This window comes from Gouania willdenowi, unplaced genomic scaffold (assembly GCF_900634775.1).
Source record: "Gouania willdenowi unplaced genomic scaffold, fGouWil2.1 scaffold_315_arrow_ctg1, whole genome shotgun sequence".
Lineage (NCBI taxonomy): Eukaryota > Metazoa > Chordata > Actinopteri > Blenniiformes > Gobiesocidae > Gouania > Gouania willdenowi.
The window spans coordinates 652,704-724,792 of record NW_021145076.1 but is presented as its reverse complement, the minus strand read 5'-3'; the positions used below and the strand labels follow the sequence as shown (position 1 = coordinate 724,792).

Genomic DNA, 72,089 nt, shown 5'->3' with positions numbered 1-72,089 from the left:
TGTTCGTCATGTATGTATTTCCCTAAACTTCTAGATATTAACTCAGATATGGTAAAACAAGTGTATAATAGAGTGTACAATGCTTAATGATTAAGTGTGAGCCTTGTTTTGTCCAGGAATAGAAAATATTAGTTCTTAATAATAGTTTAATTTATTCATAAACAAATATAAATTCAAGTAAATGGTGTATAATAATATTTCAGGATGGACCAACAGATAATATTGATCATGTTGATGTTTGCATAGAATGAATAAATATAACTGTATTTGTTCTGAGATGAAGACGAGCTGAGCTACAGATGAACCTTTAAATCTAACTCTGAAATGATCAGAAACGTTGTTACCACATAGTTCATTAATATTATTACATGATCATTGTGTAACAATAAGATAAGTTCTGAATACAGATCAATGATATATTACTGCTGCTTTCAGGAATATTAAAGTATTGTTATGGTTTCCTAGCTAACCAGCAGCTCACTAGCTAGCCTGCACCACTTTAGACGTAACGTTCATAATATTGATGAGAGAATATTGTAGCAAGTTAATATTGGTAGTAGTTTAACAACAGGTGAAATAAAACTTACCAGGATTATTAACAGTTCTACAGGACGAGCTCCTCCATAGCTGTAGTTCTGTTTGATCCGTGAGGCTCCGCCCACTTCCCCTGAATCTCTTCAGACACCCAGAGTACCAGGAAACAATGTTCTCCTCCTCTGACCACTGCTCTGTCTTCTTTCACTCACTTTGGACTCACTTTTAAATGTTTTTTGTCAGATTTGCGCTCACGTGACCAGCCGCTCGCCAGCTTAAAAATGGCTGCTTTTCGTTTTTGGAGGACCGTCGATAACCCCGCCTACCACCCGCCCACTTCAAAGCTGAGCTGTAGACCAGAAGCTAAGTGGGACCAGCGTAGCCCCGGTTTTTGGCTCCGAGAGCTGGAGCTATGTTGGTGGAAACAGAATGGCCCGGAGCCAAAACACGCGCTAGCTCCAAGTTAGCTCCAGCTCCTGCCAGGTGGAAAAGCCCTATCAGTGAAGGATCTGATAAAAGCACTTTGGTGTTTGGTTTGCTCACAGGTTCCAGTCAGTTTTGATTTCTGGTTATTGTTCACTGGTATTAAATGTTGTAAGAATTGTTACAATAAATATAATTTTGGACAATGTTGATTTTTTTTTTTTCTTTCCACATTAATAAACACATTGGGATAATGTTCTTAAACAACTGAATATTTTCATTTTTATTTAGTGTACATTATATTAACTGTCATCAATGCCTTTAATTGTAAAACATTATATTTTCCCTTTGGTCTGTATTTCCATCATAAGTTTGGTCTAAAATTTTCTTAAGGTGGTATTAAAAAGTCATAAATATATATTATTATATTCTTCCTACCTGTAGTCACCCTGTACTTATCATCATCATGCTTGTAACCTATGTGAATAGATGCTTGTAAAATAAAAATGTACACATTGTAAACATTGTTTTTTTTACATTTAAACTTTTATTAAACATCCATTTCAGATTCACTCCTAGCAAACAAACATATTCAATTTAATAATTCATATTTTTGAATATTCATTCAGCTTTGTTCGCCTACAAAATGCATCTTGTAACTGTAGAGGATGATGACATCATTTGTCACACATAGCAGAGAACAGAGAGTGACAGTGAGGAGTAGGGATGTAACGATTAATCGTAAGGCAGTTAAAAATCGATTCATAGGTATAACGATTCACATCGATGCTGTGAAAATTGAATCGCAGTACTTTTTTTTAACCAGCAGAGGGCGCTACCCAGAAGTGTTGGCGGTGAGCGAAATCTGCTAATACTTTCTTTCTGGCCACTTTCTACTCTTAAACATATTCACAAATAGTTCATTACCCCTTTAGCACCAAAAGAATATCTGTAATATTACGTGAATATCTGTAAAAGTCACATTTTTCTATTAGCTCTGTCTGCTAGCATAGCATCTCTTTTTCACTGCAAAATATCTGCATGCCAACCGACCACTGGGTTACCAGCGCCCTCTGCTGGTTCAAACAAATATCTGACGTAAATACAGTAAAATGACTGTTTTTTTTTTTTGTTTTGTTTTTTTAGTCCAATTGTTAAGGCACAAAATAGATTTTCAGTTGCACTTTTAAAAAGAAAAAGAACTATTATGCATTTTTGTATTGTTTACTATAGAACCAGAATTTAAATAATAAGCTTGTTCTTCATTTGTATTATTCCTTTATTTATTTCATTCAAGATTTATTTTTAGTGAAATTGCATTGTTTTGAATAGTTTATCAAGGGATTCTTTTGACAATGAAAAATAGTATCGTATTTTCCCAAAAAAATAAAGGAATATTTTTCAGTCATTTATTTACAGTCCCATTTTGTAAAATAAATCGTGAGAATCGTATCGTGAACCCAGTATCGTGAATCGAATCGTATCGGGAGTTGAGTGAATCATTACATCTCTAGTGAGGAGGTCATAAACTGATGAATATTTTCACCCTCATGGACCACATGGTCAGAATGCTCTGCCAGATGTGCTCCAGTGTTTAAGTCGTGTCGTTACTACAGTTCTTCAATCACTTTCTAGCATAGATGGCCACAGACAGAGCGATGCCGCCAATGGCTACTGCAGTGGCACCAAGCAGCCACTTCCAGCTCAAACCCCATGCTGACTTGGCCTGATGTTTGTGGGTGCTGGACGGGTTCTCCAACATCTTCTCATCCATAGCCTGATGTTTGTGGGTGCTGGATGGGTCCTCCAACATCTTCTCATCCATGGCCTTATGTTTGTGGGTGCTGGACAGGTCTTCCAACATCTTCTCATCCATGGCCTTATGTTTGTGGGTGCTGGACAGGTCTTCCAACATCTTCTCATTCATGGCCTGATGTTTGTGGGTGCTGGACGGGTTCTCCAACATCTTCTCATCCATGGCCTGATGTTTGTGGGTGCTGGACGGGTTCTCCAACATCTTCTCATCTATGGCCTGATGTTTGTGGGTGCTGGATGGGTTCTCCAACATCTTCTCATCCATAGCCTGATGTTTGTGGGTGCTGGATGCGTCCTCCAACATCTTCTCATCCATGGCCTTATGTTTGTGGGTGCTGGACAGGTCTTCCAACATCTTCTCATCCATGGCCTTATGTTTGTGGGTGCTGGACAGGTCTTCCAACATCTTCTCATTCATGGCCTGATGTTTGTGGGTGCTGGACGGGTTCTCCAACATCTTCTCATCCATGGCCTGATGCTTGTGGGTGCTGGACAGGTTCTCCAACATTTTCTCATCCATGGCCTGATGTTTGTGGGTGCTGGACGGGTTCTCCAACATCTTCTCATCCATGGCCTGCTTTGCTGCTTCATGCTCACGGTGCTTTTTCATCATTGTGGAGAGCTCATCGTGGACCGTTTTGTTGCGTGGCTCCAGCTCCAGGGCCTTCCGTAGTGTTTGAATGGCCTCTGAGTATTTATCCTGCAAGGCCAGAACCTTGCCAATGTGAAAAAGTGCTTTCACATTTTTGGGCTGATACATCAGCACTGCGCTGCAGCACGTTAGCGCTTCATCATAGTCTTCTAGTTTCAGCATAGAAGCAGCCATGTTGTTCAAACATTTCACTTTCATTTCCATCAGCTTGTTCTCCTCTTCAGACCAAATGTCATCTTCAGAAATGGACTCTGTTATTTTCAGGGCAGTGCTATATTTGAGGACGGCGTAGTTGTAGGCTCTGCACCGATAAAGGACATTGCCTTGCTCCTTGTTGCAGGTGGCCAGAGCAATCTTCTCAGTGGGGGACAGCAGCTTCAGGTCTGGAGCATCAGTAGCTTCTAGCAGCTTCACTTCAAGTGACAGATCAGCCTTTGAAGGAATCTCAGGGTAAAGATTTCCACGGAAACCATTTGCATATCTTCCATCTGTCTTGATGACCGCCTTCTCTCCCATTCCCATGAGTCGCACAGCCCAGTCCAGTGCCGGGATCACTTCTTTGTGTCCCAAAGTGAACCAGAACTCCGACAGCTCCTCGACCAGCGTCCCATCCAACAGACGTGTTTTTAGATTAATCTTCACAATCTGTCCAAGATCCGGCCTACTGTCTCTTCCTCCTCCAGGCTGCAGCACCTTTTTCATTAGCAGACCAGTTCCCAAGATATCTAACCACTCATTAGCAGGCGGTTGGGGGTCAGTTTCTCTCCTCATGGACTGATCCATGTCAATCTTATTCCCACTCTTCACGACTGGTGCACTGTCACTGCTTTGGTAAACAACCTGAAACACAAGGAAACGTATTATAAGTACTACTAAAACAAACTAGATTACCATTATTAGCTGGCAGATTCTGAGCAGGGTTGGTGTCAGTTATAATTGTAATCATGTAATTGATAATTAAATACAAAGATGCTGTAGTTATAATTGTAATTGTAATTGAGTTTTTTTTTTGCTCTCATAATCTCATTAAATTTTAGTTGAGGTTAGATCATTTTAAAAATGTATTTTACAACTGACTTAAGACCGTTATCATATGAGATGCTAACAGAAAGCTAACACAAGATGAAGGTTAACTTTTTTTTTTTTTTGTTTCTCATGATAACGGGTCCTAAATTAGCTGTAAAATACACTAAAAACAAATATGTATCATCTAATTACTTTCCTATCTCTTGGTTATCTTAAGACTTCCTAATCAATGAAAATATAGATTTTAATATTTTTGGTGTGGGTATCTGTGCCATTTTTATTAAAATGTGGGAAAGCTTGATATGGAACATATTTTAATTGTTAACTACATACTGTATGTGTAGAACTGTAACATGGCTCCCCAGTTTTGTTTTCTGTTTTGTTTTTGAAACTTTTTACTGACAACTTATAATTGATAGTTTTTAGAGAATTTGCATGGCAATTACAATTGACAAAGTCAATTCTCTAAACTCAATTACATTTTAATTACAATTATGACAGTAACATATTTTTAAAATTACATTTATGATTACGCCATAATTGTAATTAATTATCAATTGCATGATTACAATTATAATTGACCCCAACCTTGCTTCTGAGTCTCTATTGAAGTGTCACACTAGTCCAGACATGGGACACTGGTGCCACAGGAGCCACAAGCAGCCTTTGGTCTAATTTTGTGCTGCCGTTAGCATAAACATACAAAATGACATAAATACTCAAAACAATAGCAAAACAATGCACAAAATTACTCTTAAAACACACAAAAAGACTATTAAAATACACACAAAAATGACACAACAAACAAAATGATAACCAAACCACAGAAAAATATACAGGATTACATAAAACAAATACCAAAATAAACAAAAATATATAACGTACACAAAGACAACAATAACATAAACTGGGAGAAAAATTATACAATATTACTGAAAGAAACATACTAAATTACAGAATGATACACAAAATAATATAAAAACAACAGATTCATATATTAAAACACAACAAAGACATATTAAAGGAGAGAAGAATCAGAATCATTAAGCACAACACTTGTTGTTAGATTGTCCTTTGTGCCAATAGATGGTTGTAACATGAGATTTACCGTTTAAGAGTAGCTTAGTATTAGTGTCTTATCTGTGGGAAGGATGTTAATTCCGGGATGTTTTAGTCTTTCTTTGAATCAGGGGCTGTTCCAGATGTTTCCTATTCTCTCCTATCTGCAGCTTTGGGCTTTTACACTGGGTCTGTTTATTCTCTCCTGAGGAAGTATCTGCTCTATGAGCTCTGGGTTTTTAGTTCTGCCTTTTGTTCTCTTTTTTAGAGTTCTACTTTTTGCTCTTCCTTTGATGTTCTCTGATGTGGAGTTCTTCCCCGGCATATCAACGGTTGTTCTAAACTCCTCAGTTGCCACGGTTACATGATGTTTTTTTTTAATTCGGAATGAGTTTTTCTGCATTAAATCATTTGAAATTAAAGTCTTGTGCTTCATGTTTACATGGTAATAGTAATTCCTGAACTGACGTTTACATGGAAAACCTGTTTAATTGGCTTTAGTTAATTCCAATTAAGCCTGGGGGTTGGGAAGGCTCTGATTGGACAGGGGGCAAACATGACGTATCACGTTGATAACGTCTATCGGGAGAAACACACAACCAACATTTTATTGTTGGTTGTAACACAGAAGACCACACATGAGAAGTGTTTTCACCTTTATTTTGATTGTTGTTTTGAAGCAACAGCTCAACAGTAACACACTTTGGTCCACGGAGCAGAAGAGATAGAAACTAATCACCAGTAAATAAAGTCCAGTAAAACTCTGTGAAACAAAAACCAGGAATAAATAGTTGCTTCCTGGTAAAGATAGTAGCTGTAACTGTGGTGAAGGGTTCTAATGAAAGGATCTTTGTTATTGTGAGTAATTATTGTGATGAGGAATATACCAAGTTTCTTTGGTGCTGTGAACTTCGTCAGGAGTCAGCTTCACCACATATCCAGCTGCCTCTAGCTTTGACATTTGTTCACAGTATGAGCTTGCTTTGTCCAGATCTTTGGATAGTCGAGATTCAATGTTACGGAGTCTTGACATTACTGCCGTTTGAGGTATATTCAGAATGGGTGAGTTTGCTTGCCTGAGAAGAGGTGTGGCATAGTGTTGAACACCATTAAATAGAACTCTTTTCGTTGCGGTTTTAAGAAGCTCCATGGCTTGTTTATCTTGCCTAGATCTGATGACAACTTTCTCATTGTGTACAGGAAGGGTGTCAAGTTCCAAAGTTTTTCAACATGGTAACGCAACTCTTCTGCAGGGGGTCCGATGGACAAGAACAAGCATTGCGTAGACACTAGGGAATTGTGTGACTGAACTTCTCTGATTGGACCTTGGAGTGTCCATCCTAACAGGATTTTGACAGCTACAGGGGATCCAGAAGGGCCTAACCTGATTGGTAGGAGTAATGAGATGAATGTGATCTGAGCCAATGAGCAATAGTGATGATGCCTTTTCTATGGATGGGAGTGGAATGTCTTTTATTTTCACTGGAGGGTTTGTACAGGATAAATGTGGTCAGAAAGTGCCAGCTGGGTTGCAGTGCAAACATGTTTGATGGTAAAGGTCTTCTCTGTGTGGCAGCAGGAGAGATCTGAAAACTGACAGATGAACCATGAAGAGTTTCAATGTCCTGGTGAACCGTTCTTAGTGATCATTTTTCTAATTGTCCAACCAGGTTTTGAGCAGCTGATTGAAGCAGAATTGTTCGTTGTGAACCATCATCGAGAACAGCATATGTTTTTAAAGTTTGGTCACCATTGCGGAGAATCACATTGACGACTTTAAGGAGGACACCATTGCTGTCAACTGGTCTGTCAAGGTACAGTGTCTTCACAGCAGGAACAGGAACATTGTTGGTTCTCTGATTTACATCACAGAGTATCTGCAGATATCTCCTTTTGCAGGTGTCAGAATTTCTTTAGAATTTCTTCTGAAGGAGCTCTGAAGATTGTCTGGTCTCATTGGGTTTGTTTGTTCCATGTAGAATTGTTGTCATTGCTGGTATTGATTTACATGGGTGTTTATGGTGATGGAGAGATGAGATGGAGTTTTCTTTTCTAGGTTGACAACGAGCTTCAGTTTGTAACCAAGATGAAAACATTTGTAAATCGTATGTTAGGACATCCTGATTGCTGCATACATGGCGTTTGAAGCGACTGGAATGTTCTGCTGGCAGTTTTTTAAGGAGCCGATCTACATGTGAATCACAGAGAAGTTCAGCGTGTCATTGCCACAAGTCACACATGTACAGAACAACCGGAATGAACCTAAAGCGGATTTAAGTTTTGTTAACTGTTTACAAAAAAGAAGTTATTATTTTTATCTGAATTAAAAACGGAACAAACCAGCCACGTAATTTGGAATTAAGGTAAATTTGGAATTAAATCCAACACCAATGTTTGTGTGATTTGTGTGTGTGTGCGCCCGTGTGCGTGTGTGAGATACTTTTTTATTTTAGTTTTATCAGCCTAAGCAGTGATTAAATGTGCTTTATATATAGACTTAACTTGTACACAATGGTGGTAATAGTTTAAAGATAAAGTCTGGTCTGTAATGGAGTGAGGCTGGATTAATTACATTTAAACTGGGGTTAAAGTCATTTATCACATCCACTTAAATTTGTTTGATTTTTTTTAAGGTACTTGTACTTTTTGTGTTAGTGTATGTGTGTGTTTTGTTCTTTGTCCTATTAGCAAACCTTAACCTAATAATGCAAATAAAACAAGTTAATTATTGAGTAGTTGTAAATTGTGCTATAATACATACTAATGCTATACTATCATTATCATTTCATCAGAAAACATCAAACAATGACAGGCTTCATGATGTCAAAGACATGAAGTAACCACAGAGAGAAGCTGTGACTGAGAACATCCTCTACATCAGAGGTCTCATTCTCTATAGAAAATAAAAGCCAGTAAATAACACCTCTATGGATGCGTCCCATGGTTTCTATCGGCTATAATTGGCTAATGTCCCACTGTCCCGACGGACACTAAACGCCCCACTTTTTCTGCTCTCTATCTCGGTACTATCTACCATCTACAAATGTCACGATGTTCATGTCATCACGAAATACATGAACATTGAGCACAAAAAGAAAGAGTGGTTCATTATCCGCCTTGTTGTTGCCGGAAGAAAAAGCGTAAATGACGTTCTCCATGCGTCTGGTTGGCTAAACACGTGACTTTAACTGTATTGCTTGAAAAAATACAAAAAAAATTTCTGGGAGAGCGACAGCAATTAGCTGACGTCATGTCATGTTGGATTTTCTGCAGATACACTTTTTAAGTTTTTGGTTGAAATGTCATGACAGAAATTAAGATAATTAATTTAACGAAATAACCAAAGAATGACGGGCAGTGCTGACCCTAACCTCTCTGGTGCCCTAGGACAGATTTTATTTTGGCCCCTTTATATTTTTAATACCACGTAATTGACATTTACATTATTGTTATATTATTATTATCAGAATCATTTCTAACACTTACATAGTGGTCTTTACCATATCCACAAAGATGCTTTACATGAGGAGAAAACATGAGCAAAATTACTTTTTTGACATTTTATTTACTTGTGATAAAAATGTTTCACATACACATATAAAAGAACACAAACAAGTAAATAAAAGCTTATTTAAATATCTTAGTAACAATATTATTATAGTAAAACATTGCACAAAAACAAGATACAGATTAAAGATTATTATTTAAATACTTGTGACTACAATGTTTTACTATATTTCATTATGTAAAAAGATGCAAAACTTCCAGATTTAATATAATCTTACTTAAATTTCAGTGATGAACACACATTAATATAAACAATTACAGTTCACAGAGGTATTGCACAAAGAAACTATTTAGTAAAAATAGTGTCATTTTCTGGTGGTGATTTATAAACAGCTTTAACCAACACAAGCTAAAAAAGCCCCATTAATTATATGAGGAGAGATTTGTCTCAGAAATATTCACTAATACATATGGAGCCCTGGAGGTGACATGGATAAAAAAAAAATGATCTCGAACTGTGACTTAATTATCTCGTAGTGTAACTTACTTATTATCTCACACTGTGAGTTACAGAGACTGGTTCTGGGTCAGAGTTTATCACAATGACATCATCCACAGTGCTGGATATTCATCTGTTTATTGATTTTTACTTTGAAAGTGAGTCAAAATATAAAGATATTAATGATTTGTTTGCTAGTTGGCACAACTTTAACATGAGTGACGGACAGGTAAAGATGATACTTTAGTTCTAGAGGACACAGTCGTCATAAAGCATAGCTTAGAGTCCTGGTTGAATTCATTAACAACAACTACAATACTACGGTAACTTCATGGATACCTGTGGATAATAATAATATTAATGCATTAGATTTTATTTAGTGCTTTTCATAGACACTCAAAGCTCTTTACATTGATGTACATCATTCTTTCACTCCACACACAGTGGTGGTAAGCTACTATTGTAGCCACAGCTGCCCTGGGGCAGACTGACAGAAGTGAGGCTACCATAGTGAACCATCGGTCCCTCTGACCACCACCAACACTCACTCACACACTACATTCATACGATGGATGTACATGGACTTGAAAATGGTTGTATTAGAGTTTTTCAGCGTTTCCTCGTCCCTACAGATGCAGACAATAGCCTTGATAGTTACTGACCCTCAAAGTAACACCACCAGTAATGTTACATACAGCACTAAGATAAGACTGTACAGTGAATAGTGAATGTGATCATGTCCCTCTGTCACACATTGATCACTTGTAGTTTTATGTCCAGGGGGATAAAAATACTTCCTGAGTGTTTGTGGAGCAGCTCAGAGACTAAACAGCTGTTCTGTGTGATCATGGTCCAGTGCAGTGGGGGCTTTGTCTCATGTCCTTTTTTCTATTATTCATACATACTGTATATCTGTGTAGTGTCAAATGTGCTGATCAATCAATTCAACAATGTTGGCCCCAAATGAAGTGAAGTCAGAAGTATGCATTCATGTGGGAGCTTAAGTAGAGTTAATTATGGCCAAATGAGTATGTGTTTGAAGGTTGGATGTACAAAGAGGTGTACATACTCTGTACTCTGTAGTGTTATAAAGGGGTTGATTTGCGGGTGCAAAATAAAACGCATGTGATTTCCCTGGTTTAACCCTATGGGACATGAACCTGATAAATGTGTTTGTTGTTGGTTTTTTTTTAAACTCACTTTTAGATTTTTTTTTGTTTGGTGTATTTTTCTGGAATGTATGTTTTTGGGAGTCATTAGCTGTATTTGTGTATCATTCTGTTGTGTTTTTGTGCATTTTTTAATAATTATAGTTATTTGTTGCTATTTTAGTATGATTCTGTTGTCATTTTGTGTATTTTTGTAGAAATATTTAGTTTTGTGTATTTTGAGTCATTTTCATATCTTTGTTGTATTTTTCTGTAATGTATGTTTTTTGGAGTCATGTGTATTTTTTATCATTTCAGTTGTCTTTTTGTGCATTTGTTGTGTTTTATTTTATTCATTTAGTATTAGTATATTTAAATAAATAAATACAGTGTGTGTTTGTGCTCCGTGAAATGTTTAATACGCTAAAAACCAAACTCCGTAGACATTGTAGCACCAATCAGAAAAACAACCAAATAAAACGTAAAGCTCCAAACTACATGAGTGAGTCAGTAAATTAAAGTATTATCTACAATTCGACTGTCTTTTTTAAAAAAACAAAAATCACTGTTTACCTTTGAACCGAGTGGTCAGAGCTTAGCTTCCATGTACGACACCACACAGAATCTGCAGTTTTCCAGATGGAGAATTGAACAGGTTGAGGTCAAAACTGACTCTAGTGAAACAACGCGTTATTGAGCAACAGTTATATGGTTTAAACCATGGGAAACGTGTCTGCAAAAGACTCACCAGTGGCTGATGGTTTCAAATGATCTATTCAGAGAGTTCCCGTGTTTGAGAAGCTAACGATAGCATGGCACAGGAGGAAGTGGAGGAGGAGTGGCCACACACGTGACTCTTGCTTGGGTGAGGAGCTCTGCAGTGAAATAGATCTAGATGGTGCGCTAGCGCCCCCTCACACCCTGAGGTCAAAAGTTGAATAGGTTTCATTTCGGGGCCGTCCAGAAGTGAAATAAAATTTAAATAAACATTTTGAAATGACCAAATCCTCCAAAATAACAGATACACACACTCGGGGTATTTGGAACCCGTCGACCAAGTTTCAGGTCGAACTCGCACCGCGTCTGGGAGATATTTGCTCCACACACACACATGCACACAGACATCGATTGCTTTTTAGTTAGATGTCAGATATATTTGGAATGCAAATTAATTGCTAAAGATGAATAAATGAAGGCAAAACTATATTACGTTGGGTGTTACACTGAGCCAAACAGTGGTGCTTATGTTAAAATAACTAGTTATTTATTATAATAAAGACAATAATATTAAGGCGTACATTAGTGTTTGATACATTTATAATGTCTACTGAATACAGAAAAAGATGATTTACATGGTAAACACTGCTTTCAGTTCATTAAAGTTAAGAACAATAGATTTTAAGTGTTTCAAGACAAACTAACATCAACTACTGCACAAAACAAGACATAAACACAAGCTCACTGGGGACATCTACTGGTGATATTTAGAGATATAACTTTAGTTGGAAGTTGTACAACTATTTAACAGTTGTAGTTAAGATGTGGAAATAGATTCAGATTTTTTTTTTTTTTTTGCATTGTTTGCACAAGTAAATTATTATATTTTTATACTGGTTTATTTTTCATTCATCATTAAGTGTTACATTTAAGATAAAACAATATAACCCATATTTGTCCAACAAAGAGGAAATATGCAGTGTTTCAGCAGCAGTAGATAAATAAACAGGGTAATAAACAATAGGAGATATTTACACACACATGGTCCTGTACACAGTACAGTGAGAAAGAGGGAAGATAATGGTGCCATGAAGGAACATTACACAATAAAAATAATAAAAAGAAGAAATTCTTAAATTGTTAATTATTTATAATTTGTTATTCTAAAGTCTAAGTTTAGTTTTTTTTAATTCTTTGTGTGAGTGTGTGTGACCCAGGATTTGTGTTGGCAGCAGGTTGTGGGTTCAAGTCCAGCTCAAAGCAAGGAGCACGTCTGGTGACTCTGTTAAAATACACCAGAAATATCTATATAGAGGTACATGTGACACTGTCTATGATATTTCACTATTGCTTTGAGTGTAAAAATTGCCCCCCTGTCTTTGTGCAGCTAGCGCTCTACCATTTGAGCTAATTCCCCTCTCACTGAGAGGATTGGGAGTTGATGAAGTAGGTGAGTGTAGCTGCTCAACAGAACAAGAGTATTTAGTTACTTTGAAGGAGTAAACCAGGAACGCTGGTCAACACAGTGAAACTGTTCTTCCTGATGGACAAGCTTTTCCTACATGTTGGTGGATTCTGAAGAGAATTCTTCTTCTTCTAATTGTCAAATCATCTTCTTACAGAACATTCTAAGAACTGTTGGTGGAAGTATAAACTATTAGTTCTACATTACAGTAACAATCAATTTTCAGCATCCTGTTATCAGATCATTGCTGCTGTTAATAAATCCATTGTCTCATATTTATGATTTTGAATAAATACACATAATAAAACATATTACACACTTTCAAAATTGTCACACAACGTAAAGAGATTTTCTTGATTTTTTTTTTTTTTTTAAATTACCTGCTATTTGTACACTTTCAGTGATGATTCAAAGGAATAAAATCACAGTGTAAAAAAACAATGAACACTGGAATCAATGTGTCACATTTATTTATTTAACCAGACCAGATCAACAACTTCCTGAACTGTTGGTGTCCATTTTCCAGCTGACAGCAGGTTTATGTTGGAATCCTGTGCAGCCTGATCTCTGGGTTCTTCAGTCCAACACTGGAACCAGAAGGTGTCGTCACCATCCGTGTGTCGCTGGGATCTGAAGATGATTCCTGCTCCATGTCTCCATCCACACAGAGATGTGAGTGGAGAACAGATGAAGTGCTGAAGGTCTTCCCACACTCATCACATCAGAAAATATTTTTCTCATGAACGCGTTGGTGGAAATTAAGGTTAGATTTCCTCTTGTAAGATTTTCCACATGTGTCACATTTATGAGGTCTTTCTGATGAGTGGCTGATTTGGTGATATTTTAATTGTTGATATGTTGTAAAAACTTTGTCACACTGGTCACAGGGACACACTTCATGTCCAGTGTGAGATCTCAGGTGTTCAGTGAGGGTTGGTTTGTGTTTATATATTTTCCCACAGTGGTCACAGTGATACAACACTGTTCTGAAGTGAGTCTGCATGTGCAGAGTTAAATGTGATCTTTGTGTAAAAGTCTTTCCACACTGTTCACATCTGTGAGCTTTGATTCCACGGTGAATGAGGACATGTTCTCTGAGGTGTCCAGATTGACTAAAAGTCTTTCCACATTCATCACGTGTGAAGTTTCTCTCCACTGTGAACAAGCTGATGGATCTTCAGGTGCTCTTTCTGAGCAAACGCTTTTCCACACTCGTCACAGATGAAGAGTTTTTCTCCAGAATGGATTCTTTGATGTACAGTGAGGTTTGATTTCCTGGTAAAGTCCTTCCCACACTGGTCACATGTATGTTTAGCTTTAACTCCAGCTTGGCTCTGCTGTTGAACTCTTTGCTCTGAAGTTTTTCTCTTAGATTCATCGTCCTGAGAACATTGAGGTGTCACTTTGTTCTGGCTTCCAGAGTCCTGTAGAACAGTTATAGATTAAACACAGAGAAGGAACAAAACAAACATTTGTTTCTAAATGTGTTCCTAGAAAGAACAGTGGCTGTTAAAGATGGATCAGACATAGCATTAGGCTTCAGTAGGAGATCAACTTCAATAGAACATCCACATGGACGTCAGGAACCAAACTTCAATCCATTCATTTCTCACCATGTTTGCTGTCACGGCTGAGTGGTTCCACAATCCTCCATTCACCTGTAACATCAGCATAGAATCAGCTCCACCTGAAGGATAGAAGAGACAGAATGAACATGGATGAACAAGGATCTAGAAATATTCATCCATGCCCGGGGGCGGCTCATGGGTTTTGCAGTAGCGGCTCTTGGAATCACATTTGTCATGGACGCACTGGCCTCGGGCTGTGGGATAACACTCATACTGGGCTCAACCATAGACACGTTGTTCCCAAATACCTGTTTTATGTAACTTCCACTCACTTCCTCCTCTGCTCACAGCCACCACCATTATTCCTAAGCCGCACACTGGTCACCAGACCGGCTTGATAACACAACAATAAGCACAATATACACAACCACAATTTCACATCACATCACTTGAAACTTATTGACTATTCCCCACCCATTCGTTTTCCATCCCCACTTGCATTTTCTTCAGGAAATGCAAATATTCTAGTTTTTATTGTCTTTAATTTCTTATCTTTAACCACCACAGAGGAGCAGTGGGCTGCTAAGGTGTAAAATTGTTGTTGTTTTTCGTCTTTTTATTGTGGCCACCCTGAGGCACACCTGTGCAATAATCATGCTGTCTAATCAGCATGTTGATATGACACACCTGTGAGGTGGGAGGGGCTATCTCTGCTCACTAACACACATTTACACACATTTGTAACAATATCTGAGAGAAACAGATCTTTAATGTTTATAGAAAATGTTTTAGATCTTTGAGTTCAGCTCATGAAAAATGGGAGCAAAAACAAAAGTGTTTATATTGTTGTTCAGTGTGTGTATATATATATATATATATATATATATATATATATATATATATATATATATATATATATATATATTGTTGGTGGTTGATGGTCACAATTATGCAATAAAATAAATTCATGTATTTAATTACAATAACAAAACATGTGTTGCTGTCTATAAAATATTGCACTTACTGTTGTATCTAATCTAACTGAATATATTAACAATGACAATGGAAAAAAACTCTGAAAATAATGTGAGGCAATATGTGAGGTGCGGTGAGATAAGGTGAGGAGGTTGACCAAAGGTTGACCAAAGGTTGACCAAAGGTTGACCAAAGGCTGAAAAGAACAAAGAAAATACAAATCCGTGAGCTGCAAACCCTGCTATAAATCAGTAAACCGCAATATTGGCAAGAATACACAATAACTAAATATCTAATGTCTCCACTATGTCAGCATTGCTAAGATTGTTTCATATTCACAACAACTTAACAATAATTAAAGTTAAACTACAGTGAAAAATATCTATAATCTACCGTCACTGCTGACTCACAAACTGAAATAGCTCACAACCAGTTTACAATATGACAGATAAAGGCCTGACAATAGCTACTAGATTAAAGCTAAATTGCTTTTTGCTTAAAAGTCATATCAAACATGTTTGCTCATAGAAGGCTGTCATTTAACCACATATTTTTTTAAGCAAACACTACTATGAGGCACAAGCATTATTTTATCAGTCACCATTTTACACAGACAATTGTTCAACATTAATGCTAATTAAAATTCATAAATGAAACACACATCCATGAGAAGAGGGAGGAGCGTGAGGCTCGGTTCTGTTACTACTACTTTAGTTTTTTTTCACTTCAAGATATAAATCTATACTACAATTCAATAAGTGTGTGCGTGTGTGTGTCTTTCTGACACAGTGCCTGTTCGACCTAAAACTTTGTCAACGGCTTCCAAATACCTCGAGTTTATGCATCTGTTATTTTGGAGTAATTTGTTGATTTCCAAATGTTTATTTTAATTTTATTTCACTTCTGGACGGCCCACAAGTGAAACCTGTTCAGCTTTTGACCTCAGTGTGTGAGGGGGCGCTATCGCACCATTTATATCTATTTCACTGCACAGCTCACGTCACTTCCGGTGTGTGCCAGAGCTCCTGTGGACTTCTCTTTTGAGGAAATGCTTTGTTTTTTTCCTGTTCCTTATTTGGTGATGACGTTTCAAAACGTTTATTTTGATGTTAGTTTGACCGTACGCTGTTTAGACCGGACAGACCTCATCCGAATGTTAATGACGGCAATGGCTGCTGTGTTCTCCACAGCGTGTGTGAGAGAACCAACGAAGGAGATTAGAGTCCCAGGTAGAGAGTCTCACACACACACATACACACACGTCGACCAGGTGTGCTTCACTATTGATCACCGTCTACGTGACATGCGTGCAGGCGTGTACACGTGTACTGGTATGTAAGCATGTGAGTGTATAACGAACCACCATTTAGTCCGTTTACAGTCTGTATCACAACACCCGTTCATAGCGTGGTAGTCAGAATCAGAAGTGTTTTATTGGCCAAGTACAGTTTTTAGGACAGCACAAGGAATTTGACTTGGTAGTCACTGTAGTGTTACGCTCTGAATCAGATCTAAGTGTTTACATGTCACGGTGACGGTGCTACATCGTGAAGCGCTCCTGATGATTACTGCAGCTTCACTCACATCACACTTGCCACTACACCTGACTACAGAAAGTGAAAGTTAGGCAGGCAGGTACACGTGGATGGACTGGTGCGCATAAATTTAGAATGGATTCCCCCACAAACACACACACACACAACTGATGCGCGTGCGTGCACTACACAGGGACGTAAATGTTGAACTCACACAGAGCCGTTTAGAGATAGTTGCCACTTTGGTGTTGCATTGCAAAACGTTTATTTTTCGTGGTACTTCCGTGTCTCTTTCTCTTTTTTTCTTTATCTCTCAACAACCTGCGATGGATTATGTGCAAGACACGCGTGTGTGTGAGAGATAACGCACTGAGGAGATGGAGGTAGACACACACACAGTTTATAATAAAAATATACTAAATGAGTAAAATAAAACAAAAAATTAATTGATATTTATACAAAAAGTACACAAAATGACAACAGAAATGCACAAAAATATACAAAAAGGCTCCAAAAACAGGCATGAAATGACTGCAAAAAGCAAACACTACAGAAAAAAACATATGAAAATGACTCAAAATACACGAAAATAAATATTTATACACTAAATGACAAAAGAAATGCACAAAACTACACCAAAAAAGATACAAAAATACACAAAATGAATCCAGAATCACTACAATGGCAACAAAAAACTATAATTACAGAAAAAATGCACAAAAAGACAACAGAGATACAAAAATACACATAATGACTCCAAAATACATACATTACAGAAAGATACACCAAACAAAAAATTATAAAACAACAAGCACATTTATCATGTTCATGTCCCGAGTATGTACACCTCTTTGTACATCCAATCTTCAAACACATACTCATTTGGACATAATTAACAACTCTACTTTAGCTCCTCCCACTATATGAATACATACTTGTGATGGGCACTGTACTAGTCTATTTAAATAGTCAAACCTCTGTAACAAGCACTTTTGTACTGTAACTCTACCACCACCTCCTGGCTGTTTATAGATACTGCATTTACAAGATTTTTAACTGATAATATAAACTGCTTTGCTAAAATTATTGATTACCAATGTATATCATGAGAGGGGCTTGTGAAAACATGATCAGCTTTAATCACCAGCTCAGAGCGTTTAAACATATAATAACTTCTGATACTGTACAATATTCTGACCCCTAGTGGTGAAATAACTGAATCATCCTTGAGTCCATTTATTTTTGTGTAATCATAGTCTGGAATGATCAATCAATCAATCAATCAATCAATCAATCAATCAATCTTTATTTGTATAGCGCCAAATCATAACCAATGGTATCTCAAGGCACTTTACAGTAGAGCAGTCTTAAGGACGGACTCTTCATTTCATGGATACACACATATGTATATATACGTATATACACATACATATGTATCCCACACCCAACATGAATTCATCATGGCGGCAAGGAAAGCCTTCTGTTAAGCAGCAGGAACCTTGTGTGGATCCCATTCCTATGATGAACAGCCATCCACGTTATGCTGTGTTGGGTGTGTGCAGAGAAAAGGGTGGAGACAGAGCCGCTGAGTCTCTGTAACTCCACACTGAGGATCCCACGGACCTGCAAGACAAAAGCCAGAAGGAGTACAGGAGCAAACACACAAGGGAAGAAGCAGACATAGAGGGAGTGTTTGAAAGAGGAATGGGACCCTCTCCGGTCCCTCTCTAACCTAAATGACCTCTCTCTTAACGCCCTCTCCAACCTCTCTCCAACCGAGCATGCCAGACCGCCCCGGCAGTCTATGCCTATTGCATCTTAACTATGAGCTATGAGCTGGTTCCTAACTAAAAGCTTTATCAAAGAGGAATGTTTTGAGCCTAACCTTAAAGGTAGAGAGGGTTTCTGCCCCCCGAACCGTGGTTGGTAGATGGTTCCAGAGAAGTGGGGCCTGACAACTGATGAATGATGTCATCAGGATCATTTAAATTAGGTTAATTTCAATTAATTTGATCAAAACTTAATCAATAAACCTGATCAGATTCAGTAAAAAATTGATCCCTGAGGAAAATATGGTGATATTAATGTTGCTCTCATACAACAATGTATATTTACCTTTTAATTGTATTTTATTTTTGATTATTATAATTATGTTTTTTTTTTTTATTTACTTTGTTTCTTCACAGTACAACTTATATACATTTCTAATTGTATCTTACTTTATTTTTAATAATTTTTTGTTTAATTATGGTTTGTTTTTTTTTAAATTTATTTTGTTTGCTCACAGGAATTAAAAACTAATCTTTCCTGAAAAAAAAGGATCAATATTGTTAAATTAAATTTTAAAAGATGAATGTGGAAAGCACGGAATTAAAAAAAATAAAAAATAAAGCAGAATTTTGAAAAAAAATAAAATGCATATGAATGGAAATGTGTAAAATTTAATAAGATTGTTTTTCATATTCACAACTTAACAATAATGAAACTACAGTAAAAAAATAACTATAATCTACCGTCACTGCTGACTCACAAACTGAAATAGCTAATAACCAGTTTACAATATGACAGATAAAGGCCTGACAATAGCTACTAGATTAAAGTGCTAAATTGCTTTTTGCTTAAAAGTCATATCAAACATGTTTATATATACACTTTTTTTTCCTCCTCTCATTCAGCAGAGCACCGTAAAGACAGCTTCCTACAGAGCCCCAAAGGAAAAAAAAAGACTATTGTGAAGGCTTGCAAAACAGAAATCCACCCCTGAGCCTCATTTGAGTCGCAAAAGTTGTGCTTCCGGGTCAGAATTCATCACAATGGCGTCATCCACACTGCAGGATATTCTGTTTATACATTTTTCCTTTGAAATCGGGTTAAAATATAGTGACATTTGCTTGCTAGATGGCACATCGGTAACATGAGTGACGGACAGGTAAATAGGATACTTTAGTTCTAGAGGACACAGTCATAGTAAAGCATATTCAGAGCAGAAGAAGAAGGAGCTCAGGAACATGATTATAATAAAACTCCATACAAAAATAAATAATTTATTTTCCAAAAAAACATGATTATAATATACATTGCAGTAAAAAACAGTTAACCTAATGTAACTTCATTTTTTATAATCAGTATAACCCAGTACGGGTACATCTCAGTACGTAGCAGTCACGTACTGAGATTGTAAGAGGATCTCAGTATGATGTGAACTCAGACTGTGACACCGGGAACAAAATGTAACGTGGAACTAAAGTTGAAAAATAAGGACTTAAGTCAGCATGTGAAGTGGAGCGAAACCATAAACAAAGTTTTAATATCTGTTTTTAAGGGATAAAAAATCTGTTTTTAGGGTAAAGGACTTCTGTACTTTTACATTTGTTTTTAATGCTGGTGAGTTTTAAGTTTAGCTTTTGAGTTTTGATTTATTTATGAAATATGTTATATTCATTAAGAAACATGACGTTACTTGTTCCTGTTAATTTCATACGTGCACTGATTTTTCCTTTTTGTTTTCTACTGCACTTGTTACAGTTAGTTTAATTTAGTTTTTGATTTATTGTGAAATGTGATGTCATTTGTTCCCTGTTGGTTCAATAAATTTGAAAACGTGTTATTTGTCAGGATTATTTCAGGGGACAATAATGAACACAGGTGGTGCTTGAAAGTTCACAAAACATAAATGCACAGTGTAAGTACAAGTAGCTTGATAGTTAAATAAAACACTGACACAATCTGCTTCATGTTTATTGAACTTTTGTACAATGAAATACATGTGTGGTGTTTAATGAACCATTATGTAAAACAACATCAAACCATCCAAATCCCTATTATTCACAGAATGAACAAAGAGCTGTGCAATAGACTCAACATTTAACATTTAATAACTTAGCTTCATGTATTAATACAAGTGTTTTATTTGACAAAAATAAATCTAAAAGAAACACCTGCATTATTAACAAAAACACATTTCTGTTACTTGTAACATTTGAGCATCATGAGCTATATTTAACAAACACTAAAGAACCAATCAAAAGTAATGCTCAGTGCTTCTTTTGTTTTGCTAAGCAGACATTAAATTGTTGTTTTTCATGGTACAAATTACTTTTGGTGAATATTAGTAACAAGTGTCAGCTCAGATATTTTTATAGTGCATTTTATTATTATTATTATTTTATTATTAACCAGATTTATATTTAACAGTGAAATAATAGAATAAAGTTGTATATGATTTTAATTTGTAAAATATATATATATACTGTATATATATATATATATATATATATAGAGTATATATATATATCATTTAGAACAGCCCACGCAGTTCTAACTGAGCAGTTTACAGCTGGTTTAATAAAAGGTAAAGAGCTCAATGTGTCACTGTTACCTGTGATGTTTTTGATTTGTTTTTAAAACAGCAATTCGTCAAAAATATTTTGTCAAATGTGGGACTCGAACCCACGTTATGTAGAAAAGCTCCGGACATGTATCAATAGTCCTGGGGGCTATGGCTACGTTAACGTACCTTTAGACACTTTCAACAAAGAAATGCTGTGAAAACAGTGTATCTAGATGCATCGATAGTCTATATAATCGTAATTGAATCGTGAGGTACCTAAAGATTCCCAGCCCTGTTGATCTCTGTTGAAATACAGTAAAAAGGTTAAAAAAAAAAAAACTAAAAAAAACTTGGGGATCATAGGTTGATAATTTTAATGTCAAGTTTGTTTTTGAGTGTTTATTACACATCCAGGTTTATAATTGCAGAGATTTCACAAGTTTTTGTTTGGTTTTTTTGGCGAACCATTTTGTATTTAATCACAAACATCAGGGATGCCCACTTCCTGTGTCGTCCCAAAGTAGTGACCCTCAGGTCAAGCCTTATTATTAAAACTAAATGTGAATTGTTACGATCATGCTTTGATTGTAAAAGATGGATTATTATTCATGGTTCCTTTTTTAACTAATTTCAACTTAATCTAAATCTAACAACAAAAACATGTACGTAAACAGAGACAAAACTGATATAATCCAGACAGTAAGATTAACACTAAAAAGACAGTTTGAGCAAAATACACAAAATCTAAATTAACAAACAAAAATTATTATATTTTAAATATTAAACAATTCATATATACCTATTAATTCCAATAAAGCAGACACAATAGACCCCTAAATAATATATAATTTGATAATATTAATAAAATTTCTACCTAAATAAATGCTTTTGCTATTCTGTACATTACGTGTTGTTAATGTACTCAATAGATCTGCTTGACAATGTCATATATTCTCCTTTTTCTATGAAAGTGTAATGTTGCTAGGCGACCAGCCTGCTAACTAAACGTTAGCTAAATACTCTCTGGGTTCTAGACTCAAACACGCTGTAATTCAGTCTTTAGATCAATGTGTCCAACTTGTGATACAGTAAAATCAACACCACTGTGAACATTTGAACACACTGTCAGACTCAGATCCACCTTTTTCACTCAATGATGTTCTGATGAACTTACTGCAGCACTGCCAACAGTAGTTGTTGATGTAACTCACTTTCCTTTACACAGGAGATCTGATCTTTAGATATTGGTGTATTTTTTTATTCAGCCTCTGTTGATCATCATAACTTCATAGCATTTATTCAGACATTCTCAACACAGACACATGGTGATACAGGACTGTGGACCAGAACATGTTATCAGGAGATACAAATGATTTCAGCCTGTCTCACTGTGCCTGATAGAAAATGTATCCCCTCTATAATCCTCAGGTGATGGACTAACATCATCTGCTTTATTCTGCACATATTTATCATCATTCATAATAAAACTAGTGAATTAGAACTAGTTTTATCAAACACAGCTAAAGTTATGGAGGACAGACAGACTTAAAAATGACCTCCACTTGTGCCAGGCTTTTCAGCATGATGTAAGAACTTTATGTCCTTGTCACACGAACCAAGAGGGTCCAGCTGCAGAACCTCCATGCCCCGCTCCTCCATGCCCCGCTCCGGAAGTGACATCATGAAATAAAGAAAAAAATACAAAATAAAACCGATAGCATAGCCATGTTGGCTAGGCATTTCCGGAAGGTTTATCTGGGTTTTAAGACCTTTGTTAACCGGATTCCTCAGTGTTACATTGAAAAAACAAAGTATAAAGCACCTCATCAACAACATATAAACTGATCAGCATTTCTGTGAATGATGTTGATCGTTAGAGACACAATAGTTTTATTTGTGCTGCAGTTCTATCACAACCTCTTTGTTTTAAAATTAAAACGGGGATAAATGTAGGATAAATTCAATGTTTACAGATTCACAGCATTAATACCATAAAACTTTAAGAACAACACATGAAGGTAAAATATCTCATTAAGTCCATTTTATGATAACTGTGTCATATATTATTTTTTGTGATTAAAGTAATTCTTACAGCCCAGAGCTAATTGTTTTATGAAACAATATCAAAACGTTCAACACGTGGTTTTACATTAGACACTTTGTGTGAATGTTTTATGTATGTTTTTTTTCTTTTAAATTGCCATTTTAAGGTTTTACTAGGATGTCTTATGTGCTCATAATTTATGCACAATTGCATTAACATTACACTAGCAATAAATAATCATACGCAAAATCACATGGCTTTATAATCACTGTATATTGTCTTTAAGTAAAAGCACAGCTTATAACTCAGATCTAGTAAAAGTAGACCTAAAGGAATATAGTTATTGCTATATATATATATATATATATATATATATATATATATATATATATATCATAAATCTAATATTAATGACATCAGTAAAATATACAAAAACGTACATTTAGTTACAGTTGTGAATAGGCATACTGTTATTAACTTATTAAGTATACAATGCCATATACATATACATTTACATTAGAACCACTAAAACTTACCTTGGTGAACACTAACAGTAAATGTTACAAAAATCCTTCTATAATTTAGTTCCAAATAAGTATCAAACCAGTAATGTTTAAGTTCTAAGTAATATGGATCATAATTTGCGAAATAAAGACACAAATAAGTGGTTGACAAAAGTCAATATTTAGTAATGTCAAAAAAAGTACAAATTAGGTTATGTAAGATCAACACAAAACAATATTAAACAAATACAATGGGCTGTAAACACAATGAAACTTAAGGAAGACATCTGTTTAGTGTCTTTATTTAATTTAATTCAACTTTATTTATAAGAAGCCAACTAAAAGAAAAAGTCACATCATAACAAAATATAACATTAAGAAAAAACAATTCTACATAAACAAGCATCAGCTACAGTGGAGAAAAAAAAGTATTTTTGAATAGAAGCTTTTATTGTTATTGTACATATGTACAATATTAAGGTGCTCTCCAATAATGACATAAAACATACACTTAAATAAAATACTGGAAAAGGAAAGACGTATAATTATACAATACCAAAAAACTACTCAGCAAACTTTATACATTACCATACACACAATATAAAAATATAAAGTAACCAGTTATTAGATAAATAAATATAACTCAGTGTATTACACTTTGATGTGGATTATTGCACATGTAGTTTGAGTCATGGGAGGAAAAAGGTTATTTTTTGTTCATGGTTCTCATGGCCCAGGGATACAAACTGTTTGTCATTCTGGAGGTGGAGCTTTGATTGATCCGTATCTCCTTCAGAGGGGAGCAGGGTGGGAGGGGTCAGAGAGGATGGGTGGGAGGGGTCAGAGAGGATGGGTCTGATGGTGGCCCAGGAGAGCTCCTCCTGGATGTGAACACCCAGGAACCTGAAGGACCATACTTTCTCCACCAGGTCACCATTGATGATGAGAAGAGCGTAGTCTACCAGGTTCCTCCTGAAGGTGATGGTGTTGTGTGTTTCTTTTGGTTATGTGTAGGGACATTTATTCAGAATAATAAGAGGCTACAGTGAGGATATTTGACCATTTTAGACTGTACTTTAGGTGAAAGAGTGGGAACTGGTGCAGCTGTTGAAGCAGGTTGTGAAGGAGAAGGAGTGACTAGGATAGGTTCAGTAGAGGTAGGTAGACATTGGGCACGGCTGCACATATTGAGGTGAACTTCTATATGACTCACATCTCTGCACTGTAAAGTACAACAGTAAATCAACATCTAAAACAAATGGAAGCAAAATAAAATGATTACTACAGACAAAGAATAGAACAAGGACAAAAATAACTTGTAGAACTAATAGGATCATTGTTTTAATCAGCATTGATATCAGATGTGCATTTACACAATAGGCTGTCTGCGTCCATGTGAATCTTACCTTAAAATGTTATTGTATTTTGCACATGGACATCAAAGTGCTTCTCCATATTAAATAACTTAAATGACTGTAGTTTTGGGCAAATGGGGCAGTGATACTGCTTGCAGCACGTTGTGCAGCAGCTCACCTCAGGTTTGACGTCTTTCTTGAAAATTGAAACATGCATCTGAAAAAAAAAAAAAAAAAATTTAAAACATTAACATCAGTGAGTGAACAAGGTTCATTTGGAAAAAGTTGCTTTAATTCTACAACAATAATTCTTCGGTTATTTCATTTCAAAACCAGATATTTTCCGGTCTAGATGTAGAATCAAAGGTACTTTTTAAAAAAACAAAACAATATGTTACCATTGGTATTTTGATTATCTTAAAATAAATCAGAAATGCATAATTTTTTGGTTTTTTGGGGGGAATTTGGTTTTCCAGTTTCTGGTTTTAAATTAATAAAACAGAAAAACAATCAATAGTTTTTAAATTTGGTTTTGAAACTAAATAATCAAAGAACGAAGGGTACACGGATCCGTGTATCATTCATTCATTGTTATGTAACAAAAACATGAGAAAAAAAAAACAATTATTTGATATTTGTTTCCAAAACCAAAATGAAAAAACAAAAAACGCCTTGTTTTTCAAATTCAAGCTCTTTTGCTTCAGTACAGAAAACAAAAAACAGAAAACAAACACCTTTATTCATTTTCTCCATCACCGAATGGTCAGATCATCTGAAGAAACTAATAATAATAGTCTGCAGCTGGACCCCTCTCGTCTGAACACCGCGAACGTTGAAAATTAATCATTTTATCGATAATTTAACATAAACAAAACTCTTTACTTACCATGTTCTGAGCAAGGCTGTTCCAAGAAACACGTGTACCGCTACTGTCTCGTCTAACAATAGAAGAAGAGTAGCTTCTTCTTCTTTGGTTGTTGACGGCAGTTGGCACCCAAAATGTTGCATTACTGCCACCTTCAGGAGAAAAGCTGCTCTACAGGAACCCATATATGGAGGGTTAGCTTCCGGGCCAGGGGCATGGAGGTTCTGCAGCTGGACCCCTCTCGCATATTTTGTGTTTTTCCTGTTGAAACAATCAGGGGTTCTCGTGACAAAAGCTTCATACAAACATAAAAAATGTTTAAAAATGATAAATTGTATATCTATGGATAGTTCTGAAGTAGTTGAAAAGATCTGATGCAGTGGAAACAAAAATAATATTAATAGATTACATTTTTATTGCCTTTTTATGAGACAGAGGTTTGTAGACAGGAGGAGTACAAGTGTTATTTTTTCTTTAAAACTGTCCTTGTGCCAAAAATAATAATGCATTAAAATCAATTCTGTTATCAATAATTGTCATGGTTTAGGCTGTATTATTAACATAAAAAATATTTCATTTTGCACCTTATTTTTTGGAGATATCTCATATATTGTGTTTTTGCTGTTTAAAATATCAGGGGTTCTCATTATAAAAAAGTTCATACAAACATATAAAGGGTTTGAAAATGATGATAAATTGTATATCTATGGATAGTTCTGAAGTAGCACTTTTATGAGATGGAACATTTGTGTACATGAAGTGTACAAGTGTATGTAAAGATAAAGGAGTGAACAAGGGTTCATTAGCATGTTAGCTCAGATTCTGTAACATCTCACAGCTTCTCCATCAGCTGCTCTGCATTTCATTATGAGGTGCATTCACTTTCCCCAGGAGAGTGTGGGAAAATAGAGTCTCTATAGGAAACCCTAACATATGATCCCTGATATCCAGGTTAGAAGAGTGCTTAGATTGATCAGAAAGAGCTGAACTAGTTTGATCTAAAACACTTCTTTATCAAAGTCTCCTCTTTACAGTAGAATATATTCAACCATTAGCAGGAGGCAGAAAATCCCAGGTTGAGTGAAGGCAGCACAGGTGCAGGTGGTTAATTGTTCACCCTCTCCTCTCTGTGTGACCTGACTCACTTTGACTTAGTGATGGGAAAACCGGTTCTTTCCTCTGATTCGATTCTTTAACTCTCGAACATTAAATTGAACGAGTCCCGAACGAATCATTTCGTTCATTTGTACAGCAGATGGCGCTGAAGCCTGCACAATGCAGAACTCATACCGCCGACGTGTTTTCTCCAACTATAAATACTGTAGACAAGATGGTTTGCTTCAGGTGACAAAGTATAACACACAAAATGCCATAAGCTATTCAAGCCATTTGAAAACCCAGGAAAGCTAACACACACCACAATAATGTAACTTGTGTCCTGTATCCTCTCTGTTATCATTGTTTAACAGCACGGCAGTCTGGGTAACTGTCACGTGACAGTGAAAACAGACCAATCAGAGAGAAGTAATGCTGCTGGCGCAGAGCTCAGCCTGAGCCAGAGCTGTGAACCGATGAACGATGAACGAGAAAGACCCGGTCAGCCCGCGAGTCATGTGACAAAGGAACCAGTTGGACGAACGAGAACGAAGTACTGAGCTGTGAACGATGAACGAGAAAGACCCGGTCAGCCCGCGAGTCAGACTCGTGACAAATGAACGAGTTGGATGAACGAGAACAAGTACTGCTCTGCTCCACAGCCTGAGCAGACAGAGACCCTTTCGGCTGAGCAGTCGATCACATGACAGCTGGGGAGAGGACAGCGAATGTAAAACTAATTTTGACAATTAATGATACAATTAAAACAAAAAATAATAGTTGATGAGTTGCCTATGTTTACATGGTGCATTTATTGTGTCCAAAAAGTGACATTATTATTATTACTATTATTGTTATTTTTATTGTGTTTGTTGTTATCATTGTTATGTTTGATTATTTTGTGGCAGAGTATAACACAATAAATATGCTGATATAATTTTCGAAAATATTTATTTTTAAAGAGACTTATATATAAAACACACTTTACATTATATACACAACACTACACACATCTAAGAGACAAAAATAAAGTTAAATAGAAAAAGTTAAAGAATAAAATTAAATAAAAACCAAACCAACAATATTGCACAATTAAAAGTGACACATGTGTATTATATACACAACATACACATCTAAGAGTAAGAGACATAAAGTTAAATAGAAAAAGTTAAATAAGAATAAAATTAAATAAAAACCAAACCAAACCAACAATATTGCACAATTAAAAGTGACACATGTATATTACATACACAACACTATACACATCTAAGAGACATAAATAAAGTTAAATAGAAAAAGTTAAATAAGAATAAAATTAAATAAAAACCAAACCAAACCAAACCAACAATATTGCACAATTAAAAGTGACACATGTATATTAAAGGCCAGCTTTAAGGCAAGTTGGCATTTAGAAACACAAGCTGGCGGACCTTGGAGGGGCTGAGCCTGTTCCGTCTGTCTGTGATTATCTGCCCAGTCTTTGAGAAAACTCTCTCAGAGGGCACAGATGTGGCCACAATGCACAGTCTAGTTTTCATCACCTCACACAGAGTTTTGAATACGGGCGAGCACATCCTCCACCATGCCAGAGGATCTGATGAGCGGGATAGGAGTGGCTCTGCCAAGTAGGCCCGCATCTCCATCATGGCAGCAGTTGAGGTGCTCGATGTGGCAGAATCTGAGGAAGTGGAAGCCCTGGTGCTTGCAACCCTCTCATCGAAGTCTTCCCAAAACATGGCCCCTGTGCTGGCAGCCACAGAGGGATTTTGAGACTCCTCCTCCTCACTGTGACTGGGGTGGTTGTGTGCTGCAGCAGCTGTGATTCTCTTCACAGTGTCCTCTGCAGCCTTGCTGTTAACAAAAGCTTGCTTTTTGAACCTTGGGTCCAAACAAGTTGCATCAGCAAGCTTCTCAATGTGCTCCACCTTGCTGAACCTCTTCTGCATTTCAGACATCAGGCTGTCCACCAGTTTTTTAATAGGTTCATGGACTGACGGGCTTCTTTGATGGCGAGCAACAATCCTCTGAAGACCTCTTGCCATCAGAATCACTTTGGAGGCAGTCACAAACCTACAGACAGAGTTCAATTATTCATATTTTGTTCTCAAAAGCAGTTATAACAGTGTACTATCACAGATCAATGTCATGTGTCTTTGTTAACAGTAAGGATACAGTTAAAATCCATCACTAACTATATATATATTTTTAAATATGAAGTTTGTGCTTATTAAAAGTGAGTTAGTTTAATATAAATGAATTACTTTAACTACATACCTCTCAGCGCTCACTTCAACGGTGACCTCCTCAAAAGGTTTGAGGATGTCCGCTGTTTCCTGAGCAATTTCCCATTCCTCTGTGGACAGTGTGGATAGGGGTGCATTGATAAGTGCCAGGGTGGAGATGACTGGATCCTTGACATCAATGAACCTTTTCACCATATAAAATGTGGAATTCCACCTTGTAACCACATCCTGCTTCAAGCGCAGCTGCTCCTGGCCCATCTGTTGCTGTGTGGCCTTCAGCTTGTCTGAAGCAACTGTGCTTCTGTGGAAGTATTCCACCACAGCTTTTATTTTATGAACTGTACCCTGAACCTCTCTAAGTGCAGCTCTCACAACAAGATTTAAAACATGAGCAAAGCATGGTATGTGGTCCCAGTGCAGGTGGTCTCTCAGGGCTGCCACAATGTTGCTGGCATTGTCTGTGACACAAGCTACAACTTTGTCACTGACACCCCATTCATCTGCAACTCTCTTCAACTCACTTGCCAGGTGAGCAGAAGTGTGTCTGTCTGTCAAGACAAAACAGTCCAGGAGATGGGATGTCATTGCAAAATCCTGTACATAGTGGCAGGTCACAGACATGTAGCTTGTGGTTGTTACAGATGTCCAGCAGTCAGTTGTGAGGCATACAGCAGGAGCATTCTTGATTTTCTCCAACAACTCAGCTCTTATCTTTCCATACATCTTTGGCAGTAGAGTTTGAGAAAGTGTTTTCCTGCTTGGCAGAGTGTATGAAGGGTCCAGGGTCTTTGTGAATTCTTTGAAGCCTTTGTCCTCAACGATGGAGAATGGTTGATAGTCAGAAGCTATCATTTTAACCAGTGCTTCATCCAGTTTGCTCTGCCTGAGTGGATCCATTGGCCTTGTAATGTAAGTGCCCATATGTGTTTGTTGTGGCCTCCGTGGTCTAACTGCTGTTTGGGTGGTGGTGGTGGGTGCTGCTGGTGTACTGGATATTGCAGAAGCTGTAGCCAGTGTTGCAGCAGCAGTGATTTGAGGTCCAGATAAAGTGCTACTGGTGGAGATATTTGCAGCTGCTGCAGTGGCTCCATCGTCACTCTCCCCCCTCACTTGTGCTAACTGCACAGTTGGATGTGCCGTTTTAAGGTGTCTTCTCAAATTTGAAGTGCTTCCTCCTTGGGTTGATAAAATCCTTTTGCAAATATTGCATTTGGATTTAGTGGCTGAAACCTCACTGAAATGGTTCCAAATGTCACTCCTTTTCCTTCCACTCATTTTTCTGACCTGCTCAGACCCCTGTTGTTTGTGTTCTGATTTTACCTGGCACTTAATGTAAATGTAGGTGATGGGTGGGGGGATGGGTAACTGCCCATCATGGAGCCTTGAATGACAGTAGCGCTCAATTTGTGGCCCAGAATCACGTCACTCCTAGTAGTTCACTCTGTGCGACATTAAAATGTGACGAGGTGAAAAAAGCTATATCATTAGAGTCAAACAATTGCCACTTTGCACACAATTTCATGCCAAACCCCATTTAGCTCAGGTAGTAGAAAAATGTATAAATAATTACGCCAACTTGTGACGTGAATTAGTTTCGCACAGTGGGAGTGGATGCGACACCGGCATGTGCCGTGACTATAACCGAGTGAACCCCCTGTTGCGCTGTGTGAAAGTGTGTACGACTAATTATGCTCTCAAGTGCTCTTAAACCAGTATGCAAATTTGGGCTATGTGAGCTGCTGATCAGAGGCTCTAAAGTTAACATTTAGTGAGAATTTGTGGTGCGTTTCCACCTCCTTTTCTCATCCGATGCAAACCCGTTATGTAGGCTATCAGACTGACAGCGATACTGCAGCAGCAGACGAGCAGAGCAATACACAGATTAATATAGCGCAGGTAGACTTATATAAAAAATAAAAAAATCTCATGAAATTGTGACTTTTTCTCCGGACATGTCACAGAACACAGACGTGTGCAGAAAGTTTTGAACATGAGCAAAAGCAGAGTGGGTAACCGGAGCTATTAAGTGCAGCCTAGATGTTTAACGTAATTAAAATTATATTATTCAAATAAAAAAGGTTAAAAGAACCGGAGACCGCTGATTAGTTATGATTTCATGAATGAATAACGTATTGTGGTATTTTACTATTGTGTGGCAAATAACACAAAGTTAACACGTTGATATAATTTTCGAAAGTATTTATTTACAAACACATTCATTATATAGGCTATACAATAACACAACAAGGACTGAAGACCACTATAATTATGATTTCGTGAATAAATAATCTATATCGGGTGTCACATGACAAATAAACTGTAGATATCAGACATCAATCATTTCCTTGTTCAGCTCTCAGTCAACAGCCCCCCAGCCCCGTAGCTGTCTGAGCCACAGCTGTCACGTGACGAATGAACGAAAGAGCAATCCGTCATGATCCGTATGAACGAATCGTGAACGAACCGAACGAACTGCAGTGCTTGCTGCTCACAGACAGCCTGTCTGTCACGTGACTAAAGAACTGGGACCTGAGAATGGATCCAGCTGAGTGAGTGGTGAACGAATCATTTCTGTTTCCTGTCTGCTGCTGACTGAGCTCATGCAGCTGCTGCCATGTGGCGAGAGAAGGTACTGCATGAAAATGAACGAATCGCTCCCTGAGAAGACTCGTTACTCCCGAGTCATATAAAAGATTAGTTCATTTTGAACGAATCGTTCACGAACGATACAACACTACTTTGACTTTCACACGTCATTGAACACTAACTAAACCAGATACACAGACTCATTGTGACCCTGTATTGACTGTGTTTGGGGCCAATCAGCATCACTTCTAGATTGTGGATATCCATCAGATGGTACTATTGATATGTTCAACAGTGATAAACAGTGAATGAAAGCTGCTTCAACTGTTTACTGTTATTAATAATTAAACTTCACTTCCTTATTAAGAGATTTTATTAACTCACCTGTTCACTGGTGTTGTGGATTATCCTGCAGCTGCTCCCAGGGTTTTCTCCAGTGCTGTTGAGCGTAGGGGACCCCAATGTTGTAGTGATGGCGCCCCCTACGCTCCGTTTTCAGCAACATAGGGAGATTTTCTGTTGTTTTTTCACCTCATTAGAGCATGTCCTGATCAATCTGGTTTTAGATCAATCCACTCCACTGAAACTGCTCTTCTGAAAGTTTCTAGTGACGTGATGATGACCACTGACTGGTTGTTACACAGTTTTACTTGATCTGACAGCTGCCTTTGATACAGTAGATCACAGTATACTGGTTGATCCACTCAAATCTGAGATGGGTTTTCTGGTACTGTTCTCCAGTGTTTTATCTCTTACATTAATGGAAGAACCTTTAATGTTGCTATTAACGATGTTATGTCCAATATGTCCAACCTGTCATGTGGAGTAGCTCAGGGCTCTGTTCTGGGGCCTGTTTTGTTTTTATTATATCTGATGCCTCTTGGTCGGTTGATCCGTGGTTTTAAAAATGTGTCTTATCATTTTTATGCTGATGATATCCAGTTGTACTGCTCCTGTAATTAAAAACTCTCTTGGTGATCTGGACTCATCTGTTAAAACCAGCCTCAGAAACCTTGGGGTTGTTTTTGATCAGTCCATGTCTTTGGAGGGACATTGTCGTCAATTGACTAAAAACTGTTTTTACCACCTGAGAAATATCTCTAAAGTGAGGCATCTTTTATCAAAATCAGATCTGGAACTGGTCATACACCCATTTATATCATCTCGTATTGACTACTGTAATTCTGTTTTTACTTGTTTTAATAAGTCGACCCTAAACAGACTCCAGATCGTTCAGAACGCTGCTGCCAGACTTTTAACTGGTGCTTCTAGAACATCCCACATCACCCCCATTCTTGCTACTCTGCACTGGCTTCCAGTTAAGTTTCGCATAGAATATAAAATATTAGTTCTCACGTTCCGAGCATTACATGGTCAGGCCCCTAAATATATCTCGGACTTGTTGTGCCCCTACTCATCAGGGCGATGCCTTCGGTCTTCAGGTCAGGGTCTCCTAAAGACCCCAAAAACTAAATTTAAAACCAGAGGAGACCTGGCGTTCCAGGCTGTAGCTCCCAGACTCTGTAATAACCTGCACCAGTCTCTCAGGGAGCTCAACTGTGTGGTCACTTTTAAAAAACTGCTGAAGACTTCACTTTACAGTTAAGCTTTTAGTTACTGGATTTAAATTTTTATTTATCCTTTAATGTTGCTGTTCTTATGATATTTATGCACTCTTGTTTTATTATTCTATTGTGTTGCACTTGTACTTTTACCACAACTCTGTACAGCACTTTGTGATTTTATCTGCAAAAAGCGCTTTATAAATAAACTACTTATTTACTAATGTCTCTAGTTAACTAGTGATACAATTTTATGTTACTTGGAGGCTAAAAAGCCTGGTGATGATAGGGCAAAGATTCACATGTTTTTGTAAAAACAACTGTGCCAAGTTTGGGGACAAGTGTGTAACTGTAATATGTCAGTCAAATTAATTCCAATTAGTTTTATTTTTGACCAATAGAAATAAATACATGTACATTTTTATCCGTGTTTGTGCTGTGCCATGCGTAATGCTATTTTTGGTTCCGCTCTATGACGTAATTATGCATGAGTCTAGTTCAGCAATGGTTTGACCAATCAGAATGCTTGACACAGCATTGAAAGCTCAGAACCTGTAGAAATGAGTGATATCAAACACTACGGGAGTGGGTTTTAGCCAATCAGAGCTGGATGAAGGAGAATTGGAGGAATTTCTCGACTGAGAAATGCCTGGATGTCAGTAATGGTGGTATCTATCTGACGACACAATTTGGATTCATCAGAATATGGAATTTTATGCACATTGGAGCAACTTTTGATAAGAAACAGCAATGGTAAGACACAATTTCTCATCATTGCTGACTTTTGCCGCTGTGTACCGTATTTTCCAGCACCTCTGTATTGGCCACATTCCAATAATTTAGGGTAGATATACATTTGTATAAACAGGTGGTCTATGTGTGAGTTCACGTTTGTATTTTTATTTTTTTTGAAAGCATAAATATTAATTTGATATTTTTTTTACAAAAGAGAGAGAGGAAGTCCAGGTTAGTGCTGTTGGTGCTGCTGCTGATGCTTATTATAGGGTTGTTGGGTGGTCTCCATGTTTCCTGATTCCTGTCCGATGGATGCTGGGGTGATTATTTAGTTTTTTTAGCATGAACACCTTTGGCCCGACTTTGTTTCCTCTTGTTTCTCTAAAATCAAACACATGGAACTATTAGTCATCTGATAAAACACTTTCACCATCACCTTTAAGGTTGCTGTGGCAACATGTCTGCACAAGGAGACTTACATAGTTGATTTTGTGACTGCGGCCGGGGTTCTTCATGGCGTAGAGGATAGCATCCACTGTCGCTTCAGCAATATATTTTTCTCTTTGATCTGGTGCCAACAAATTCCACTGTGGATGGACAACAAGAAAAGTGTTAGTCACACACACACTGAAGACCAGAGTTTAAAGATCACAGATGATTCTTGGAGGAACAAACTAACTTACCCGTTCAGCAAGAAGTTTGTTCACCTCAGCGCTCGTAATCACGCCCAGCTCCTTTTCCACATTCTCCCTTTTCTCTTTAATGAAGAGCGTGAAGGCGTTTTTGATGACCAGCCCCTCTGCCTCCTTCTCCTTCTGAATCTTCTTTGTCTTTCTGAAGGAACAAATCACAAATACACAGTGTAAGAGCACGGTCAAGAGTCAGTCACAAGAAAAACCAGATCAAATGTCTGCGATTGATCTCGTCTATTTGTTGGCTCTACTTACTGTCCTCCAAAAGTGGGAGCTGTTGTCCACCCTGCAGCGTATACTGGAGTTTCATGATACTGGAGACATAAAAACAATCAATTATTAGACACCCCGTCATGGTATCAATACAAAGATCAACAGAAATACATGAAAATGTGTGTTAAACAAAGATCTTACTGTCGTAGCAGGTGAAGTATTAGCCGGGGGGTAAAGGTTGTTAACATATTTTGCCACACTGGGGGTAGGGGGGAAGGTTAAGGGGCCAAGATTTGGTGAGGGCCAGTAATCTTGTTTCAGCGAGGTGATTAGGTTTGTGTGTTCCTCGATGGTTTGGGCTCTGTACCCGCCATCATTGAACGCTACAAGGCAAGGATTCTGTTGGCCCCCATACTGGCCTCCATTTTGTTGGGCTCTGTACTCGTCCTCCTGCTTTTCCCGGGCCCACATCTCCTCAATCACACACAAAACATCGTCCAGAGTCTAAGGGAGGAAACAGGTTTGGTGATCAGATCAATGACATGTATTAGGAACAAAGGGTAAAATGATGTAAGCATTGTTTAGGTGATGTCTTACATCAGTTGAATTCTGCTGTTGAACATCAGGAGAAAGAGATGGATGTGGGGGGTTGGTGGCCTCCTGGAGGCCCTCCTCAGAACCCCAAGGATGGAAACTCTTACAGTCTAGTCCCCCTCGAATCCACAACATGATGATTTTTGGGCTCCTGTGAAACAAAGCAAAGGAAATAAATAACCTGCTGAGGCGCACGTACGGGAACAAACACCTTACATAGACCTTCAACTAAACTCACACTGCAGACACACTTGTGACCATACTCCACTTTTATCTATAGCATCTTATCTGGATAATAAAGATCAATTCTTGCAATTTCGATGTATTCAAACAACTTCACAGGACAGTCTGTGCTCTTTGCTAAGCTAGCTTCTAACACTGACTCTGTAAAGATGAATGTGTTGATGTTTCAGTGACCAAATGTTTGTCTCCCTGTCACATGTCTTTTTTCCAAGCAATAATAAAATGAACTAAACTCCACAGCAAAGGATCGTCATTCTCGTTCTATCTGCAGATACGTTTAAGTTCAGACTTCAGTCATTTAAAAATGATGTAATGAACGACCAAGTATGTTGAGTTACCAATGAGAACTGTGTCTTTAGATGCAGAGCTTTTATTCAGTGCAGATATCCTAGTGTACAGACTAACTGTAGGTGAAGTGGATCTGTGTCCTCTTAATCAGGAATTAAAACATGAAAAATTAGATATAATAAAAATAATATATTAAATAATAACTATTGAGTGCTCTGAGAAAATAACCTCCATTTAATGCTGTTTTGGCGTGGTGCATTATGTTAAATCTGATTGGTCGGCTATGATCTGATGCACTTGATTATTGTTTCATTTAATTTTGTGTAGTTTCAAAATGTCTGTTGATCATTTTAAAACAAAAAATCATAATTTACTTGTTATCGGTTGGGTGTAGAAAAGTAATGAATTCCGAGAAGTTTAACAGCTGTATTTGGTCCATCATGTCTAACAGGGACATGCTGCCTCTAACTTTTCTTTTTGGCTCATATTTTGTGTCTCTTCCCAGTAAACATGATACAAATAAAACATTAATAAACATTAAGTGTAATAATTCAGACTAACCAAAGCTCAATAATAACATAGACAAAAGTCTGGAAACTTTCTAATCACTTACTTTGAGTTGATTTAAAAAGTTTTTGAACTGTTGCTGATGATACTTAAAAACCCAAAGTATTTTTAGTATCAAAGAGCGATGTAGACTTCTGAGGAGAATTCCTTGTTGATGAAAGCTCAAAAACTGAAGAATGAAGGTTTTCTATGCTGAAGATGAAAGTTAGCTGCACTTCAAAGCCAAGTTGGTTTGTTTGTGCAGGTTGCTATGGAACACAGAAATATGGAACACTTGGTTTCTATAGCGATAATTTCAGGTGACTCAGTAGCCTCATCTCATCTACATGCAGTGCCTGCACTAAAATATTATCATTTACAGTTAGAAAAAAAAATAGTCCAAACTAAAGTAAAATAAAAATAAATAAATGATGGGGTGGGATGGGGTGGGGGGTCTGGGGGTTGGATCGGTGGCGTGGTGCGCTGGGTCCTTGGCTCCTTGGGGCTTTCTCGGGTGTGTATGGGGGGGGCGATGGCTGCCTCTCGGCTTGGGATCTTGGGGGCGTTCGGGGGGCTGCTTGGCCGTGGGGTGGTCGCCGGGGGCCCCTAGATTGCCCGCTCTTGCTGCTGGCCTGACTGCTTCTTCGGGCCCGGGGGCGGCTCGTGGGTTTTGCAGTGGCGGTTCTTGGAAATACATTTGTCATGGATGCACTGGCCTTGGGCTGTGGGATAACACTCATACTGGGCTCAACCATAGACACGTTGTTCCCAAATACCTGTTTTATGGAATTTCCACTCACTTCTTCCTCTGCTCACAGCCACCACCATTATTCCTAAGCCGCACACTGGTCACCAAACTGGCTTGATAACACAACAATAAGCACAATATACACAACCACAATTTCACATCGCATCACTTGAAACGACTACTCCCCACCCATTCCATTTCCTATCTTGTATCCCTCTTCCCTGTTAACTTCCCCACTCCCCTCCACCCCCTCACCTTGGTGTAACACTGCCCTCTCTTTTTTACATCCTCCCTTTGATAAAGTATTTCTTACCCTTCCCTAGGGAGGGCTGGTGATGGTCACAATTATGCAATGAAATAAATAAATTTATTTAATTGCAATATTAAAATATGCATTGCTGTTAAAAGATTGCACTTCTTGTAGTGTTAACCTTCGACAGCATGTGCAGACAAAGTGAAAAAAAAAAAAAAAAAATTATATAATTTAAATTAAATGCATGGCACAATATAACATAATATTTTAGGATATTTTTTCTTGTCTTTAGCTTTTAGACCAGAACAGAAGGGGTCCATTAATTGGTCACATTCAGATTAAAGATTAAATCAGGGCTTTTGCTTTTATTTATTGGCATATATATTTTTACACATATACAAATCTATTATCTGCATTTAACCCATCCCTGAGGAGCAGTGAATGGGGTTAAGGGACTTGCTCAACATCCCACAGCGACTGCCCGGGCGAGATTTGAACCAGCGACCCTCCAATTACAAGCCCAGCGTTCTAAACCAATAACACTCCACCATTAGGACACAACTCTACAAAGTTTACAATGCTTCCAAAATAACTTCTCTCCTCAGAGTAGGACTTAAACCATTGTCCATTTAGTCCAACCCACGTTTGAAATCTCTGAGAAAAAATGTTGTGGTTCACAGTGTGAAATGCAGCACTTAGATCCTATCAAATGAGAACAGAAACTCTTCCTGAATCAGTGTTCAACCTTATTGATCACTTTGATCAGAGCTGTTTCTGTGCTGTGATCAGAACCAAAGCCTGACGGAAATGTATCAAATACTAATGTTGAAGGTTATTAACTCAGTTGGTTGAAGACCAGCTTCTCAATGATCTTGGCCATGAAAGGAAGGTTGGTGATTGGTCTTATCCAGTATAGAGGTAGCAGTTCATTATCTGACACATCAGTCACAACTGACTTTAAAACAGGTTTAAAGAAGTGTGATGGCTTTGTTGTCAAGGCAACCAGTTGATGGATGAAGCTGCTGAACACATTCTTCTATATTGTACGTTTCTATTACAACAGAAGTTCTAAACTTGTGATCGGGACCCAAACATTGGGTCACAGTCACATTTTCAGTGGGATGTAGAGAAAAAACATAAAAAAAACCTTTTGGTGTTATTGTAACTTCTCTCTTTCCATCTCTCACTGCAGACATTTTATTTTAAAAACTAATATTAAAAGTGGATTTTTACAAACTACTTATCTTTTACTCTTTACTGCACTTTTTCATTTATTTGTAAGTTGGTTAAAATGTTTCCTTTAGACTGTTATAACAGTGTGATTATTCTTTATGTTCAGTTTTGTATTATTTCACATAAAAACATGCTTCACATTTTATTCACACATTTTTATTCATTTAAGAGAAAAGAGAAGAGGAAGTAACAGATACCAGAGGAAGTCCAGGTTGTTGTTGGTGCTGATGATGTGTGTGTAATGTCATTGGTTGGTTTGACTCTGAGATTAAGTGACATCATCTGTTCGTTTCCTCTTGTTTCTCTGGGATGATCATTTTGTTTTCTCAGCACAAACAACTTTGGCCTGACTTCGTTTCTTCTTGTTTCTCTAAAACCAAACACATGAAACTTTTAATCAGCTGATAAAACACTTTCACAGGTTGCTGTGTCAACATGTCTGCAGAGTATAGACTTACATAGTTGATTCTGTTGGTCCAGCCAGGGTTCTGGATGGTGTGGAGGAGAGCATGCCCTACAGCCTCAGCTTTATATCTATTTTTTTCCTCGAGTGACAATGTTTTCCACTGTGGATGGACAACAAGAGAAGTGTCAGTCACACACACCAAAGACCAAAGTTTAAAGATCACAGATCATTCCTGGAGGAACAAACGCTAACACTTTATTTGAAGTTTTATACATATGGCTGACATTATCTGTCATTAGCATGAATAAGGTGTCATGAAAGCTGTCATTGTGGGTTGTTTTGCTAAATGATGACACCTTTGGAGCTATGTTGGCATTTTCTGGATCTAGTGGGGTTAAGTAGCTGGGTTAGGAGTTAGGGCAGAGTTCACCAAGGGCACCAGGTGACCTTCATGGACCATGTGAGGGGCCTTCAGGAGCTCTAGGTACCAATGAACTCCATCTAAAATCTGATTAACTTTCCAGGATTCAAACTCACAAAGATAAATACAGACGACAGATGTAGTTAGTATTTCATAAAGTTAAATACTGCTACACGTGATAAAGTTTTAGTTTTAGATTAACCAGCCACTTACAGTTGCCTTCGACAATTCAGCGTTGATGATAATGTATATATACATATGTATATATATATGTATACAGCGCTAGAGACGATAAAGAAACTTTGTTTTGAGGAAAAACAACAGTTTTTAAAAGATGAGAGACCAACACCTGAGTTACCAGAGCTTCAGCAAAGGTAAGGTCAGAACATTGATCGTATTTTTTACAGTGAATGGTAGGATTGACTTTATGGATGCTCCTCACCGAGGCTGTTTGAGTTGTTGTTGTTGTTGTTGTTGTTGTTGTTGTTGTTGTTGTTGTCATTTTCTTTGTGATTCTGTTTCCAACACAAACAACGGATGAGCTGCCGTGTCATGACATATATCTTGTTGGGAGATGTTGTATGGTGTGTATTAATCATTCATTCACCATTGCAAAAGAAATGCTTATTTAACCATTATAGCTATTTGCCTGTTCTGACATGTCACACTTGTTCGCTGCATTTTTGAGAGGTCATGACCTAAAGATAACCACATGTTTTCCACAGAAAAATAGAGTTAACACCTCGAGGTGTGATAAGTCACACTTAGAGATAACAGGAAGCCTGCAACTCACTTAGAGCATACAGGATGCATAACAGGAAACCAACGCCTAGTGATGTATCATGTGTTAACCATAGATAACGATGAAGAACCAGTGTGGAAACCACCCTTGGTGGAAAAAGCTGAAGACCATATAAAAATCTGTTATGCCATCTGGGCCTTGACCTATGTATGACCTTTTGTACTTTTGCTTGAAGTGGTTGGAACATGAATATGACATTATTATCACGCCATGCTTAGGGCTATATAAACAGCTGTATTTTCTGTGTTGCGGGGTCTTCTCTTACAAAGAGCATTCTAGTTGCTCATGAAGATCCTTTTCTTTTCTATCGGCTGATAGTTTAAGACTTTGATACTTTGAAACTTTTAATTGACTTTTGATTTTTGTAAACCTATAATAAAAAACCATCAACTATTAAGAAGCCTACTTGATTAAATCAACCGCCTGCACACATCCACATCTGAGACGGCACTTGGTTGGGAGACACACCTCTAGGCCTTTGGTAAGTGCGTCCGCCCTTGGCATCCACCACACAAGGGTGCCCAGGGTGGGCTACCTCATGCTGTTGTAAAAAAGAGTTGTTTTCAGCTTCGACCCATATTGGATGGGTCCTAAGGTCAATCCCACACAAAACTAGAGTGAGACTCTCGACTTCCAATAGGAGGAAGTGCATATAGTCCTTTCTTTATTAGACAACGTTAATAGAGAATAGGCAGCCAGCACCGGTGACCAGGTAGAGGGGGAATTCTTGTTAGAGTAAAACAGTTTTAGAACCCCTACCGTTATAACGTCCCGCGGGCTAAAGACATGGCGCCCAACGTGGGGCTCGACTAAGTAAACTTTTTAGTCCGGGAAAAGAAAACGAGTACCGAGTCTAATTAAAGAACCTACGGAGTGTCCCTAATAAAGAGATATATGAAGAGAGTCTCATTGCCCTACCACACTAGTCGGTGGGAAGAGAGTGAATAGATTGGCTATCGCTCTATGAGGAATAAAGGATAACTCAGTACAAAAGTAGTGGAGAAGCCTCAAACTCTTTAGTATTTGTCACTCTGTCAGGCCTGATCACCCTGACTGGAAGTGTGCAAAGAAAAAGAGAGAGAGATTAGAGGTGTAAGGTCTAACACCTCGCACACGAAATTGGAAAGGTGTCTTTTATTAGAAGAATCAGGTTAAGGTAAGCCTATTCAACGCGCGTGAAAAATAAGAGGGGAAAAAGCTATTGGAGCACCTCTCTCAAGGAGATACCTCAGTCTCCGCTTACGGGAACACAGTGACACGAACGTAAGATAAAACAATGATGGAGGGACTAGAGTTACCTTCCTATTTTACCCCTGCTCGAAGAATGTCGACAGGAGGAATGTCAATAGGCTCCACCGGCACTAGAGTACCTAATAGAGAGATTGAAGCCGTGGAATTCGATGAAGTGATTACAACAGTGAAAGCAAACCTGGGAGACTCATTGGTGGCAGAAATATCAGGACCTAGATGTACTATATTAAATCCCAGGAACCCCCGTGGGGAAGATGGTGGTGGAGTAGCACGATGGGTAGCAGGGAGATGGCCTAAATCAGTCAATAAGGATAGAAGCCAAAGGGATGCCAGGACAGGACAATATCCTAGGAGGTCGGCATACGAAGTGAGGATAGAAAAAGATGAAATAAGGAATGATGGGGTAGTGTCAATAGTTAATGGGTATTATTCCCGTTTTTACGACAGAGAACCAAAATTGAGTTGGGATGAGTTAGAGGAAACTCTGGCAGCTGTCTTCGACGCGGTGGAAACAAGAACGGTGGTAACCACCACGTGGGGAGACGGGCTATTCGGATATCCTGACAATATGGCTAGAATAATGATATATCAAGCAATGAAGAAATGGATAAAAAGAGGGACAGGACGCCGAGTTATATGGGTCCTGCAAACCAGAGAGAAATTTCAAGATACAAACACCGTCTTGTCTACACACCATACAAAAATAGCAAGAATACTCGCGGATGACCTCAGCTATAAAATAGAAGGGTTAAAGGTACTGACGAAGACACGACCAAGATCAAAATCGGCCGAAAGGAGTGTAAGGCCTAAAACGGTGAAAAGAGATGGTAACAAGGACAAGATTAAACTGTCCAAACCACCCCCGTATGAGGGACCCCAGACGGGAACGTCGCTGTATCAAGGCATAATGACACAAATAATGCCTCTCTCCCCTTCAGCTCCTTGCTCCACAGATGAGTGCATAATGGATGCCATGGTAGAGGATGGAGAGAGAGGCTTAAGTGACAAGTACATAATGATCACTGATGGTGAAGAAAGCAGTTCAGAAAAAGAAGAGGAAGAGTACGAGGGACTAGAGGCTTTCGGAGAGAATGCTGAGGGTTGGCAGGAAACAGACGAAGCACACACGATGTGGTTAGAAGAAAGAGCCGCAGCAGCCTATCATCAGTATAGAGATAAGGCAGGCCCAAGCAATGATGAGAGCAGAGAAAGAGAGATATTCCTTGCAAACAAATTGGAAGAATTAAAATTGAGATGCGATAAGGCAGAAAAGGAAAGGCGAGAAAAGGACGAAAGGAATCAGGAACAACACCACCGAGAGTTACAAATATTAGAGACTGAAAAGGAAATACAAATAAGAAAAGGAGAAATAGCAAACAGAGCAGCGGAGGAGAAAAGAAAGCTCGATTTAGAGTTACAGAAACAATCTTTCCAGGAATATGTTGATCAATATAAGCAAGAGTTGACCTACACACGGGACAAGTTGAAACATTATGATCAGATTATAAAAAGGCAGGAAAAGGAGGCGGAAGAAAGAGAAAAGACAATTAACGCTTATAGAAGCTCGGGAAGCCTTCCCCTTCCCAGAAGATTAAATAACAGTCCAGTAGAAATAACTACAGAAGAGGAGGATGAGGACTATGAAATTCTTCAAACACCACACTCTCCACCACCTCAGAAAGAATTAATGATGACAGTAGAAAAAAGAAGTAGTCTGCCAGAAAAAGAGGAACTAAGGCTAACAACAGATAATGGCCAGATAAAAGTAATAAACAGCACCACTGCAAAATTTGAAATGCCACGGGGATACTCATATGTCACCTGGGTAAGAGACTATGAAACAGGCTCGGTGACAAAAATAAAACAGGAAGATAAGGAACATTACAGGAATGCGACAGCTCATTATGAGCATCAAGAGGCTGAAATTAGAGCTGGAGAAGCAATAGCTGGAGAATGGGAGAAATTAGGAATAAGGGGATATCTCCCGCAAAACTGTAATATGATATCAGGCTACGTCTGCCTTCAACCAAGGAGACAGAATATGTTGTTGGATCAATTAAAAAGGATAGGAAGGCAAGAGACTCGCATGGTGATAGATCTTAACTGTCAACACACATTCCCAAAAGAATTAGGAGGGAATAAAAAAGCTTGTGAAATAATAGCCATATGGCTAGGGGTAACCATAACTGGGGTGGAAAATACCCTCTCTAATGTCGTAGTAGTATTAGAGGATAAAACAGGAAAAAGAATTGAGGAAATAATAGAAAAGATAAAAGCAACAATGAATTCGGCTAATAGAGAAAGGAGGGAGGTTGGTAGGCAATTACAAGACATGTCTCCTGTCTTGGAGAAACCCCGGGTGAAAGCCTATCTAACGCCCGAGACGCGACCAAAGAAGGCCACTCCCTCCACCTCCAGAGTGACCTATGCATTGGAGGAATCAGATGAGGAAGAAGTTTTTGAACCAGCACCAATAAGTCGGTCTACCCCAATTATGCCACAAAGGTCACATAGAATTAAACCAAAGAGGATATATGAGCCCTACAAATCAGATTATGAAACAGGAAATTTAGAGCAACCAGTGAGAAGCAAACATGCGCGGGGGAAGAGTATTGACTGGGGAAGGTACGACAATACAAAATGGCCATGTAGGGATGGATCCTCCCCGAGACCCGCTGGAAAAAAGGGACATTGCCTCATCCCCTCTAATCACATTCCAGACTGGGATACTAAATCTCAAGAATGGGATGATGATGCTGAATTTCCAGAGTATTATGCGGAAAACATAGATAAACAACATGCGCTAGAATTATCTTTTACTCCTAGTGCTTCAGAGATAGCCAGATGGCCAGGAGTGACACAATCCTTTAAAAAGGCTTATCTCGCACGTGGATATGATCATCTGAGAAATGCTCACCGTGATGTTGTAAACAGCATCAGGAGCCATTCATATAGATCGGACACAAGCGGGAATGAAGGCCTAGAGGATAGTGATGAGGAGTCAGAGGAGGACGCAGACAATGAAAGGAATAGGAAGGCTGCTGCTTATCAAGAGAGAGGCAGAAAGAGTAAAAGAAAAGAAGAAGAGTCCTCGTCAGATGAAGAGGAAGTAAAGAAATCCCATGACCCCAAAAAGAAGAAAAAGCCTAAAAATAAGAAAAAGCTCAACATCAGTCTGCAATTGGCAACATCCATGTTAACTAACAAAGCCTCAGACTCAGAAGAGGATGAGCCCTTAGGGCTGGTCCTTAGCCTATCTGAAATCCTCAAAATGGCCGCAAATAAAGAGATAAATGAGACACCAGGAGAATATGCAGTGAGATTGTTGGATATGCTCCCAGTGAAACAGCTAAAAGATGCAACAGTCTCAAGAGCAATAGCAAATAGAGAGAAATTTGACTTAGGTAAAGGAATAACTCTATATATGCTCTCTAAGGGAAACTCCACTCACACATATCAGGACCCTGTTAGAAAACTAGCAGATAAACTAGTGAAGCAATTCAAAGAGGGAAAAATAGATATCCTGCATGCTATGGCTCAGATGATAAGCAGCGAGGCAAATGAGTCACAACAGGTAGAGTTCCTCATGCAGTGTGGTGACTCAAGAGTAATAGAAGTGGCTGTGGAATGGAGAAGAATGACTCACCCAGAGAGACAAGAAAAATTAAGAGTAATAGATACAATAAGAGGAATTAGAAAACAACAAAGAGAAGAAAAACAGTCAAAAAACGAGTTGCGGCGGCCAGAAGGGCGAAACTCTGGCCGCAACATAGACGGCCAGTTCTCTTCAGCCAGACAAGAGAGGAGTACGATGGGAGGCCCCAAAATAATTCAGACACCAAGGAGACAGAGCTCCTTTGCACCGCGACAGACATACCAGAGAGACAGAGAGATAGAAAATCCTCCGAGGCAAAGCCCAAGAGAGGGAGGCCCAAAAAGAGAAAACCCGAATCAGACCAGACCCGATATACCGGGGTATTTTCCGCGGAGGAGTCAACAAGAGGGTCAGAGTACCCGGGAGACTCCGAGGCGTCAGAAACCAAGGAGCTCGGGAATAAAAGAGGGAGCACCGGCTTGTCCCAGGGTATCAGACGAGGATTTTCAGAAAATGACGAAGGAAGAAAAAGACAATCTAATGAAAGAGAGGGAGGATTGGAAGATCAAATGGGTGAAGGACTATCAGACTACTCATCGAGCGAGAAGGAGCAGAGTAGAGTAACGCTCCCAGGGTGCGAAATAATTGAAAATGAAATAATAGGGTGGTTAAAAATAAATGGAGAACTTCAGGGGGTTACATTGGACACAGGAACAAATATGTCAATTCTATTAGAATCATGGATAGAACCTACGAATAAATATGCCTTAGTGGAACTGGCAAATGGGAAAGAATGCACCATGCCTCTAGGGCAATTCAGGGGCAGAGATGTTTTAATAGGGCCTCACGCACTATTGGCATTCAAAGATATAGACTGGCTAGAAAAAAATCCAGTAAGATGGATGAAAGAAATAGTAATTCCAGAAGTACTACAAGATGTGGTAGATAAATCTGAATTAGGTAACAAAGAACGATTAATGAGTATACTGAGGAAAGCAGAGGTGGCAAAATTTAAGAATGACGTGGGAATGATGAAAACTCAGCCATACGTTATTAGAGGAACCCTGCCAGGAAAACAAACCCAATACCCATTAGGTGATGCAGAGCGGGAATTTGTGAAAACAATTCAAGAATTAGAAGAGCTGGGGGTTGTCAAAAAGGTAAACGAACCACCTTGCTTAATGCCTGTTCAGGCCGTACCAAAAAAGGATGGAACAGTCAGAGCGGTACACAATTTAAAACAGTTGAATGACTTAACGGCAAAAGATGTGAGGCAAATAGTAAACCCAAAAGTCACAATGATGAGCCTCAGACCAAAAAGGTTTAACACCACAATAGACTTAGCAAATGGATTTTGGAGTGTACCACTGGCAGAGGAGTCACAACTAAAAACATGTTTTATGATAAAAAATCAGGGATATTGCTGGACGCGCCTACCCCAAGGATTTTGTAATTCCCCGAATGCCTTCCAAGAAAGAATGGAAAAACTGTTGGCAGGACTGCCAGTACAGGTGTATATAGATGATATTTTCTTCTCCACCGAGGAAGAAGAAGAACACTATGTATTACTAGAAGAGGTATTAGACCGTCTAAAAACAAATGGAATGAAAATAGGCCTTCCTAAATGCGAGATAGGGACGAGCTTTGTAAAATACCTAGGTATGACAATAGGAAGTGAATCCATCCAAATGGTTCCCGGCTATCTTGATAATCTTAAGCCACACACGGTAAAGGATCTGGAAAGAGCTATTGGAAAAATGAGTTGGGTGAGATCCACCATTCCTGGGTATCCTGGCTTAGTCAGAGGAGTAGAAGAAATAAAATTGGGCCTAAGAAAATGGGATGTAGAAAAGAAAAAGCTAATAGAAAAAAATAGAAAATTAACCCCAGAAGAAAAACAACTTTTCCAGACAACGGTGAAGCAAGTAAAAGAAGCCGTAAGACCACTATCGCCCGTCACAGGAATAGATCCAGTAACACTGAAAACGGTGATGCAGGAGGACGGGGGATGGATAGAGGCAACAGAGACAGGAAGTGAAAAACCCTTCATGTACTATTCACACCGATTCTCAAACACAGAGCTAAAATATGCCACAGTGGAGCAAGAACTTTTGCTGTTATGGAAAGCATATAAAGAAATGAGGGCAATGTTTGGAGACAGGAGAGTGGTGGTAGAGACAGAAAATCCCCTGACAAAAGAAATTCACAAAGGATCAGTAGAATTTGCAAAAGCCTATCAAAGTAGGTGGGGAAAATGGACTTTGATGTTACAGGATAAACAATGGCGGTTTGCTCTGGGAGAAAATAAAAGAAAAATCGAGGATATTAAAGAAGAAAAACCACCGGTAGATTGGGATGGAGTATATTCCATATTTACAGATGGGAGTATGACAGACAAAGATGAGGTAGGCAAATGGGGTTTTATAGTGTATAAAAGGGAGAAACAGATCTACCAGCAAACAGGAAGAGAAGGTAGCACGGCACAGGAAGCTGAGGTTTTAGCACTTGTAAATGCACTGCAGTATGCTAAGAAGAAAAAAATAAGGAAGCTGAAAATCGTATCAGATAGTTGGTATGTGGTGGATGGTGTAAAAAACAACCTACGGTTTTGGAAGGCCAGAGACTATCAAAATTACCGAGGTAAAGAATTAGGACATAAAATGCACTGGATAATTATTGCCCAGTTATTACAAAAAACGCAAATATGGATTGAGCATGTGAAAAGCCACACAGGCCAGAGTGGTTTTGATCATGTAGGAAATCAGAAAGTGGATGACCTTGTGCAAGCTAGAAAAAGTAAAGCGAAATTAAAAGGAATAAGAGGGGTTTCTCTCTTGTTTCCTGAATCATGGAGAAATGACAAGGGGAAGATAGAAATACCCGAGATAGATAGAGAAAAATACCTAAAGACAATACACGACATGCTCCTACACCCAGGAACAGAAAGAATAAAAAATTGGTTAAAAGATCAGCAAGTGGAATTAAAAAATTTGGAGAATATGTTTGGCGAGCTTCGTAGCAATTGCGAGAAGTGCGCAAGGAAAAGAAATCTGCCGCCCATCAAATATAATGAAAAGCCGATATCAACGGAAGTCATGGGTGTGTCGGCATCCATGGATGTGGGACATATACCTAAACTGAAAAAATATAAGAAGTTCTTGGTAATTGCAGACAATGCAGGAGGAAATACAAGAATATTTCCCTTAATACATGAGACACAAGAAGAAGCAGAAAAATGCTTGCTGTCATATTTGCAGGGGAATATGACAATAAAAGAAATAAGAAGTGATAATGCCACAATGTTCACTGGGTCAAGGTTTCAGAAACTGTTGTATGATCTTCAAATAGAACACGTTCTAGCGATTCCGTATCAATCTAATACTAACGGCGTTGCTGAGAGAGCTGTTAGATCAGCAAAAGAGGCAATAGCTGTGATAGGCAAAGACTGGTGGAGACATGACAATCTATTTTACATCAACCAAGTATTAAGCCAGCCTAAACATCGCAAAACAGTTACCAGATTGACCCAGGATTATCCTGTGTTACAGGCAAAAGACGAGGTGTGGATAAATAACGGAGAGGATTTCCGGGTAATCGACCGACAGGAAGGTAACGTAATATATACCACGGATGGAGGGAAATATCACCCCAAGCAGGTCCGAATTAAAAGGCGGTTTAATGAATAAAGATGTAAAAGGGATTGACAGGCAGGAAACAATTCCGACAGGGCCTCCAAAGTTCATGTCATCTAACAAAGTGGTGGAAGAAGCAGTTCTCCCTACTTGGGAGGTGGCGTTTCACCCTTCGGAGGCTGATGAGTTTTATCAGGTCTTACCGGACCAGGCCCATATGACCATGGGGTTGGTGATACTCTCTGCTCCCTGGGATGAGATGATAACCGTACGTGTACTGTTTCCAGGACATTCTCCTGGGTCTCTGCCTCGGGAAAGAGAGTATCAACCGGGGAGGTGTTGTCTGTGTATGGAAGAAGTTTTCTGTCTCAGATGGATGGGAAAAAGGCAGGATAGGAGGATTAAGAATGACTATCAGCCAGAAGGAAAGTTGGTGGGGATAGAGCTAGCTGGATCATGCCGAGTTTCATTCTGCACCGGGTGCTGGGATGTGTACGGTGCTAGAGTAATGTGTTGCCGCATAGATAGACACGAATGGCCGTGCACCTGTATGGCAGGCGAGGGAGGCAACATTCTCCTGTGCAGGGATGTGCGCTTAGAAATGGCGTCCCTCCTGGCACATAGAACGAGCCAGCAATATCGACATAGGAGGTCAACAGGGAAAATAACTCCGTGGAAAACGGGGACACAGAAGCACGTGACAGAGAGAAAAGAGATAGAGGAGTTAAAAGAATTGCCTCCTAAAATGTTGGCAAAACTGAGGGAACGTGGTGTTTCTGCTGATTTTGTAGGAAAGACAGAGATGATCAATGAGATGTGTGATGGGTGGAGAGTTCCAATAGCTTATAGGACTAAGCGAAGGTTCACCAAAGATAAGGTGGAAATCACCAATATAGGAGAAAAACTAGGAGAGATGATGATAGCCTCCCAAGAGAATAAAGAAGAAGGGGAAATTGAGGAATGGACGCCTCAAACGCTGAGTGCGTCACAGAAGGATTGGATAACAACAGGGAGTGTAAACCCAGCCGGGGATCCAATAAGGATCCGGGGAATTAAGTGGAAGATGGATGTTCTGATAGGATCCGATGTAACAGGGAAAAGAAAGGATAAGAGAAAAGTAGAAGAAAGATACGGGACACTTCATTTGATAGTGGAAATTCTCATGCAAAGGTGCATAGAGAGGACTTTTAATATGAGTCAGATTATCGCTGTCGCTGCTAAAGCATGGATCAGCGGAGGAGTCATTAGAACATCGAGAGAGATGCGAGTGGCACCAAAAGATAAGACAAAGAGACTTAGGTGGTTAACGGAGTGGACGAAAAAGAAGAATCAGGCGGAAGATGATGGCCTTAAAGGAGTAGATGATGAACCTAGTAAAACTTGGGTAGATGCTCCTGAGGAGGCTGAGGAAGATAGGGAAAAGAAAGTGTCTCGGAGGAGACTCTTCTTTAAAAAGGAAAAGGCAACAGAAGGGCCAAAGGAAGATGACTCTGATAGAAAGTAGCGTCAAAAAATCTATTATAAAAAAAAAAAAAAAAAAAAAAAAAAAATTAATGACGATAACAAACAGATAATAATAATACATGACTATAGAAACAATAATGATTGCATAAGATAATTTAATAATTTTAATCAGAAAATATAAATAATAATTGTGGTGCTATTCTCGTTACAGAGAAAAAAGGTCACTCATCGGAGGAATGGAGAGACTGCACCGAATGTGGAATAAAAGGCATTATGATAGAGAGGCTAGAAATATGTTATGGGAAAGAGATTATGTCAAGGATATCCGAGGAGGAAGGCTCTCTCCTTACAAGATAGCTGAGAAAAATAGGAGAAGGAAGGAATGGAAGAAAAGATGGGAAGAAAAACTTAAAATGGGAATAGCAAGTAAGGCTATTATAATCTTCCTCAATCTGGCACTTCTCAGCTTACTGATAACAATTGGAATTAAAACCTGGATGGAGCTAGAGAAGACGGGTTCCATCAAGCGGGTGGTTAAAGAAGAAATTGTTAAGTGCAAATCATGCAATGTATATACACCTATGGCAGAAATAGAAGTACCCATTCCTTTTAGTACTGGGGGAAAGAAGGTTTTTGACCAAGGAAAGTATATAAGGAAGGGAGTCGAATTCTTAGCTATCACACGAGGTTTGGTTGGAGAATGTGATAGGGAATTCTTTCTCCCTGAAAATCCAACTGACAGGTTGAAAGAGAGCCAAGATGAGGGAAAAGAGACTAGACAGCTTGATTGCAGTGAATATATTCGACACCCGAGATTAAGACGACCAGATAGATGTTTAAGAGAGTTAATGTGGGAAAAGTTGTTGCTAAGAAATAATACAGCTTTAATGGAGAGTTTTGCAGATAAGGGAGAAAAAGTGTGTAAAAGAATAAGACTGGTGAAGTTAGAAATGGTAAACAGGGGAATGAATGAATTCAGGAAAGAGATAGGATACGCTATGGCGGAGTGTCTTTCTCTGTTCCCATACAAAAGGAAACGAATGATGACAGAGACGCAAACGCAGTCTCCGTGGGGATTAATATATGCGAATGTGACAAGACGACAAGATAAAGATCCACCCAAATCATCTAGAAGGTATGTGAATGCAACGGTCTCTCCTGAAGTAACGATGAAAACTACGATTAGTGATGTAGTAGGAGAAAGGAATAAGAAGTGTGTGACAAAATTGGATGTGATGAAACTTAACGGGTGTGCGGTGACATTTAAAGCCTATCAAGGGTATTGCTGTGATAAAAAATTGATGGAAATGATGGAAAAACTCTCAAGGGTAGCGTACGAGAGTCTGTGTGAAGCAGTAAAAGATGACACGGAGGTTTACACATGGGATGATTATGAAGACATTTACGGTAATACAACTAGAGAAGGATTTGTGGTAAAAGAGAGCCGTATTAGTGAGAATAAAGGATACTTGATGATGTCAGGTATAGAAAGAAGGAATGCCTCAATAAAGTGTCGATACCAAGCCTATGGCCAGTATTTAAGGAAAAGATGGGAGGTAACCCCGGTGAAGTTTGGGATGTATAAAACATGCCAGAAATTGGATGAATATTCAGTATGGAATGTCCCGTCTTATGATGAAATCACAGAGGAGGATTACAATCTTGTGGAATATCCCCTGATGATTGATGAAGATACATTTGGCAATTTTAAATTGGAAACGTTAGAAAGAAAAACGATGATGCATAATATTAAAACAGCGCCGTTAATGGCACCGGAATCTTGGAAAGATGGAGAAAAGAAGGAGTCAGATAAAATTAGACGGAAGCGTGATGTTTCCAGCTATAGAGGGGAAAGATGCAGTATAGACGCTGTGAAATGGTACGTCAACATTTTCCAGAAGTGGAAAGACGTAACCAGAAATTGGACTAGAAACTTTACGTATGGTAATGGGACACAATGTAAATCAGTAAGACTATTTGATACATTTTTAGATGAGACCGAGATGCAGGAATTTTGGGATCCAGGCTTAAATGGGAGTTTATATTATACAGGGAATGGTAGCCTGCCAAAGACGGAAAGATGGAAGTATTGGGCTGCGCAAGGAAGCGATGACAAAAATCCTTTGAGGCACTGTGTTTTCTATTATAACCAAATCCCGGTGAAGAGGTTGTCTAAAGATGAGAAATCCATTGAAATAGATTCATATAGGGAGGATAGAGTTAAAAAGTGTTTCTATTTAGATGCCTATAACACCACTCCAATGTGGGCATCCCAGGTGGAACCAGACGCTCATGTGGTGGCAACACTATATCCCCATATTGATACTGCTAAGATACTAGGAAAATGTAATAGGAATGGTGGAGACTGTTATTCTACTAAAACCACGCTTAAAGGGGTGTATTGGAGATGGCTGTTGTTTGTGTTACCGGCAGAAAATCACGGAGGAGAGGCAAAAGGTCCGGGGGTAATAAAATTTGTTCGGAAATTCCCCCGGGTTCAGCAGCGGATTATGTGGATTGAAGCTAATAAACATCAGGAGAATGATTTGCTATGCCACACCAGGTATGCTACTGATGGAAGAAAACTTAACCCCGCTGATAGAGGGGGCAGCTGTTTCAGACAAACTATAGGAATAGCGGTGCCAATGATAACACAGAATGAATACAGACAATGGGTAGTGGAAAATCAAACAGTGTGGTGGCAGGAAGCAAAAAAATGTATGTCTATCATACTGGGAGTTGATTTGACGGGGGTTGAAAATGCGTATAAATTAATAATGGAAGTAGTGATTAGCAATACTAGTAGGTATATCGCTACGGAGCCATTTAGAGGTAAATTGTGGGAAGAAGCGATGTGGAGTTGTAGCAAACATCTCCCTCACAAGCTTACTGACTTAAGGGATAAGGCAAAAATAAAGCCAACGGTGTTTTTGAGGCATGGGAATGGAGCCAGTTAGCGGGATTGGTACTGGGTAAAGGTGAAGGCTGGAATAGTTTTGATTCGGCTGAAATGGAGATATTAGTGATACCATACCTCATGGCAATTCCTCAGAGTGATGGATCGATAATACATAAGTTTATGGCATACCCACAACCTCCCGTGGATCATGATGGTTTAGAATTTTTTAAGGAAAGAAACACCTTTTATTGGGAAGGAAAAATTGATGTTAGGGAAGATTTGGATAGCTTTTCAGACGAAATCAGAGTGGAGAATATGACTGAATGGGGGGAGCCGAGAAAGGAGTTTTTGTCGGAGGAGAAACAGATATTTTTAGAAGACATGCATATACGTTGGCAGATGCAGTTCTTCTATTCTTATCTGACAAAAACTACTTTTGGGCCAAGACGAGGATGGATGGATATAACAAAAATGTATAGTGCTTATCAAGCATTTTTACAAAGGAGGGAATGTGAGGTTACAGAGAATCCAGGGGAGATTTGGATTAAACCATGGGCGGAGAAATTGGCTGTGGAAGAATATACATTAACTGATGAGGATAGAAAGATCCGCCACTTACTCCCAGACTTTATACATACAATTAAGAAACATCACAAACATGGAGGGGAATGGAACTGGCAGGATGTTATACAGTCGCCTTTCCCCTATCAGATGACTTTTCTCTACACCACGGAAAGATCATTATTTCTCACGGCGCCAATAAATCACTGGAAAGGTAAAAAAGATAATGTGACAATATTTAAAAAGTGGCTGCCGCTAACCCCTGATACTCAGTGGCACCAGCTCCGCTGGTCCCATCAAGATGAATCATGGAATCTGACAATTACAGAAGCGGCAGGCACAAGAATAATTGGAGAAAAAGCAGTAATAAGGAACGGTGAGACTTATTTGGAGAATATTTGGAATACAGCTGAAGTTGAATGGCGACCTTGTAGGTTGAGGAAAGCTGGCTGGGAGTGTCTTAAAGATAAGGCACTAATTCAAGAATTAAAAAGGGAAGTAAATGCCACATATGCCTTTGCATCACATGCCATGCTCACAGAAAACAGAAGGGGAATGTGTATAGTCCCGGGTAAGCATGTGAGGGTGCCTCATTGGCCCTCTCACGTAGCATCGGTCGGATGGCTGCAAGGCATGGATATAGGAGGACTGATGTATGATAGACTAAGGTTTGTGAGAAATGTGCTGTGTGATGGAAATAAGCTAAAAAATAGGGAGAAAACAATATCCAAACTACAGGAATGGAAAGATGATAATACAAAAATGAAGCTGAGGATAGACAGCCCCTGGTATGTCCCTACTGATACAATCAGAGATTGTGGGATGGAAAAAATTGACACTTCAGATAAAACCCTAGAGGCCTCAGATGATGTTTTTGACTGTGAAGCAATAGGGAAACACAGTTATCGAGAAATAAGTATTGAAAAGAAAGGATCCGGCTTGCCAGCATGGAGACTTTTTGGGGCCATGCTAATAGGAGCAACAGTACAAGGAGTAAAAAGAGGGGTGACTGAAACTGCTCAAAATGCTTGGTGGTGGACAAAAGAAATTATGAGGTATCTTAAATGGATCATATTGGCTATCGGAGTAGTAATAATCATGGCAGTGACGGGAAAGATCTTCACAATCTTAAAGTGTTGTGGAAAAATGTTAACCTGGAGTTTCAAAAATAAAGAAAAGAGACATATGAAATTAGTGAATCATTCAGCAAAAAAGTTAGACAGAAAAATACAAAGGATGAAGAAAAGACATCGCTTGAAAATAGAGGAAGAGGCCCTCATATGAAGGTTTCCTGTTCAGCAGAAAGGGTGTGAAGAAACATCGTGTAACAGGATGCAGACATCCGGTAACAGGATGTTCTCCACCAGCTGGGGAGGGGTAGATAACTCAAGTCAGAGTATATACTGGGTGATAGAGACTAAGGCACCACTCTTTCATGAGCAGACAACTGACAGACAACTGACTAACGACTGACAGAAAGAGACGGAGATTAGAGATGGCTGAGGCACCAACAACCTACTTCTATCATCCGGTAAATATTACGACAACTCTTACACCTACACCTGCACCATACACCTTGGCATTGACAACCCCTATAGGGAATACACTTGTGTTCAGTTGTTTAATACAACTGATGTTATGCCATGATAAAGTGATAGAAAATGACACAAGAAAGGAAATAGATTGGGAATCTTGCGCCAAGCAGTTGGCAAAATGTAAAGAACTGACAAAGACACCCGAGGAAAGACCAGTTACTGGCAATGAAAAAATGATACTAAAGATAGATGCTGAGTTCTTCCTGCTGGCTGAAGTAGTTGGCTTATTAATAATAGTGGCTAGCAGGAACAACATAATTGAATGGGTAAAGGTTTTGACATCCTCGGTGCTGATAATTGTGGTTGGAATTCTCAGACGATTCCTGCTGAGAATTACGCCATTACATACCTCCTTAGTGTTATTTTTCATTGTCTTCGGAGGTCTCCCCACTCAAAATTGGCAAGATGAAATCTGGATGGCAACCACGGCAGTGTATATCTTGGATATAACTTTAACCATAGTAAGGATAACAACAACCAAGAATAACCACTATCGTTTTATTGGAGCAGGAATATATAGTAGCTGCCTTTTAATAATATTGATGGTTCTCTACAAAAAGAGACGAAGCATCAGTAAAAGGGTGACGAAAAATTTGGCAATAATATGGGGATTTTTTATCTCTTCAGGAATCATTATGATAGCCATGGGACAGCCAACACAAGTTTTGGCAATAGCCTTTGTAGGGTTTGTCGTAGGAATAAATTATCGTAAAAAATTGAAGATACATAATGAAGGTATTGTTATAGGGGGAGGATTTCCCCTAAGTAATATGGAAGGTGGTACTAATGTTTAAACTCTCCTCTCTCATCCCAGGATGGAAAATTGGTGCCGCGTGATATGGAAATACTACCAGAGAAGGCAGACTGGTACCGCAGAGAAATAAAATTGGCGGATGCAAAGCATAAAAAATCCCCAACAAATTACGCGCCGGTGGATGAAAACGTGAGCGACCTAAGCAACAATGCCTGGTTTTGGATTACTTTCAGGCTCAACAATTATAGGATGGATGGGAGGAATGGAGAGTTCCGCAAAGTCCTGTGGGACACAGCAAATATAAGGGGACAAGATGGATACTTGTCAGATTTTCCATACCCCTTTCGAAGGTGCGTAGGATTAAATCTTCCTACACCAGCATGGATAAGGATAAATGTGGCCCAACAAGAAGGTAGACAGATTAAAGCTACCATGATTATGTCGAAGGGGTTGCTGATCAAAAATAAGGAAAAAGAATACAGATCTGCCTGTCTGGAATTGGATGGCAACGGCATCCCCTTTATCTCTGAGGACAAACCCCTGCACTGGCACCCAGGGGTTTTGCCTTTCGCCATAAAGGTGCCAGATGGGGCCACAATGGCAGATGACATTGCAACTGAGACAACTGGCTTTTTGCCCTTGTCTGAGTTGCGCCCGAGAATGGGGGTGGAATTGTGGGAAGTGCTAGTTGACCCACAGGATGAAGGATGCCCATTTTGGCTTTTCGGGCAAAAACTCTTCCTGTTGTCACCAGAGCCGTCAGTAAGATGGAATGACAAAGCAATGGCAGGGAAAGCTCCAGAGTACAAAACACAGGCTGAAAAGGTCAGTTGGGGGTTAAGAGGAAGCACGCGCTGGTGCCATACGGGAAGAAGATATTCTGCGACAATGACGTGTGACAGGGTGAGACTAGAGGGAGTTCCTAAAAGCCCAAAGAGGTCCAGATCTGCTGATCGCGATTTGACATACTGGGGAGATGTTTTTGTACCTTTTGAAGAAGAGCCACTTGAGACACCTTTGACGCTAGGGAATTACCCTGTACCAGAGACAGATACTCCTTACTTCCTCAGTGACATTAGTCAGGGAAAAGGGAGTTACCTGAATCCTCATCTCTACTTGATGACATGGGCAGAAGCGGATAGGGTAGATGACGCTGCGCTGAGTCAAGTCAGAAGTATGGGGAGGGGAGAGGTTGACATAGGATATGACTTCATCGCATTCTACCAGAGACGTTACAAAAGGTTTTCAAAAAAGGGAGATATAAACCGGGATAAATATGGAAACATGACAAAAATGCCAGGGGTGATGCGTTTCTTGTCTCAAAGATGGGATAAGAAGGTCAGTAACGATGGAGAAGAAAAAAATGAGAATGAGAGTGACAGTGATAACAGCCAGGGGAGTGGATGTTCCTCAGGGTTAAGAGAGGGAAGTCAAGCAAAGCAGGTAAAGGCTGGGGAGGATGGTGGTGAGGATGTGGAGCAGAGGGTGGCAGCAAGATATGCAGAGGTGATAATCGATCTGGCAAGGTCACCCCCTCGTGCTGACTCGCTGTCTTCAGCAAGCATGGATATGGAGTGGGAAAAGGATGACTACACCGGCGAAGCCTTCTTTGCCGGAGGGGAAGCCAGAAAATCCCCCTCCCTCTCAGTGGTGAGTGTCGAGTCTGCTGAAGAGATTCCTGACAACTTCCCTCCGCTGGAGGAGATACGGGAAGCTGATGTGGTGACGGTGCTAGGAGAAAGCGCAGAGGCACTTCAGGAGGGTAGGGGGGAGGAGGCCCCCAAAGAAGGCGAAGAGATTGTGGAGAGTACCCCGGCTGGGGATTCTCTGGAGAGACTGGAGAGGGCGTTTTTCCTTCTCAGTATAACACTCGCCGAAATCAGGGGGGTTGTGATGACAGTTGTGAGAGAGGGTCGAAGCCCACCAAGTGAAGGCTCAGGTGCTGGAGAGCATCGGGCACGTGTTGGAAAGGAGTGAGAGTGCTTGGGATAGGCTACTCTGGAATCTTCTGGCTGACAGCAACCATGGGGGGGCTGATAACACGAAGATTACCTATGCAACACCCACCCTCATACTCAAACGTCGTCCTCTGCCATCATCCCCTTCATTCTCATGTAAACCTGCATGTTTTTTATTTTTTTATTGTTATACCCTTTCTTGTGATTCATGTTTAATAAGGAGGATGTTGTATGGTGTGTATTAATCATTCATTCACCATTGCAAAAGAAATGCTTATTTAACCATTATAGCTATTTGCCTGTTCTGACATGTCACACTTGTTCGCTGCATTTTTGAGAGGTCATGACCTAAAGATAACCACATGTTTTCCACAGAAAAATAGAGTTAACACCTCGAGGTGTGATAAGTCACACTTAGAGAATAACAGGAAGCCTGCAACTCACTTAGAGCATAACAGGATGCATAACAGGAAACCAACGCCTAGTGATGTATCATGTGTTAACCATAGATAACGATGAAGAACCAGTGTGGAAACCACCCTTGGTGGAAAAAGCTGAAGACCATATAAAAATCTGTTATGCCATCTGGGCCTTGACCTATGTATGACCTTTTGTACTTTTGCTTGAAGTGGTTGGAACATGAATATGACATTATTATCACGCCATGCTTAGGGCTATATAAACAGCTGTATTTTCTGTGTTCGGGGTCTTCTCTTACAAAGAGCATTCTAGTTGCTCATGAAGATCCTTTTCTTTTCTATCGGCTGATAGTTTAAGACTTTGATACTTTGAAACTTTTAATTGACTTTTGATTTTTGTAAACCTATAATAAAAAACCATCAACTATTAAGAAGCCTACTTGATTAAATCAACCGCCTGCACACATCCACATCTGAGACGGCACTTGGTTGGGAGACACACCTCTAGGCCTTTGGTAAGTGCGTCCGCCCTTGGCATCCACCACACAAGGGTGCCCAGGGTGGGCTACCTCATGCTGTTGTAAAAAAGAGTTGTTTCCAGCTTCGACCCATATTGGATGGGTCCTAAGGTCAATCCCACACAAAACTAGAGTGAGACTTCTCGACTTCCAATAGGAGGAAGTGCATATAGTCCTTTTCTTTATTAGACAACGTTAATAGAGAATAGGCAGCCAGCACCGGTGACCAGGTAGAGGGGGAATTCTTGTTAGAGTAAAACAGTTTTAGAACCCCTACCGTTATAACGTCCCGCGGGCTAAAGACAGGAGAGTATGGAGGCTATATTAAATAATTGTTTATGTTTCTTTAATGGTGTTTATGATGTTGATTTTGTTAGATGGCTAAATACTTGTTCATGTCTTGTTGGGTTTTTTCTTTCTTATTATGAATTTTATATGTTGATAAGCGCATTGACATGACTTTGATGTAAATTGAGCTCAACAAATAAAGTTGAATTGAATTGAATTAACACTTGCCAGCAGAAACATATGAAATGGTCATTGGTGTTGACTTGCAACGTCCTGCCTACCCAACCCTAGTGCTCACGCACATCACTGATTGTTTCTGTTAGTAATGTATTGTATTAAGTTTCCATTTCATTATAATATTCAGATTTATCATAAATAATTGAACATGAACATGTATTTGAAGTTCCATTAAAGAGGGGTGGAGGTGGGGTCACATTTGAGCATTTAAAAATGTACTTGAAAGTAATGCAATAGTTACTTTCTGAAGTTACTTTTATACTCTGTAACTGAGTAAGTACATTAGTTACTTTTTGGAAGACGTATCTAGTAACTAATTACTTTTTAAGAATAACTTGCCCAACACTGGGTATGTTATATATAATATGATATGAATAAAATAGATATTTTTAAAAACACAAGGTGGATTTTACAAATTTGTAATATTTTACAATTAGCTAAAATTGGTTTTTTGTAGCTAGTAAAATAGCAACATGGGGATTTTTTTTTAAATGTAGAAAATGAAACAATTCAATAAATTAGGAGAGTGTTGCATGTCCAAACTTAAACATTTCCAACCTTTTAAAGTGCATGTTATTATCTTACCCTGTAATTAAAGTGAAACCGTGAAAACATAATATTTAAGAATCTCTTTTCTAACTGGTAGCCCTTTAGACTATGCAGTACCTATGAAGTAGCTCACAGTTTCAGAAAGGTTGGTGACCCCCGGGTTAGGACTTAGGGTAACAAACAACACTTATTGACAGCCTTAATGAGACCTTACCCATGCTAATGACAGGTGTCATGTCATAATAATGACAGCGTAATGTCAGCCTTTATGTATAAAACTTCAAGTGTTACTGAACAAATTCACTCACCCGTTCACCAAGGACTTTGTTTACCACAGTGCTCATCCTCTCGCCAAGCTCCTCCTCCACAGACTTCCTGTTCTCCTTCAGGAAGAGCATGAAGGCGTTGGGGGGCTTTTTAACATACGGCTCCTTTGCCACCTTCACCTCCTTAATCATCTTTGCCGTTCTGGAGGAACAAAACACAAATACACAGTGTAAGAGCACGATCCGGACTAAGACACAAGAAAGACATGTAGGATTAAAACAACTCACTGTGAGACTGGGCCCTTCACTGGGGCCATCACTGGGGCCATCACTGAGGAATTTTGTGGGGGGCAGTACTCAGCTTTCAACAAGATGGTGTCGACTGTATGGTCCTCAATGGTTGGGGCCCCATATCTGACATCAATAAACACTATAGGGCCAGGTTTACAGTGGCCCCTGTACTGGCCTCCATGTTGGGCTCCGTACCTGTGCTCTTGATTGGGGACCTTTTTCTGAAAAGCAAAAGAACATCTATATTTTAGGAAGAATCAATAACACATTAACATTATTAAGTAGAAAATTCTACAGAAGGGGAAGGGGGGCGTGTCCAGGTTCCTACCAGCTGAATATACTCCTGCTTTTCCCGGGCACACATCCGCTCATCAACAGGACACAAAACATCCTCCAGACTCTGAGGGAGGAAATCATGTATTAGTAACAAAAGGTAAAATAATGTAAGCATTAAGATCAGTGATATTTACAAACACTTTACACCAGTTATGCAGAGAACCACAATAATAATATACAGAATGATCTCATCAATCATCCAAAGTTAGAGAAAGAACAACTGAACAAAAGCTTCATCTTTAAGGAGAATGTTTCTGTCAATAACTGTAATAACTACTGCTACCAGTAGAAATTCACTGATACAATTATTATATATGAATATAGAGCTTCATTTGTGTTTAGGTTATGTCTTACTTCAGTTAAAGTTGGCTGTTGAACAGCAGGATGAGATGGAGGTGGAAGTGGGGGGTTAGTGACCTCCTGGAGCCCCTCCTCTGAATCCTGAGGATGGAGATGCTTCCAATGCTCTGCTTTCCACCTCAAGGTGATTATTTTCTTCATAATGTCTAACATTGACACATAGAATCATTAATGCTCACTAACTGTGATCTATTACAGTGTAATAATTCACAGACTAACCAAAGCTTAATGACATTAAGGATCACTGTTAAACAGCTGCTAACAGTTTACCACACTACATGCTAATCACTGCAGAGATGAAAGACATCTCATTTACATCACTGTTACATTGCATTTCTCTCTATTGATCATTTTTAAGATGTTTTTGTAGAAACACATAACACCCAGGGCACTGTCACATTAAGTCTGGAAACATAATATCACCTTAAAAGCACTTACTTTGAGTTTACTTAAAATGTTTTTTAAACTGTTGCTGATGATACTTTAAAAAAAAAAAGGTATTTTTAATATCAAAGAGCGATGTAGACTTCTGAGGAGAATTCCTTGTTGATGAAAGCTCAAAAACTGAAGAATGAAGGTTTTCTATGCTGAAGATGAAAGTTCGCTGCACTTCAAAGCCAAGTTGGTTTGTTTGTACAAGTTACTATGGAACACAGAAATATGGAACACTTGGTTTCCATAGTGATAATTTCAGGTGACTCAGTAGCCTCAGGTCATCTACATGCAGTGCCTGCACTAAAATATATCATTTACAGTTAGAAAAAAATAGTCCAAACTAAACTAAAAAAAAAAAAAAAAAATGATATAATTCAAATTAAATGCACGGCACAATATAACAATTTTATGATATTTTTTCTTGTCTTTAGCTTTTAGACCAGAACAGAAGGGGTCCATTAATTGGTCACATTCAAAGATTAAAGATTAAATCAGGGATTTTGCTTTTATTTATTGGCATATATATTTTTACACATATACAAATCTATTATCTGCATTTAACCCATCCCTGAGGAGCAGTGAATGGGGTTAAGGGACTTGCTCAACATCCCACAGCGATTGCCCGGGCGAGATTTGAACCAGCGACCCTCCAATTACAAGCCCAGCGTTCTAAACCAATAACACTCCACCATTAGGACACAACTCTACAAAGTTTACAATGCTTCCAAAATAACTTCTCTCCTCAGAGTAGGACTTAAACCATTGTCCATTTAGTCCAACCCACGTTTGAAATCTCTGAGAAAAAATGTTGTGGTTCACAGTGTGAAATGCAGCACTTAGATCCTATCAAATGAGAACAGAAACTCTTGCTGAATCAGTGTTCAACCTTATTGATCACTTTGATCAGAGCTGTTTCTGTGCTGTGATCAGAACCAAAGCCTGACGGAAATGTATCAAATACTAATGTTGAAGGTTATTAACCCTTAGATTGTATATCCTGTTTCAAAAACTGGTTGTCATCAAATTATCTCCAGATAAATTCAAACAAAACAGAAACTCTGATCATTGCTCCTGATAAAAACATCCTCTAATTAAAAACTCTCTTGGTGATCTGGGCTCATCTGTTAAAACCAGCCTCAGAAACCTTGGGGTTGTTTTTGATCAGTCCATGTCTTTGGAGGGACATTGTCGTCAATTGACTAAAAACTGTTTTTACAACCTGAGAAATATCTCTAAAGTGAGGCATCTTTTATCAAAATCAGATCTAGAACTGGTCATACACGCATTTATATCATCTCGTATTGACTACTGTAATTCTGTTTTTACTTGTTTTAATAAGTCGACCCTAAACAGACTCAGATCGTTCAGAACGCTGCTGCCAGACTTTTAACTGGTGCTTCTAGAACATCCCACATCACCCCCATTCTTGCTACTCTGCACTGGCTTCCAGTTAAGTTTCGCATAGAATATAAAATATTAGTTCTCACGTTCCGAGCGTTACATGGTCAGGCCCCTAAATATATCTCAGACTTGTTGTGCCCCTACTCATCAGGGCGATGCCTTCGGTCTTCAGGTCAGGGTCTCCTAAAGACCCCAAAAACTAAATTTAAAACCAGAGGAGACCTGACGTTCCAGGCTGTAGCTCCCAGACTCTGGAATAACCTGCACCAGTCTCTCAGGGAGCTCAACTGTGTGGTCACTTTTAAAAAACTGCTGAAGACTACACTTTACAGTAAAGCTTTTAGTTACTGGATTTTAATTTTTATTTATCCTTTAATGTTGCTGTTCTTATGATGTTTATGCACTCTTGTTTTATTATTCTATTGTGTTGCACTTGTACTTTTACCACAACTCTGTACAGCACGTTGTGATTTTATCTGCAAAAAGCACTTTATAAATAAACTACTTACTTACTTATAATAAGTCATTAGTGAATACCAGAGAACCACATGAGTGAGTATGAGAAATTATAAGAAAATATCTAATGAAAATAAAATGTTAATGTCTGACTTAAAGACAAGCAATGTGAAATTAATAATAAATATGCAACGTGCTGACTTGTATATAAACTGTAAGTATATTAAATAAACACATGTGCTTCATATACACATTTATGTTTTTATTTTGGCTGTTTTATAATTTAGGAATTAGGGCTGGGCGATAAATTGAGATTCAAGATGTATCAAGTTTTTTTATTTTGGCAATATAGAAAACTATAATATTTCATATATATATATATATATCCCTTATTTTCAATATATATATATATACTGTATATATATGTATATATTATAGCTTATTATGTATCAAAATACTAGTTTTAAGAGTCGCTGCTTTTACTTCTCAGAACAACATGTAAATCAGAATCAGAATCAGAATCAGAATCAGTTTTATTGACCAGGTACAGTTTAGAACAATACGAGGAATTTGACTAGGTAGTTGCAGTGAAAGGAGACACATCAACACACCAGAGCAGCCGTTTGCGGCGCCCACATATTTAGGTGAAAAAAGGATCAATAACAGGAGGAGAGGAGGGGTGAGGGGAAAAAAAAACTGCCAGTTTGAAACTGATTTCCCTAAACAGAGAAAGCAGTGTGAAACCAGGAAAAAAAAACCGCCTCTGCAAACATAAATGTAAGCATGACACAGTCAAACAACTCGAGACAAGGCATGTAGGAAGGGTTGGGTGGGAGGTTGGCTGGGGGAGGGGGTCAGGTGGGAAGAACAACAGGAGTCCAGCCGTTTGGGGACATGGGCGTGCTGCCAGTCGGCGCTGCAACCACGCCTCCATGCAGCTGCGGTTGGGAGGTGGGGAAAGATGGCCGACGAGGCATTTGAAGTTGAAGACCTGTAGCTGCGTTACTGACAACCAGATGACGTGTGGAAAAGTTCAGCATCAACAGTTCCAGGAGGAATGTAGGGAGGGAGCGGGGGGAGGGAGTGGGGGGTAAGAGCCGCCGTCTGCAGAAACTTCCTGGTGATAAGAATTGAGACAACCTTGGCTTTAGCCTTGGCTGGCTGGGGAGCCGAAAGGGAGATAAGCAATGTGATTTGATACAGGCTATGTTAATTTCCAATAGCCTTCTGTCCTGGGTCTCTCTGCTGTAATCCAATGAGTGGCCTAGTTTCCACTTCCAAGCCTGGTCTCTAACTTCTCCCAGTTGTTATCCATAACGCGTAGACGATCCAAAAGCAGCTCTTGCTTGCTTTTGATATCGATCAACACATGAGTCTGAGTGTTCAGAGCCCTGCTACATCCTTCAGAAATCACTGGCAGCTTTTCCAAAACAGTCACCAGCGTAGTACGGACTTTTCGATAGATTAGGAAGCCACCAGCTCCGATCAGCAGCATGCCTACTATCATTATTCCAATCATGTAGATGTCCTCCACGTCTTCCACGGAAAGGATGGACAGACACACAACTCGCCACTTGTTCCAAGGGTCAAGGGTGTATCCAGCCGCAAACGTCCCGCTTGGACATGCGGGGTCGCCACCCCTGGTTCTTTGCGTCGAAAAAATCTGATCGATAGCACTGAGAGACCAACTAATTAATTCCATTATTCCGGTTTTGGATGAGTTGCAGAGAGAGGCTCTTGTTAGTTTCACAAGACCTGACAAAGCAGCAGCTGGGAGAGAGATAAGAAAGGAAGGGAGGGAGAAACAGAGAGTGCGACTGACCTCGTCGAGAGAAGCAAGAAGAAGGCTCAGTTAGATGATTAATAAGTGTCACATATTGATCAGGTGTTTGTTAATAAATGAGCCTGTGTAACATTTTCCATCAGCAAATTTAACCCAGAATTTTCTTTCTGATCAGACTTTATTTGATAAAATTATCTAGATTTATATCATATATCATCATTTAGATAAAATATATTGAGATATGAGTGTTGGTCCATATCACCAGCCCTAGTAGGAATGTTCAAAACATTTAAATGTTAATAAAGGTCGACCTACCAGATTCTAATCACATCATTGTATTTAGTAAGTAGTTGACAAGTGGGTATTTTAGATTTATTGTACATCTATATTAAAATATAAGGAATACTGGAGCTTAGTTGGGAGGGTGGGACGGATCGTAGTGGACGCCAGAAAATTTCCCTTATTTTCAAATCCAAAACTTGACAGATATGATCTAAGAGAACCAGAACTGAGATCAACCTTCTGTCTGAGGTTAAGAGAAGATCATTGGTTACTTTTACTAAGACAGTCTCTGTGCTGTGATTGGCTCTAAAGCCAGACTGAAAGCTCTGTATAAATTGTTCCTAAGTAGGTGATCACATAGTTGACCTGTGATGACTTTTTCAAACATTTTGGAAACTAAAGGGAGATTAGATATTGGTCTATAATTGGACAAGTCATTTTTATGGAGAGGTTTGATTACAGTGGTTTTAAAGGTCTGTGGTACATAACCTGTTACTATAGATGTGTTAATACAGTTCATCATATTATTAACCATTTATTAGTAGTTTTAACCCACAACATGAATGGTTTTATCACTTATCAAGTCAGCCTGCTTTGATAACGGACAGTGATCAGTTTCCCTTCATTACAACAGCACACACGTTTTTTTTATCGTCACGTGTCATCACCTTTGTGAAGAAACTCACTCTGCCAGTTTTCTCCATTGTAGTGATTGGTCAGACTTTGCTAGCTCCACCCCTTTCATGTGAACACGCATGTACCCAGGCTGAAAACACTTGGCTTCAATTAGCGTGTTGTTATCGACCTTCGTAGGACAGCTTCTCTCTGACAGGGAATGTTTGGTTAGTTGACGCCCGTTAATGGAGATTAATCCAGGATACAATTATCTAGATTCATAGCATAGGGTCTTTATGTCCTAAAATTATATCTAATTCATTAATTTAATTTACTACAGCAAAATAAATCACGTTTAAAAGTAAATTCTATAATTGTATAATAATGGCATTATTAAAACTGAACCTTGTTATTAACGCTGTGTTGCTATGTTTATCCAGTAACGTTAGCATATCTTCATCTATTATCTGCTAATGATGCCTTAATCTACTAGTTTAGCGGGGGATAATCCACTAACATGCTTTAATGCACACATGTAAACGTAAAAAAAGTGCATCACAAACTGTCTAATCCACTCTAGGGTGTTTTTGAAACAAAGAGCAAAAGTTTTATAGATATTTATCATAGACTCAGAGCTAGCGAAGCTTTACAAGCAGTGAATATTTGTTTGACTGAAATACCGTAAATTCTGTAATATAAGTCATGCCTTTTTCATTTAAATATATTGGTATGTGACTTATCAGAGCTGAAAGTAATGGATTACAAGTACTCACATTACTGTAATTGAGTTGCTTTGATGGGTACTCGTACTTTAGTATATTTCTAAATCACTAATTTTATTTGTACAAGTACGTTTTAAAACATTTCTACACCAACCACTACTGAGTAAATTATTTTCTGTTTTAAAATGATCAACAGACATTGTGAAACTACAAAAAATAAAATGACCAGACAACAACAAATGCATCACATCATAGCCGACCAATCAGATTAAATGTAATGCATTAGATCATAGCCGACCAATCAGATTAAATGTAATGCATTAGATCATAGCCGACCAATCAGATTAAACGTAATGCATTAGATCATCGCCCACCAATCAGATTAAACGTAATGCATTAGATCATAGCCCACCAATCAGATTAAACGTAATGCATTAGATCATAGCCAACTAATCAGATTAAACGTAAGGCATTAGATCATAGCCAACTAATCAGATTAGCGCCAAAACAGCATTGAATGCCAGTTATTACCTGCACCTTGGACCTCCTGCCAGCATCCTACAAACAACAGCAATACGTTCTTTTGTAAACCTTACCTAAGACTGTTTGTGTAGCCCTGATAGATTAATATTTATAATATTATTCTACATATTTATATAGGATTGACAGTGTAATTCATACTTATACAGAATTATATTGATTAAATATAATAATAAAGTATTTATGCTTTAAGTTCAGTTGGGTGGTTTTGAAGGGGTTCTCCGTTGCTAAAACTCATTTCCTCCACTCCACGTTACTCTCGCGAGATTACGTTCAGCCAATCACGTAGCTCGGTCACCTATTGCAAACAGCTGTGTTTGTTCCCTGTCAGAGAGTGACGACACTCACACGGAGATGCTACAACAGGTTGGTTCTTTAACATCTACTTTAGGTTTTTAACAACTTTAGTACTCACTACAACCTTTGTACACCTTCAGACTTCACCACCTCAGGGATAGGAGACATTTAATCCTGCTGAGCTTGACGTTTGAAAAGGAATTGGTGAGTTTAAATGTTTGTTGCTCAGGAGCATGCTATGCTAACTGAATGCTAACGTAATGCCATTGAACTATGTTAGGTGGCTAATGTTGTATTAGATACATTATGTTGAGTGCTGTTACCCCAGTATAACTGTTAACACTATTTAAGTATTGATTTGTGTTGGTTGAGTGAGTGTGGTGGAGCCATTTCAGCAGCAGAGGGCGCTAGAGGAGTGTCTCTACCCTAATCAGCCATAAAAGGAGGCTGTAATGAGCGTCAGGTGTGGCACTGGAGAACAAACGCTTTTTATCATGTGGAATGTGAACATCTTTACAACATAAAACGCTTTGGTTACGTTAGGCCTGGGTGATATGGACCAATATTCATATTTCATAGATTATATAAACTCCATTCATTTATATTTTTCAATATAGTTTTAGAAAAAAAAAACAACAATAGGTCAAAGGAGAAAAATACCACAAAGACCCTTTTATTAACTAGCAGCACAACATCAACATTTTGTTCCACTTGTGACTTTTTCCTTCATTAACCCTTGGGGCACCTTTACAAAAAAGTTCATCTTTGAGCTTGGGGACCAAAACGCTACACTGTAAAAAAAAATAATAAAATAAAATAAATAAAAAACCATTTTTTACAGTAAAAAACTGGCAGCTGTGGTTGCCAGAGCATTACCGTAAACCGTTTTGTTAGAATAAGTGTTTATCCAGACCTTTTACATTTAGGAACTACCGGTCTTGTCTAAATATTACCATCATTAACACTGTTTCTACCTTTACGGTATAGGAAGATTACTGTACAATTTACAGTAAGAGTTGATCACTCTAAAGCATGCTGTAAAAATATTTATCAATTAAACATTTTCTCATATAATAAACTTATGCAGTAATTATTTTGTTACTGTGAAAGACAATTAAATTATAATATATGACTATGTATTACAATACAGGAAATAACTACTCCTGCTTTAAAATACATTTAGGGCACATTAAGGGTATATTTTTTAACAATGTTAAGAATACAAATCCATGACATTTTCAATAAACATTTGCTCACAAACTGAAATTTAGTTTACTGAGTAATGTTTGTATGAAAAGACAATTTAAATAAAATAAATGTATCAAATTTCTTTCACTTTTCCATAGAACTTTGACTTTATTTTCAAGATCATTAATTGAACAATGAAGCTTTAATATGGTGTTTTCATCTCAGATTGATGGTTGTGAGCAATGTCAGTATCCAGAGAACAAATGAGGTCACTTCCTCTAAACGTCCATGGGCAGACAGTCATTTTTTAAAAGTCTTTCAGCTGGATCAGTGGGTGTAGTTGTTGTGTTCCTGTAGCTGTATGGCAGCAATAAGGCCTTTCTGTTGACTGGAAATGTTCCCCTGATGGACAGGATTTCAGGAATTAACATCTAGCAGTAAGAAAACAAAATGAACTTGGTCAAAGTTTTATCAATCACATCTTGGGCAAAAATACATAAAGGTTGTTTTATTACTCACATATCTTCTGGCTGAGTACAGAAACACACCTATCAGCCTGGATCAATGGGAGTTTCCAGAGTAGGATGAAGCAAAATGGAAAGAAGTGGAAAAATAGGAGAAAAACAAAGCTTTCAGAGGTTTTTCTTTTTTTAAAGAACATTTTCTTAAAGAAACAATGAGGAAATACTGCCTGTGTCAGTACAGTAGCTTTTATTGTACCCTGTATGTTCAATGGTTGAATAAACTTCAGCTTTATTTAACACAAGCAAAGGTATTGTCTCTTAAAATTTGAATATTCATTCAAACCTGAAGGTAAATGTTCATATTTGAACTGAAATGAGACGTTCAGTTAAAATATTTTTTACTTGTTGTTCTACCTCACCTTTATTAATTTCAATAAATGTTCCTTTTTTTTAAATTGAGACTTTTGTTGCATTTGTTATCATCATTGTGTAATTTTTATGATGTAAATTGAGGGAGCAAAAGTAGTATCAGCTCAAAACTGAAACACAGCAAAGCTCCGGTTTGTACACGGACCCAGAGAGAAGTGACATCACTACCGCTGATAATTCCCCTATCTTTCATTTCTAATCACATGCTAATGTGTTTGTTAGCCGCCAGACTGTGATTCAAATAGGTATTAATTAATAGGATTAGGTCTGAAAGCATGTTTATCACTGCACTCAGTGAGTTAGTGACGTACACACTTTGAAATACTGTATTTTTCAGAATATAAGGCGCACCGGATTATAAGGCGCACTATCAATGAATGGGTCTGACCGGGTCTATTTTCATACATAAGGCGCACTAGTTTATTATTATTATTAAGGCACATTAAGAGAAACAAAATAGTCAGATAAGTCAAACTTTATTCAACTCATTAACAATAATTCTCAACATTGTTCAGGTTTAACACATAAAATACAGAACAATACACTGACTTTTTCAGTTCAGTATGTTAAAGCACAGTACGGTACATATCACTCCATGAGGCTCCTGACTACAGTAGCCCTGAAGCACCAAAAATCCATCAAGCGGTGCAGCTTCATAGTTTACCAAAGTTGTACTAAAACATTTTGACACATTAATACATACATAAGGCTCACCTGATTATAAGGCGCACTGTCGATTTTTGAGAAAATTAAAGGATTTTAAGTGTGCCTTATAGTCTGAGAAATATGGTAGTTTTTTCTGCACTAGTGTTTATTCTGAACAGTAAACGTCTTTAATTTATCATCAACTGTGTGATTTGGATAACATTAAATAGACATTTCTTAACTTGTAAGGATTCTTTCAAACAAGATATCCATCCATCCATCCATCCATCTTCTCCCGCTTAGCCGTTTCCGGGTCGCGGGGGCAGCATCCTCAGTAGGGAGGCCCAGACTTCCCTCTCCCCGGCCACTTCCTCCAGCTCTTCCGGGGGGACCCCGAGACGTTCCCAGGCCAGCCGAGAGACATAGTCTCTCCAGCGTGTCCTGGGTCTTCCCCGGGGCCTCCTTCCGGAGGGACGTGCCCTGAACGCCTCACTAGGGAGGCGTTCAGGGGGCATCCTAATTAGGTGCCCGAGCCACCTCATCTGGCTCTTCTCGATGCGGAGGAGCAGCGACTCTACTTTGAGCCCCTCCCGAATGACTGAGCTTCTCACCCTATCTCTAAGGGAGAGCCCAGCCACCCTACGGAGGAAACTCATTTCGGCCGCTTGTACCCGTGATCTTGTTCTTTCGGTCATGACCCAAAGTTCATGACCATAGGTGAGGGTTGGAACGTAGACCGACCTGTAAATAGAGAGCTTCGCTTTTTGGCTCAGCTCCCTCTTTACAATGACGGACTGGTGCAGACTCCGCATCACTGCAGACGCCGCACCAATCCGCCTGTCGATCTCTCGCTCCATCCTTCCCTCACTCGTGAACAAGACCCCGTGGTACTTAAACTCCTCCACCTGGGGCAGAACCTCATCTCCAACCCGGAGAAGGCACTCCACCTTTTTCCGGTCGAGAACCATGGACTCGGATTTGGAGGTGCTGATTCTCATTCCGGCCGCTTCACACTCGGCTGCGAACCGATCCAGTGAGAGTTGAAGGTCACGGTATGTTGGAGCCAACAGGACCACATCATCTGCAAAAAGCAGTGATGCAATACTGAGGCCCCCAACCGGACCCCCTCAACGCCCTGACTGCGCCTAGAAATTCTGTCCATAAAAGTTATGAACAGAA

The 72,089-nt window shown here is 38.9% G+C and overlaps 1 protein-coding gene, 4 long non-coding RNA genes and 1 pseudogene across 5 annotated transcripts in view; 2 read left to right on the top strand and 4 right to left on the bottom strand.

Moving 5' to 3' along the window:
• The window catches only part of LOC114459456 (peptidyl-prolyl cis-trans isomerase FKBP8 pseudogene), a 9,767-nt pseudogene extending 4,047 nt beyond the window's left edge, over nucleotides 1-5,720 (bottom strand).
• A 21,459-nt stretch (nucleotides 5,721-27,179) lies between these two features.
• On the top strand, nucleotides 27,180-27,882 carry LOC114459470 (uncharacterized). The gene is made up of 2 exons (XR_003673367.1): nucleotides 27,180-27,364; nucleotides 27,490-27,882. It is a non-coding gene; the product is annotated as an uncharacterized LOC114459470 (long non-coding RNA).
• Nucleotides 27,883-28,127: 245 nt separating this feature from the next.
• Nucleotides 28,128-32,085, bottom strand: LOC114459469 (zinc finger BED domain-containing protein 4-like). Its single transcript, XM_028441718.1, has 2 exons — nucleotides 29,390-32,085; nucleotides 28,128-29,185 (listed from the first exon to the last, which is right to left on the bottom strand). The coding sequence occupies exons 1-2, from the start codon at nucleotides 30,631-30,633 to the stop codon at nucleotides 28,507-28,509; spliced, it is 1,923 nt and encodes a 640-aa protein (XP_028297519.1). The 5' UTR covers nucleotides 30,634-32,085; the 3' UTR covers nucleotides 28,128-28,506.
• Nucleotides 32,086-34,472: 2,387 nt separating this feature from the next.
• On the bottom strand, nucleotides 34,473-34,943 carry LOC114459451 (uncharacterized). The gene is made up of 3 exons (XR_003673360.1): nucleotides 34,925-34,943; nucleotides 34,721-34,828; nucleotides 34,473-34,622 (listed from the first exon to the last, which is right to left on the bottom strand). It is a non-coding gene; the product is annotated as an uncharacterized LOC114459451 (long non-coding RNA).
• Nucleotides 34,944-61,306: 26,363 nt separating this feature from the next.
• Nucleotides 61,307-62,115, bottom strand: LOC114459450 (uncharacterized). The gene is made up of 3 exons (XR_003673359.1): nucleotides 62,092-62,115; nucleotides 61,648-61,799; nucleotides 61,307-61,357 (listed from the first exon to the last, which is right to left on the bottom strand). It is a non-coding gene; the product is annotated as an uncharacterized LOC114459450 (long non-coding RNA).
• Nucleotides 62,116-68,171: 6,056 nt separating this feature from the next.
• The window catches only part of LOC114459465 (uncharacterized), a 7,465-nt gene continuing 3,547 nt past the window's right edge, over nucleotides 68,172-72,089 (top strand). The window contains exons 1-2 of the long non-coding RNA XR_003673363.1: nucleotides 68,172-68,253; nucleotides 68,325-68,388. This is a non-coding gene — a long non-coding RNA (uncharacterized LOC114459465). The remainder of the gene's footprint in view (nucleotides 68,254-68,324; nucleotides 68,389-72,089) is intronic.

Excerpts from the sequence above, each read along its gene's own strand:
- LOC114459469 (XM_028441718.1), bottom strand. The coding sequence starts at position 30,633 with ATGAGTGGAAGGAAAAGGAGTGACATTTGGAACCATTTCAGTGAGGTT. Across the intron at positions 29,186-29,389 it reads GTTGAAGTGAGCGCTGAGAG|GTTTGTGACTGCCTCCAAAG; the intron begins GTATGTAGTTAA and ends CTCTGTCTGTAG.